Here is a 72,089-nt window from a genome sequence, read left to right as displayed (position 1 = left end):
GACTCGAAACAAACTTTCCGAACACTTTCCAAAGAGAGAGCGACTCATGCAAACGACTCAAAAGTTTTCACAAGAAAAACTCAGTTTAGACATTAGTCACAAGGCGGCAAAGTTCAGAACACAACATGCTCAAGTGTAGTAGTGTGATGGCCAAATGGAACTCATTCTCCAATTTCAGTTTTCACACAACTTCAAAAATCATACCAAGCACAAATGTAACTTCAAATCTCACCAAAGTTGTCCTCTCACAAATGAATCACTCGGAAGAGGGTTACAATGCAACACTCAATAGTAAATATGAGAATAGAGTTAAACCATAAGGGACTTAACTCAAAATTAGCAAGATGAAAAACATGCATGAATATGATCTCAAGAAGGATGCCAAACACTTAAAAGCTGAAAAAATGTGTGCAAATTCAACCACAGGACATTTAGGATCAATTTAGGTCTTTATTATAGGTTGTAATGGGGCTAAGGGTGTAAGGTGAGTAAGAAATGAAGGATATGGATACAACAAAGTCCAAGGAACTCACAATGTAAGAGCATAACAGTTGATTACAAGACTTTGAATCCCCATGCTTAAGATTTTCAATTTTTTTTTTTAATGTGATCAAATAGACCACAAAGCCTTATACCTCCACTTATTTTGATTCACACTCCTTTCTTCCATTTGAACAACCATCAAATTTTTATTTATTTATTTATTTTATTTTATTTTTTTAGGCCAACCAAGAAACATGGAAATGAAATTTGAATTCATTGCCAAATAACCACAACTTTTCTCTTTTCTTTCACCCTTTGAGTGAAGTACCTTTTTTTTTTTTTTTTTTTTTTCGAAATGTAATAACCCTTTCCAAACTTAGCATGAAAAACACATCCAAATTAAAGCTCATGAGTTCCTTAGAAAGGTAAATTCTTGTTTTTCAGGCTAAGGCTAGGAATAATAATTGGTTAATTGAAAGAAAAGGCTTACATGTAGGCTCAAGGTGGTTAACAATGGAAAATCATGCTTAAGCATGCATAAGGTTAGCTTGAAAGGCACAAACGGTCCAAAGAGGGCCTTAATATCATTTCTCAAATGTCATGTAATCAAATTGCACAAGAATGAATGTCTTTTAAGTGCTCAACCAAGTCAATGAATAATGAGATCAAACAACAACTCGGATGACAAGAAAATAAGAATATGTGTATAACACTCATGAATTGAAGCACAAGGCTCAAAGCTCACATTATATGGTTATACAAGTCTAATTCATGCTTGATACAATTCTTTGGATCATGCAAGTCCCTCAACTAGAGAATTATGAAACAAATGGCAAGTGCATAGAGGGTTTCAAACATATCATGCTAGAATGATGCCATTTAGTGAATAATATTAAAAAAAAAAAATTATAAACATTTTCAATCAAGTCATGTAAACATTCATCACAAACTCATCATATATGTCCGGAAAGTGACTTGAAAACAAAAGACTCAAAACAGAAAAGAAAACAAAATAAAAGAAAGCAAGAATTTAAGTGAAACGAAAAAGACTTGCTATCCCTTCCCAAACTTAGAAATAAACATTGTCCCCAATGTTAAAGAATTCAGGCATCAACAACGTTATAACAAGAAATAAAGGGAATAAAGCAAGTAAATACAAGAACAAACAAGAAAAACAACTACAAAACGATTGCAAAACAAAACAAAACCAAACAAAACCAAACAGTAAGTCCTAACAATAGTCCTACGCACGCAGAAATCCAACCCAAAGAAACGCACAAACCAAAATGAAAGCCCAACCCAAACGAAAGCCCAAAAGCGAAGAAAGTATATAAACAAAGAAACCAAGTCAGAAGCACAAAGAGCAAGAACTCAGAAAAATAGAAAAAGTGGGTCATGATGTCTCGGCACTTGTGAGTCACGGGCAACCAAGCGAGGGACGTGTCGACAAGCAGAGGTCCCTCTCACATTCCCAAGCCAGAATTATTGGCTTCATAGGAAGGTGTGACGACTTTTGTTTCTCGAAAGCGCTGAAAGGCAGAAATATAATTAAAGGGGTTGGGGAACAGGTGAGGTGACATAGGGGGATAGGCCGTAAGGACCGCGTGAGACGCAGAAGCGCAGTAGCTAGGGTTACGTAGAAACTAACTCTATAAAAGAAGAAGAGAAAGAGTTGGGGAAAAACACACAAACTCAGAAACACACAAAAGAGAAAAGAAAGACAAAAGAAAAGAAAGTTCAAATGGCATCTTCCTACCCATTCTCGTTGGATCTCAACCTAGCTCTGTTTGTGCCTGATAAACCACGGCCATGAGCTGGCCGAAGGAGCCCTTTCTCTAGGCCCTGGCGTTTGTTCGCAGAAGCTGAAACGCAGCGTTTCGCCAGGGTACTTCGCCTTCCCAAAGATAAAAGAAGAAATGCCAAGGCATTATCATCTCGGCCTCAAGCGCAGGCCGAGGCCGAGGCCGAACAAAATTGCGGCCAAGGCATTAAAGGCAAATCATCACGTGACAGCAGGGTCTCAGGCTTCATTTAATGAAGTAGTGCCTGTTTAATGCAGCGAACCCATTGGCCACAAAGTAGCATTTAATGCATGAGGAAAGGTGGGAAGTGACTGAAGTCAGGATTTGGTGATGAAGATCAGAGTGATTAGACGTGGACATTCTCACAAGAATTCTGACAGCTTGAGATGTTGGTTCACCAGCTATCCAGGCCATAAATGCGTCTCCACGGCCAGAGGTTCAGAACCCACGATCGAGAGCAGCGGCCGAGATTCACCGGGATTTCTGGAGTCTCACCACCATACTTCACGATCCCAAATGTCGATTGGACTGCCCACTTGGGCTAATCAGACTCCACTATGCGTAAATTCAGCCTCGATTACTCATCCCGGGACTCTTCCTATAAATACAAGGCTCGAGCTACATTCAAAGGGTTCAACACCAAAACAAGCCTCCCACGGAGCAACTTATTTTTTTCCTGTAATGCACTTTCAATATCTTTACTTGCTTTCCTAGGAGTAGTGTTAGATTGTAAGCAGAATCCATTCATCAATATATCATACAACCCTGTTTGTGCCTGATAAATCACGGCCATGAGCTGGCCGAAGGAGCCCCTTCTCTCGGCCCTGGCACTTGTTTGCAAAAGCTGAAACGCAGCGTTTCGCCAGGGTATTCCGCCTTCCTAAAAATAAAAGAAGAAATGCTAAGGCATGATCATCTCGGCCTCAAACGTAGGCCGAGGCCGAGGCCGAACAAAATTGCGGCCAAGACATTAAAGGCAAATCATCACGTGACAGCAGGGTCCCAGGCTTCATTTAATGAAGTAGTGCCTGTTTAATGCAGCAAAACCCATTGGCCACAAAGTAGCATTTAATGCATGAGGGAAGGTGGGAAGTGACTGAAGTCAGGATTTGGTGATGAAGATCAGAGTGATTAGACGTGGACATTCTCACAAGAATTCTGACAGCTTGAGATGTTGGTTCACCAGCTATCCAGGCCATAAATGCGTCTCCACGGCCAGAGGTTCAGAACCCACGATTGAGCGCGGCGGCCGAGATTCACCAGGATTTCTGGGGTCTCATCACCATACTTCACGATCCCAAATGTCGATTGGACTACCCACTTGCGCTAATCAGACTCCACTATGCGCAAATTCAGCCTCGATTACTCATCCAGGGACTCTTCCTATAAATACAAGACTCGAGCTACATTCAAAGGGTTCAAACACCAAAACAAGCCTCCCACGGAGCAACTTATTTTCTTCTGTAATGCACTTTCAATATCTGTACTTGCTTTCCTAGGAGTAGTGTTAGGTTGTAAGCAGAATCCATTCATCAATATATCATACGACCCTTGATTTTCAAGGCGCCGGAGCACCATCTCTGTTTGTTCGTTCACTCACCCCATATATCACACGACCGTCGCTCCCTGAGCAGCGCGCTGGAGCACCGCCCAAAACCCACCACCAACACCATCACTCGACGGCCTTGTAGTTTAGGCCGTGAACCTAACAGCCGAGACCAGTTCCTCTCTCGGCTACAATCGTTTGACCAGGAAGACAGATCAAACAGGCGCACCATTCACCCATCCAACACTCACCGAAACATCAAACGCACGGTAAACCGTGCTGGCACGCCCGCGCACAACCGCACCGCACCCAAAAGTAGGAAACCCCGTGTTAACGCACATCCCCTCGGCCCGGAACTCCAGGCCGTGAGATTTGCGCGGCAGACAGACTCTTGATTTTCAAGGCGTTGGAGCACCATCCTTGTTGTTCGTTCACTCACCCTATATATCACACGACCGTCGCTCCCTGAGCAGCGCGTCGGAGCACCGCCCAAAATCCACCACCAACACCATCACTCGACGGCCTTGTAGTTCAGGCCGTGAACCTAACAGCCGAGACCAGTTCCTCTCTCGGCTACAATCGTTTGACTAGGAAGACAGATCAAACAGGCGCACCATTCATCCATCCAACACTCATCGAAACATCAACGCACGGTAAACCGTGCTGGCATGCCCGCGCACAACCGCACCGCATCCAAAAGCAGGAAACCCCGTGTTAACGCACATCCCCTCGGCCCGAAACTCCAGGCCGTGAGATTTGCGTGGCAGACAAGCTCCACCGACTCAGACTCGGGGCCAAGCAGTGGCACCAGTATGGATGCCCTACTTTGCCTCCGCACGGGGGCTCGTGACAGTGAATGACTCGATACTGCTGGACAACGATGTTGCCCTTGGAGTTGCTAGAAATCTAGTGACTCCCAAGGATATACGGGTGCTGGGAGCAAGGGATGACAACCGGGTCGTGAGCGATGCTCTGGCACTAAGCGTGCAAAGCACGGCAACAGTCGCAAGTGTGGGTCATCGCCTAATTGCGAAGTCCCATGAGGTGGAGGTGCTAAGAGGTCAGTTGGCGGCAGAGCGAAGTATGGTTGAAGAGTGCCAGAGTATTATTAAAAAGGGAAAGGGCAAGGATAGTGGAGGTGAATCGACACCAGTTGGAGGCGTTGCGGGAAGAGAACAAAAATCTCTCAAAGATGGTAAGTGTTTACGCCCAGGACATGAGAAAGCAGCTGGAGGACCTAGACCGACCGGGTAAACGCAAGAAAACAGATCGCGAGAGTGGTTACGCTCAAGCTAAGAGTGCGATCTTTGGGAGCTCGAGTGATGAGCCCCAAGAGGCTGTGCGTGAAGCCCCGGAAGAGGATAGCCATAGGGCCAAACTCAAAGGTCCTATGGTCGAGACACCGAGCACTGTGAAAAAGTGATTCTAATGTATTATTAGTGTGCCTGTTTGTGTTGCCCTTCCCTTGTATTTTTTTTTTCAGAAATAAAAGAAAAGAAAGTTGCAAAAGACGAAGACAAAAACAAAGTAAACACACTTCCCAAACTTAAATAAAACAAAGACGACAAACTTAAAAGAAAACACACTTCCCAAACTTAAATAAAACAAAGATGACAGACGAAAGGGAAAGACAAAAACACAAAGCACCATAAAATAGGGAGGGGAAAAAAAAGTAAAGTGAAGGTAGAAATGCTCCCTTGTAATGGATGCGAACGGCAGATTGCTCGTGAAGCGAAGGGATCGAGAGAAAAAGGGCAAATAGCTCGACTGCAAATCCCTCATCAGCAGATGTCTATTTAAACCACACCTCGTTAGGTGGATGATACCTTGCATTTCTTCCTGCAAACTCAAGGAAAACCATCAAATAATCCAGAAACAAAACAATGGCATCCTTAGCTATGCTCATTGATGACCTTAACCTTGAGTTGTCACTTGCACCACCAAATGCAGAGATAAGGGCTCCTCCAAACCCTATCTTCCCAAACTCCTAATACCATCATGGCTCGGCCTCAAACTTCTCTGAGGCGGTGCCGTGTAGGGCAGTACTGCGGGAAGGCATGACTGTCAGCAGACTTACAGTGGCGGATCATCTGCATGTGGCGCAGAGGTCTGACAAGATGGCAGTGGACGAGTCCCACAATTTAACCGTGCTCCATGCGGTCTCGGCTACGAATTTGGGCATGCGCCTATTGGCGAGGACGCGAGAGTGTGGAGCGCTGACCGAGGAAGTAGCTTCCTTGAAGGCTCAGGTGGCGGACTTGCAGAAGCGGCTCTACTGCGCCAATCAGCATGTGGAAGCACTGCAGAGAAAAAATGAGGACCATGTAGAGCTGTTGCAGATTCTACAAATGCGAGTAGATAGAGGCAATTAGCAGAAGCCTCGGGTGGCTCAGAATGCAAAAAGAAACATGTGATTGAGAAATTTATGTATGCATTTTCAAGTTTATATTTGTAATCACATGTTAAGAAATGAAATAAGCATTCGAGTCAAGTTTCAGAGTGTGCAATCAGGAAGCAAACCACTTCCCAAACTTACTAACAAAAAAGAAACACAAACAAATAAAAGAAAGAAAGAGTAAGAAAAACAAAGAGAAACATCAAGAAATTCGAAATTACCTTGGTTGGAAAATTGTAACCCTAACTCAAAAATAAAATAAAATAAAATAAAATAAAAATAAAAATAAAATAAAATAAAAGAAAGTTTGAGTCTAGAGAAACTCCACTTTGAAGCGATTAGGACGACATCAAACTCTTTCTCTTCACCTTGGGTTGCCCCCCAAGAAGCGCTAAGTTTAAAGTCTTTTGCCGGACTTTGTTGTGTAGATACAGCTTCACCAAAATGGATTCAGTTGCATCCTCAACTTGTGATACTCGCAAGTGCACGAACCGTTCGGTAGTATAGCGTATGTAAGTGCGAGGTCGATCCCACGAGGATTGGTGATTGAATGATTCAATTCATTTTCCCTACACAAAACAGAAATGAAAAAGAAGGGAAATAAATAAAACAAGGAAGAAAGAAAATAACTAACTCAAGCAGATAAGTTCCCAAGTTCAATTAGATTAACGGATTGATTCTAGCTAATGTATGATTAAGCCATGGTGTGTGGTCATAACCTTGTGTTCCTAATTCCCTAATTTGATCATTTGTTGTCTAACCTAAAATTAAGCATTAGGAACCCATTAAGCATAGAAGAACAATTTAAACAACCAAGCATGTATCTAATCCCTGTTGTCGAATGTCCATACATACTCTTCCTATTCATAGTTCAATTCGAATTAAAGTATGGTGTCTACTCTTAATTCAAACCAAGATAGCTAACATGCAAGCCTAAATGGTGATCAATCATTCAAACTAGCATATTAACTTATAAGCATAATGAATAAGAACAAAAATCATAATTGAAACTTGGAAACTAATCAAACTTGAAACTAAAGAAAAGAATTTACATAACAATGAAAATTAAAGTAGAACTTGGAAAGACTTAAAGGAAAATTTCAGCACAAAGATCTCATTATAACAATTGAAAACTAGAAAGAGAAACTAAGAGAATTTGAGGGAGAGAAGGGAAGGGAGCTCTAGAGAAGTGTTTGAGAGCTCCCCCCCTTGGGGTGTGTTTACAAGCTTGGGAAACCTCACTATATATAGGCCTAAGGAAGCTGAAAATCTGAATTAAGTATGGCTAATGCATACAACACTTGTTTTATAAAATCTGAAATGGTTGATGCACTTCACTAATGCATACAACACTTCCATTATAAAATCTGAAATGGTTGATGCACTTGTATTAGAAAATCTTGAATTGGTTGATGCACCAATAGATCCCACCAGCAGCCCTAGCTCATCTTCATGTCACCATGACCAAGCTTCCAACCAGAAATGATAGCTCATACCTAGCTCACCATGACCAAGCATCCAACCAGCACATGCTGAGGTCAGCATGACCAGCAACTTCAAGGGCTTACAACTTGGGCTTCTCTTAATCAAATTAGGACTTTAAGCACTCAAACTTGAAGTTCAGAATGTCTTCTTTCCAGCCATATATCATTTGGGCCAATCCAAGGTCGGAGGAGGAAGTTAAGGCCAAAACCAATTGCTAACTCATTTTGCGCGCTGATAAAATCCATCCTGAGCATGGCTCTGTGTTTGCTAGGTAACAGACTCCATATTTATCCAATGGGGCTGAAGTTTGGATATGTTATATTACACACCCATTGGAACAACTTTCATGAAGAATGTGGCCTTATCCGAGCTATGTAGGTTGCTGAAACAAAGCTTGCAATATGACCTACGAAACTGGGCTGGCAGGGGACTGTAGCCAAAATTGAGTTTGTCTTTAAGCTCTTCATCCATTCATCCAAATTAGGCCCTAACATGCATGGATTGCATCATTTACTATTCAAAGCCATCATTATTACCTAAAGCTCAATGAACTGAAAGATAAACACAAAAAGGATTAAAAGCACAAGTTTAACTCAAAAACATAACCAAATCATAAGCTAGAAGGGTACAAAATGATATGTAAATATGCACCGATCAGACTTCCAACATACTATGGTCACTTGGGGGGTTTTGGCTCAATCGCCTCCTTGTGCCGAACATGAAGTTTCTTCAAATCTCTTTGCCATCTAATCAACCCCTTTCGTATTCTTTTCTTTTTACCCACATGAGTAGATTTCAAAAGTAATTTTAAGCGCTCTTCAATACGTGGATTAGATGGAGGAGGCACATATTTAGGATTTGGTAGCCTTCTCACTTGAGTAGAAAGGATGACATTGAACATGTGATTGGTGCTTGGAACATGGATGTTCAGCTTATCTTCCTTTAGTACTTCAAAAACAGAATAAGGCATTAGATTAATTGAAGCACCTAAATCAATTAAAGGTTCCTCAAACAATTTATCACCAATTATACAAGGAATTGTGAAACTTCCTGGATCTTGTAACTTAGGAGGGAGCTTCCTTTGCAAAACAGCAGAAACCTCTTCCGTTAATGCAACAGTTTCGCATTCCTTGAGCTTGTTTGCATCCAAGAGAGGAATGTTGATTTGCACCTTCTTGAAAGTTTCCAATATGTCCTTGGCATGTTGAATTTTTTTAGAACCCATCAACCTGTGAGGAAAAGGAGCATGTAAGATATCTTCATCAGTAGGTTCACGACATACCTTCTCCTTTCTTGCCCTTCTTGCAATTTCATGCTTTGGGATCCACTCAGGTGAAGATGCTGCTTGTTTATTTTCCTTCATGTTGATTTCATCCTTTTCCTTAGGCCTAATCACTTGCTCAACCTGCATCTCATCATCATTTTGAATCAGATTTTCAGAATTATCAACCTCACCAATTACCTTACCAGTTCTCAAGATAATTGCTCGAACATGCTCATGCCCGGTTGGTATCACTGTTTGGCTAGGCATCATCCTAGCTTCCTTTTGACTCAAAGCTGTGGCAATTTGCCCCACATGATTTTCTAGATTGGCTATGGCATTATCTCTCTTCTGCATGTGGGCGTCATTCCTTTGCATGTAGCTTTTTGTCTCCTTGATGAAACTATCTGTGGTTCTAGCCATTGAAGCAACAAGTTCTTCCAAAGTCGGTCCTTGAGGTTGTTGGTGAGATTGTGGTGGAGTGTAATGTTGAGGTTGATCATGAGGTGGACAAGTATTATGTTGGCCTTGATATGGTTGATATGGCCCTTGTTGAAAATTTGGATTGTCGGTCCACCAGAAGTTCGAATGATTTCTCCACTCCGAATTGTATGTTTGTGGGAAATATTCATTCATAGGCAATTCATTCTGACATGAGCCAAATGCATTTGCTTCCTCCATCACAAATTTATTAGAGTATTCTTGCATAGTAAGTTCCACAATTTCATTTGCGGCTGCCATTGGTGATGGTGGAGGTGACTCCTCGGATGTTCCTATAAGAAAAAGAAACAAAAACAAATCAAGATAAAATGAAACAACAATCAATAAACAAAAATAAAACTAAGTACTCTAAACATACTCAAACAAAACAGATAAGCAGCCGTGCCAGTTCCCCGGCAACGGCGCCAAAAATTGTTGCATTCCTAAAAGGACACAAATTAATGTGCAAACAACCAATTAAAAATACCCGCAAGTGCACGAATCTATTGAGGTATAGATTATGTAAGTACGGGGTCGATCCCACGAAGAACTTGTCGGCTTCCTATAAGTTCTAATTTGAGTACGTAAAGAACACTAATTTAACACACCACAAATGCACAAATGCAAATTGGAAACTAAAAATGAGTAAAGAAATGTAAAAGAAATAAAACAACACAAGAAACCAAAGAAAAACAGAAACAGCACTTTCTATCACCCTTTTATCACCTATTTATCACCTGTAAACAGTGAAAATGAACAGTGCGACCGGTCGTGAACAGTGATGACCGGTCGTTTTTGGACAGATTCATGTGCGACCGGTCTCCTGAACAGTAACGACCGGTCGTTTTTGGGCAGATTCGTTTCTCTGTTTTTCCAGTTTCGACCTCTGTCCAGTGTTTTGCCTATAACTTTTCCAACCGTTTATCCAAATTTCAAGTTCTTTATACGGTTGGATTCAGCACAGAAAATGGAAGAACACAACGCTGACCAAAAGTCAAAAACAATTACGGAAACAAATAAAATTCATTAAACAAGACACACAACGTATCAAACACACAACTCACACACACATTTGGGGGGGGGGGGGGGGGGGGGTTTGGTTTGGTTCAAGTGACCTATTTCTATTGCAAGTAAATGGACTTTGAATTTAAATGAGAATGGCAGAGATGAGTTATCAAAATGTGAAAGTACCAAGTAACAAACACTAGGGTTTCGGAATCCACCCTAAACAATTCTACCCATGTTCATGGATACTCAAGTGATGAACTCTAAACGTGTTGATGAAGATGTTCGCAATCAAGACCATGGGTCGTGGCTCAAGACGCATTGATTCTCTCTAATATACGTAAAGTGCATGGTTCGTGCTACAATACTTGTGCCCTCCCCATAACCGAACCTAGGTATGGTTCGTACTTCGATTCAATTACAAGGAAAACCCATTAAGTTCAAAGAGAATATGAACATCACAAGAATCCTAATAGCATGGTGTTTACATTAGGTATTCAAGAAACCAATTCACATGGATGATTCTTACTTCATCCATTTATTGCTTAGGATAACATGAAGATACACATAATCCCAACAATCTCAAGAAGCATTCTTTCAAAGATGGCCAACCAAGGAAAAACACACATCAAGGATAGATTAATTTGGTGAATTGGAATTCATCGACAATATCTAGAAATTCATACACTCAAGCATCAAAACAATAAGGTAATCATGTTTAGGGCTTCAACCTAAGCCCTAGCTATGGAGTTTAGTTGCTCATAATTATTTCAAACACAAATTCGAAATATAACTAGAAAGAAGTTACAGATTTTGTGAACATGGGAGCTCAAGGTCTTCAATGGTGGAAATCTCTTCCACTTCTTGCTTTGTTGCCCTTGTCTTCCTCCTTGAGCTCCCTAGCTCCAAGCTTCATCTCCAGCTCCAAAATCTCTGCAAAATTATGGAATGATTCTGATTGCAATCGCTGATGCTCTTTGCACTCCTCTCTCCTCCTTTCCAGCTTTTCCAAAATATCTTTTAATATAAAACAATTACTTTTGTTAAAGCCTTAAGCCTTGTCTCCTTGCCATGATGGGCTCTTTTGTTATTGTCTTCACCAAGATGCTCTTTGTTTCAGATAATATCTCTCAACCAAAGTAATTTCTTGTTACCTGATCGGTTCATAATTGTATATTATTTCTTACCCTTCTAGCTTATGATTTGGTTATGTTTTTGAGTTAAACTTGTGCTTTTAATCCTTTTTGTGTTTATCTTTCAGTTAATTGAGCTTTAGGTAACAATGATGGCTTTGGAGAACATAATTCATTCAATTCAAGCATGTTAAGGCCTAATTTGGATGAATTGATGAAGAGCTTAAAGACAAATTCATTATGGCTACAGCCCCCTGCCAGTCCAGTTCCGTAGGTCATATTGCAAGCTTTGTTTCAGCAACCTACATAGCTCGGATGAGGCCGCATTCTTCATGAAAGTTGTTCCAATGGGTGTGTACTATAACATATCCAAAATTCAGCCCCATTGGATAAATATGGAGTCTGTTACCTAGCAAACACAGAGCCATGCTCAGGATGGATTTTATCAGCGCGCAAAATGAGTTAGCAATTTGTTTTGGCCTTAACTTCCTCCTCCGACCTTGGATTGGCCCAAATAATATATGGCTGGAAAGAAGACATTCTGAACTTCAATTTTGAGTGCTTAAAGTCCTAATTTGATTAAGAGAAGCCCAAGTTGTAAGCCCTTGAAGTTGCTGGTCATGCTGACCTCAGCATGTGCTGGTTGGATGCTTGGTCATGGTGAGCTAGGTATGAGCTATCATTTCTGGTTGGAAGCTTGGTCATGGTGACATGAAGATGAGCTAGGGCTGCTGGTGGGATTTAGTGGTGAAGTGCATCAACCAATTCAAGATTTTCTAATACAAGTGCATCACCCATTTCAGATTTTCTAATACAAGTGCATCAACCATTTCAGATTTTATAATTCAAGTGTTGTATGCATTAGTCTTATTGAATTCTGATTTTCACTTCCCCTAGGCCTATAAATAGGGAAGTTCTCTAAGCTTGTAATAACACCCCAAGGGGGGGAGCTCTCAAGCACTTCTCTAGAGCTCCCTTCCCTTATCTCCCTCAAATTCTCTTAATTTCCCTTTGTAGTTCTCAATTGTTGTAATATGATCCTTTTACTAAATCTTCAAACACTTCCCAAACACTTCTCTATTCTCTTCCAAGCATTCTCCAATTCCTCAAACACATGTCTCTTCCCTTCCAAAGTTCTCAAAGTTCTCCAATTTTCCAAACACTCTCTCTTCCAAAATCCACAAAGTTCCCAAACACAATTCCCATTCTCTTCCAAATTCCCCATGTTCTCAAACACTTCTCCCATTCCTTCATCAAATTCTCTAAACTTCTCAAACACCCTTCTCTCCCTTCCCTAAGTTCTCAAATTCTCCAAGTTCATAAACATTCTCCAAACTTCTCAAACACTTTCTCCTCCCGTCTCTACGTTCTCAAATTTTCCAAGTTTCCAAAATCCACAAAGTTCCCAAACACCACTTTCCTTTCTTCTCCAAAAAGCCTACATATTCTCAAACACTCTCCAAACACTTCTCCCATTCCTTCATCAAATTCTCAATGTTCCCAAACACTCCTCCCTTCTCTTTCTCAAACACATCTCTCCTCTCTTCCAAAAGTCTCCAAATCTCTCAAACACATGTCTCAACCTTTCCAAAATCCTCATAGCTCTCAAACACATGTTCTTCCAAAATCCTCCAAGTTCTCAATACTTTCTTCTCCCTCTCAAAGTTCTCAACACTTTCTTCTCTTCCTCAAAGTTCTCTTAATTTCCTTAATGTTTTCGTAGTTGTAATTTATTTTTCTTGTAATGTACATTCTTTCTTCTTGTTTTGTTTCTTTTGTTTTTATTTATGTTTTGTGTAGGAAAACTGAATTGGATCATTCAATCACCAATCCCTGTGGAATCGACCTCGCACTTACATACGCTAAACTATCAACGGTTCGTGCACTTGCGAGTATCACAAGTTGAGGATGCAGTTGAACCCATTTTGGTGCAGCTGAATCTACGCAATAAGTTTTTGGCGCCGTTGCCGGGGATCGGTAACATTGTTTGATTCTATTTGGTTTTCCTACTTTTTATTTATTTTTATCTTTTTCTTAACTGGACAGTTTCATGTTTTAAAGTTAATGATGTTAATTGATAAGTTGTGTTTGTAGTCCAACGGACAAGGACAATTGCCTGACAAGCAAGAGAACTGGGTTTGAGTCCCAGCTTACACAACACAAAAAAAAGGTTCAAGTAGCATGTTGATTATTTCTAGTTTATGGTTTCATTCACTTGCTCTTAATTAAATATCTTGTTCAAGTTTACATAAACACCATATGACTCTTGGACTGATTAGTGAATGAATGGGTAGATATTGAAGACAAACACCATGTTTAAATTCTACTTGGTTCTCTATTGTTTTTCTTGTTCTTAATGGGTTCGGAATTTGTGTTTAGACTAAACACCATAGCTAAATGCTTTTTCTGAATACTTGATTAAAACCACACACCATATGGATAATCATATTCGAGAAAGAACGAACTTCATAAGCTAGTTTGTTTACTTTGCTACTTGTTACTTTGAAGCATGAAATTGGACGTGTGTTGATTTTCCTTTCAATTTTAGTTTTTATTTCCTAATCCTTTAATTCTGTTTCAAGTTTTCTGTGTTTGTTTTAGCAAGTAATGTCAGCTTAATAAAAATGGAGAGAGATGGTAACTTCAATCATAAAGATAGGGAGTGTGGAGTAGTGGGAGAAGTCGCGACCTCCAAATGCATCATGCTCGACCTAATCGCTTCAAGGGGGAGTATTCCAATCTTTTCTCTTTAGTTGTTTTGTTATTATTTTAGTAATTTTAATTTTCTATTTCTTTTATTAAAAAAAAATTAAAAAGATTTTTTATATTAGCTGACTCGTGGTAACTCCAGTGAGCGTCTCCGTCAATACAGTGTCTAGGAGTTCTTTAGGCGACACCTTCGGTGTCTAAGAAGTTTGGGTTTTAAGTGGGACCTTTGTGACCCCTCCAACCTTCCCGGATCCCCTGGCTGTGTTTTCTGAGGCCTTAACTGGTCATCCATGAGTTGCTTGTATATTTGTGTGTTTTATAAAAAAAAAAAATACAAAAAAAAAAATTTTAAAAAATTGAAATTTGAGTTTTTATTTTTTTTATCCTTGTAAATTGCAATTTGGAACTTCTTTTTTATTTATTTATTTATTTTTCTTTGTGTGGTCAGTTAGTTGTAAATAATAATAAATTTTTTAAAAAAATCAATTTGGAACTTCTTTGTTTTCTTTTTTTTGTTTTGTTAAGTTAGTTTATGTATTTATTTACGTGGTGTGGTTAGTTAATTTATTTTTGAGTGTTAAAAACATATTATTTTTATTTCACTCAAACACTGCATTACAAACAAAGAAAAAAAAAAGTAAAACAAAAAAAAATAAAAAAAACAAAAAACAAAAAAACATTCAAGTAAATTAAAAATAAAAACAACTTCTTCATCTTCATCTTCATCTTCATGGCATGCCTCTATTGTCTCTTACTTGCAGAATCTGCAGCAGCTCCACATGGTCCTCATTTTTTCTCTGCAGTGCTTCCACGTGCTGATTGGCACAGTAGAGCCGCTTCTGCAAGTCCGCCACCATAGCCTTCAAGGAAGCTATTTCCTCGCTCATCGCGGCACACTCCCGTGTTCTCGCCAGCAATCGCATACCCAAATTGGTAGCCGAGACCGCATGGAGAACAGTTAAATTATTGGACTCCTCCACCGCTGCTTTGTCAGACCTCTGTGCCACATGCAGATGATCTGTCGGTGTGAGCTTGCTGCCAATCATGCCTCCAAGCAGCGCTGCTCTGTTCGGCATTGCCTCAGAAAAGTTCGGTATTACCTCAGCAAAGTTTGAGGCCGTACCGTGATGATATGTGGAGTTTGGGAAGACATGGTTTTGAGGAGCCCTTATCTGCACATTCGGTGGTGCAAGGGACAGTTCAAGGCTAAGATCATCAAGGTGAGTGCATGAGGATGCCATTGTTTTGTTTTTGGATTTTTTGATGTTTTCTCTAAATTTGCAGGAAGAAATGCGGGGTGCTCTTCTACTTCACCGAGATGAGTTTAAATAGACTTATGCAGATGAGGGAGCCGAAAGCACTTCGGATCTCGAGGGTGCTATCCTGTGCTATTTTCTCTCGGATCCCTTCATTTCTGGCGCAAATTGCGAGCACGTTTTTTTTTTAAAAGGGAGCATGTCTACACTTTCACTTACTTTTGCCTCCCTGTTTTCTGATGTTTGTGTTTTTGCTTTTTCAGTTTTTATTTTATTTTATTTTATTTTATTTTATTTTCAATTATTTTCTTCTTGTTTGACTGGTTTCTTAATAATGTAGTTGGAAGAAGAGACAAAATTAAAGATGCGTCTTGGACACCTGGTGCAAGAATCCCAACTCTTCTTTTAAATTCTTGTTTGAATTGCGTGTTTATTTCAGTTTATTTATTTATTTATTTATTTTGTTTTTTATTTAATTAGGTAGTATAATTTAAAACTCATAGGATATTCTTTGAAGGAGCTAAATTTTTGGTAACTCCAGTGAGTAACCGCAGTCTATACAGTGTCTAGGAGTTCTTTAAGGCGACACCTTCGGTGTCTAAGAAGTTAGGGTTTTAAGCGGGACCATTGTGACCCCTCCAACCTTCCCGGAACCCCTGGCTGTGTTTTCTGAGGCCCTTAACTGGTCATCCTTAAGTTTTTCTCTTAAAAGAAGAAGCAGTTATTTGTGTATTTACTTAACTAAAAATAAAAAATAAAAATAATAAAAAAATCTTGTTTGGGTCTTCGTGTTTTTGTTTGATTGTCGTTCTTTACATTTAGGGTCAATCGTTTCTTTGAGATAGCTAACGTTTTTATTTCCCAATTAAAGAAAAAAAAAACACACATACACTTTAAAATTAAATAATAAATAAAAACTGAAATCATTTCTTCTTGGCGCTCGGTGTCTCGACCATAGGAGCTTTGAGTTTGGCCCTCTGGCTGTCCTCTTCCGGGGCTTCACGCACAGCCTCTTGGGGCTCATCACTTGAGCTCCCAAAGATCGCAATCTTAGCTTGAGCGTAACTACTCTCGCGATCTGCTTGCTTGCGTTTACCCGGTCGGTCTAGGTCCTCCAGTTGCTTTCTCATGTCGCGAGAGTACAACTCTACCATCTTTGATAGATTTTTATTCTCGTCTCGCAATACTTCTAGCTGGTGTCGATTCACCTCCACAATCCTTGACCTCTCCCTTTTCAAGCTTTTTATAGCACTCTGACAGTCTTCAACCATACTTCGCTCCGCCGCCAACTGAGCTTTAAGCACCTCTACCTCATGGGACTTCGCAAGTAGGCGATGACCCAAACTTGCGACACATGCTGTACTCTGCACGCTCAGTGCCAGGGCATCACTCGTGACCCGGTTGTCATCCCTTGTCCCGAACACACGTATATCTTTGGGAGTCACTAAATTTCTGCAAACTCCAATGGCAACATCGTTGTCCAGGAGTATTGAGTCATTGACAGTCACAGGCCCCCGTGCGGAGGCAAAGTAGGGCATCCATACTGGTGCTACTGCTTGGCCTCGTGTCTGAGTCGGTGGAGCTAGGTTGAGATCTAACGAAAAGGGGTAGGAAGAAGCCATTTGATTTCTCACTTTTTTTTTCTTTTTCTTGCTTCTTTTCTCTTTTGTGTTTCTGAGTTTGTGTGTTTTTTGTTTTTTGTTTTTTTCCCTTCTTTTTCCTTCTTATAGATGTAGTCTTTGACAAACAAACCCTAGCCGTTGCAGCGTCTAAGCGTTTTCTGAATATCCAGCGTTCCTCGAGTCCCACAACCTTCTCACTTTCCAACCGTTTCCAACACATTTGTCACGACTTGCTTTGTCTGAACGGACGCGTTCAGCAAAGTTGTCGCGCCTTTCCATGAGCCCGTAATTTTCGCTTGTGGATCTGCGGCGCCTCTATGCGTCGACACGTGGCTCCTGCTTTCTGCCCGTGACTATCCATGAAACGACATCAGGGACCACATTCCCTCTTTTTAGAAATCCCGCTTTGCGCTCATAATTCACGTTTTATCTTTTTAAGAAAAAAATTAAATTTAAACGTGTGGGCTTCAGATTTCATGTTGGGTCGGGTTTTACCGTTGTTGGGTTAATTTCATTTTGGGTTGGGCTTTCAATTGTTTGGGTTTCAGTTTGTGTAAGACTATCTGTTAGGGCTTACTGTTTTGAGTGTTTTACTGTTTCGTGTTTTATTTATTTATTTATTTTATTTTATTTTATTTGATTGTTTATTTTGTAATTTTTATTTTGTAATTGTTTTATTTTATTTTTGTATGTTTTGTGATTTTTATTTGCTTTAATACCCTTCATTTGTTGTTATGACATTGGTTGTGGCTAATTTTTAAACATTGAGGACAATGTTCATTTCTAGGTTTGGGGGTATTGGAGTTTAGCAAGTAAATTTGGTTTTTCTTAAAATTAAAAATAATAATAATTGAAAAAAAAAAAATTATTTATTTTTTTGCTTGTTTTTATTTTAAGTATTGTTTTGTTTTGTTTTTGTTTTGAGTCACTTTCCGAACACTTATGATGAGATAGTGATAAATGTTTGCATGACTTAAATAAAAATTGGATTTCATTTTATTTTAGTGTTTTTTTTTCTTTATTAAAAAATAAAAAAAAATTTGGCATTGTTCTAGCATGATATGTTTGAAACCTTCTTTACACTTGCCATTTGTTTCATAATTTTCCAATTAAAGGATTTGCATGACCCAAAGAATTGTATCAAGCACAAATTAGACTTATATAACCATATAAAGTGAGCTTTTGAGCCTTGTACTTCAATTCATGAGTGTTATATACATACTCTTATTTTCTTATCATCAAAGTTGTTGTTTGATCTCATTATTTATTGATTTGGTTGAACACTTAAAAGTCATTCATTCTTGTGCAATTTGACTTCATGACATTTAAAGAAATGATATTAAGGCCTTCTTTGGATCGTTTGTGCCTTTCAAGCTAACCTTATGCATGCTTAAGCATGATTTTCCATTGTTAACCATTTTGAGCCTACATGTAAACCTTTTCTTTCATTTACCAATTATATTTCCTCGCCTTAGCCTGAAAAAAAAATATTTACCTTTCTAAGGAACTCATGAGCTTTAATTGGGATGTGTTTTTCATACTAAGTTTGGGAATTTCGAAGAAAAAAAAAATCACACAATTGGTGAAAGAAAAGAGAAAAGTTGTGATTAAGTGGTGGTTGAATGAAATTTCATTTTTGGGTTTCATTTTTGGGCCTTCAAAATAAATTGGTGGTTGTTCAGGAAAGGAGTGAATCAATGTAAATGAAGGGTATAAGGAGTTTTGATCAGGTAAAAGAAAAAAAATCTAATCGTGATGATTCGAAGTCTTGTAAACAATTATTTTATGCTCTTGCATTGCGAGTTCCTTGGACTTTGTATTATCCATATCCTTCATTTCTTACTCACCTTACACCCTTGGCCCCATTACAACCCATGTTAAAGACCTAAATTGATCTTAAATGTCATGTGGTTGAATTGCATTCATTTTTCTACTTTTAAGTGTTTGACATCCTTCTTGAGATCATATTAATGTAAGTTCTTCATATTTCTATTGCGAGTTAAGTCCCTTATGGTTTAACTCTATTCTCATGTTTATAACTGAGTGTGCATTATAGCCCTCTTCTGAGTGATTCATTTGTGAGAGGACAACTTTGGTGAGATTTGAAGTTGAACTTGTGCTTTGTATGATTTTTGAAATTGTGTGAAAACTAAGATTGGGGAATTTGTTGCATTTGGCTATCACACTACTACACTTTTAGCATATTGTGTTTAGAACTTTGCCGCTTTGTAAATAATGTCTAAAAATTGAGCTTTTATTGTTAAAACGTTTAAGTCATGTGCATGAGTCATTTCTCTTCAGAAAATGTTCGGAAAAATTGTTTTAAGTTCTTTGTGTTTTTGTGTTTGTTTTTGGTTTTGGTTTTGCTTAAAGACTAACAATCTTTTAAGTTTTCTAACCATTTTGTTTTGTAGAGTTAGAAAAACGTTTGTGGGTATCGTATCTGTTAAACCCTCAGGAGACACAACTCCTCCTACTAGGGATGCCTAGAGGTTTAAAGGCTTGTTGCATATGCTAAATGCAATCGAGTTACCTACGAAAGTGGTTTAGTTAACTTCTAGTTTTGTTTTTAACTTTGTTTTGTGTTGTTTTGCTCGAGGACTAGCAAAATCTAGGTTTGGGGGTATTTGATCGGTTCATAATTGTATATTATTTCTTACCCTTCTAGCTTATGATTTGGTTATGTTTTTGAGTTAAACTTGTGCTTTTAATCCTTTTTGTGTTTATCTTTCAGTTAATTGAGCTTTAGGTAACAATGATGGCTTTGGAGAACATAATTCATTCAATTCAAGCATGTTAAGGCCTAATTTGGATGAATTGATGAAGAGCTTAAAGACAAATTCATTATGGCTACAGCCCCCTGCTAGTCCAGTTCCGTAGGTCATATTGCAAGCTTTGTTTCAGCAACCTACATAGCTCGGATGAGGCCGCATTCTTCATGAAAGTTGTTCCAATGGGTGTGTACTATAACATATCCAAAATTCAGCCCCATTGGATAAATATGGAGTCTGTTACCTAGCAAACACAGAGCCATGCTCAGGATGGATTTTATCAGCGCGCAAAATGAGTTAGCAATTTGTTTTGGCCTTAACTTCCTCCTCCGACCTTGGATTGGCCCAAATAATATATGGCTGGAAAGAAGACATTCTGAACTTCAATTTTGAGTGCTTAAAGTCCTAATTGGATTAAGAGAAGCCCAAGTTGTAAGCCCTTGAAGTTGCTGGTCATGCTGACCTTAGCATGTGCTGGTTGGATGCTTGGTCATGGTGAGCTAGGTATGAGCTATCATTTCTGGTTGGAAGCTTGGTCATGGTGACATGAAGATGAGCTAGGGCTGCTGGTGGGATTTAGTGGTGAAGTGCATCAACCAATTCAAGATTTTCTAATACAAGTGCATCACCCATTTCAGATTTTCTAATACAAGTGCATCAACCATTTCAGATTTTATAATTCAAGTGTTGTATGCATTAGTCTTATTGAATTCTGATTTTCACTTCCCCTAGGCCTATAAATAGGGAAGTTCTCTAAGCTTGTAATAACACCCCAAGGGGGGGAGCTCTCAAGCACTTCTCTAGAGCTCCCTTCCCTTATCTCCCTCAAATTCTCTTAATTTCCCTTTGTAGTTCTCAATTGTTGTAATATGATCCTTTTACTAAATCTTCAAACACTTCCCAAACACTTCTCTATTCTCTTCCAAGCATTCTCCAATTCCTCAAACACATGTCTCTTCCCTTCCAAAGTTCTCAAAGTTCTCCAATTTTCCAAACACTCTCTCTTCCAAAATCCACAAAGTTCCCAAACACAATTCCCATTCTCTTCCAAATTCCCCATGTTCTCAAACACTTCTCCCATTCCTTCATCAAATTCTCTAAACTTCTCAAACACCCTTCTCTCCCTTCCCTAAGTTCTCAAATTCTCCAAGTTCATAAACATTCTCCAAACTTCTCAAACACTTTCTCCTCCCGTCTCTACGTTCTCAAATTTTCCAAGTTTCCAAAATCCACAAAGTTCCCAAACACCACTTTCCTTTCTTCTCCAAAAAGCCTACATATTCTCAAACACTCTCCAAACACTTCTCCCATTCCTTCATCAAATTCTCAATGTTCCCAAACACTCCTCCCTTCTCTTTCTCAAACACATCTCTCCTCTCTTCCAAAAGTCTCCAAATCTCTCAAACACATGTCTCAACCTTTCCAAAATCCTCAAAGCTCTCAAACACATGTTCTTCCAAAATCCTCCAAGGTCTCAATACTTTCTTCTCCCTCTCAAAGTTCTCAACACTTTCTTCTCTTCCTCAAAGTTCTCTTAATTTCCTTAATGTTTTCGTAGTTGTAATTTATTTTTCTTGTAATGTACATTCTTTCTTCTTGTTTTGTTTCTTTTGTTTTTATTTATGTTTTGTGTAGGAAAACTGAATTGGATCATTCAATCACCAATCCCTGTGGAATCGACCTCGCACTTACATACGCTAAACTATCAACGGTTCGTGCACTTGCGAGTATCACAAGTTGAGGATGCAGTTGAACCCATTTTGGTGCAGCTGAATCTATGCAATATTACCAAGTGTTATGGTAACAAGAAGAATCAAGATAACATTATGGAGGTAAAAAACTGGCCTACTTCGGATTTCCAGAGCTGCTGTAACATATAGGATCAGTTGGATAGGCTAAACTTGTCCAATGGAGCTCAAATGTGGATATGTTGTAGTTAACATCCATTGAAACAAGTTTCATGAAGATCTTCACCTCATCCGAGCATTGGAGCATGCTGATCCAAGGCCAAGAAGTTGACCTACGAAAATGAACAAAATCAGAATTTATAACCAATAATGCATTTTTAGCTCATTTTCATTCTAACCAAGGTAAAATCTAAGAAAACACAAAAAGGAAGTAAAAAGCTATAAAATGTCAAGAACTAACTCAAAATAATAGGTGAATAACATGAAAAATCATGTGTAAAAATGAACCGAACATGGTGCTAGTCGGATGTGATAAGTCCACCTCAAACAATACCTATATCAAACATGCATAAAAATTAGTGTAGAAACCTTTTTATATCTCTGTAAAAGTATGATATCTCGAATTTCCCAAGCAATCATTTCTTTGAAACTCATAGCAATAATTACTAAAATTACTTGATTGATCCCATGCATTAGTTTTCGAGCTGTTTTTCATATGTATCTCAACATAATGGAGCAGAACAATTGAAGGGAAGAATATTCTAGTTTAATTTTGAATGCAGCATTGTGTTTCATTTAGAAACAAGTGCAACAGTAACAGTTTTCAGTTTTCCTTAGAAGAAAATACCACTATAATGGAATTTTTATTTAGAATTATCTTGTAGAAGTATAATTAGATTTTCAGTTTTCTTTATCATTTTTGAACAAGGAATAACCAAGTTTGACAATGGAATATTAGTTGCATTGCCAATACATAAATATTAGTTGAATATTCAACTCACTGTCAATGAGTCCCGCATTTTCCCCTTATCATCAGTTGAAACCTTCTTCCATCCCAAGTGGCATACTGGTGTACTAGTCCGAACAATGTTCCCTATCTCGGAACTGAATAAAGCTCCCACTTTATCATCACTGGGGACTTGGTGTTTCAAGTAAAAGATAACTGGCATTTTCTTTCCATCATTGGCCTCCAAAATATCATGGAGGCCTTTCCCACATGACTTACCACGCTTATGCTTTTTTCCAGAGAAGTCATAGGAACTCTCTGTATAGCCAAAAACAAATGTAACATTATTATGAATTGGTTCAAAATGTAAGAATAACCAAATTATAAATAAAAAGAGAAAATAGATAACATGCGCTACTAGATGCTGGTTCTTCAGGTGGTGGCTATGGGGGTGGGGGTGGGGGTGGTGGTGGTGGTGGTGTGGTGGTGATGCATGTGCATCACCTGGAGGAGGAGGTGTGCGATCCCTCAACCTCTTAACTCTCTTCACCCTCTTTCCTCGCTGCCCAGGAGTTGTCATCTATAAAATGAAATGATAAGAGTTAGAACAAAATTAATATCAGATATAATATTATAATAAAAGCATACCCAGTGCTAATAAACATAACATTCATAACACTATTACTCTAAAAGCTCACCAAAAACATCAATCTAAATCACTATATCCTTCACTTGTTACACTATTATCATAATTGCCAAGTTGCAATTCATCGTCGTCGTCGTCATGAGTTCCACCAATAGATTGTGTAAAAAGTCAACCTTGATCACAGTGCAAGGGGTTCCCGAGGCCACCAAGGTAAATTCAAAATTGTATTCTGCAATTCATAGTCAAAATGTAAATTCAAAGAGACAAAATCAGCATCATCAAAACAAATAGAAAGTCTGTTGATAGTGATTGCTAGAATATGATTTGGTTGTTTCATCTCTTTTCCTTTTCTATTTCTATTTCATGTTTGAGTCCAAATAGGTTAGTAGATGACAGAAAAAAAAATGGTGACTGAATGTAGACAATTAAGCTAAAAGCACGCAACTGGAATAGAAGTGTAGGTTTAAAGAAAATTGAGTTTTAACCATTATAAGGCACAGCTATAAATCTGTTTCAAAAGGGAAAATGGAGTTGGGCTACTTTGTAATCTGCCTAGAGTGAGTCAAGCCTATCATGGGTTGTGACACACGGGGGTAGTAATGACATGTTGTGTAGCATCATTTTATTCGAAAGAAACAATGTAATTGGTAAGCAGTGAACACCAGGGGATATCAAAGATAATTTAATCTCGATTGCCATTAGTTAATCCTCAAACTTAATCATGAGACAGCTTAAGCTAGAATGGCATTACCCTATGACTAACTGTAGATGATGTTGAGGAAAGAGATATATGAACTCTCTGTCTCTCTGCCTTTGGGTTTAAAACAAAGCTTCAAACCTTTTTTTTTTTTTTTTGTATTTTTTGTATCAGAAAATATATTTGTTTCATGGGAAAGTTTATAATTAAGAAAAGAAAGAAAGGAGCAAAATTATTAAATCTGAAATGGAACTTTAATAAACTTAACTATTAATTTCTCTAAGTAGAAAAACAGAGAATTAATTCAAAAAATGGTGAATGCAAAGTCCAGGGCAACAACCAATTGAATATGACAACATTATCAAATATCAAATTGAATACTTGAGATATATAAGCCAAAATCTACACCACTGTCATTGAACATAAGAGTATGAAGTACTGAAAAAAATTTGCCCAAATTCATAGAAAAGTCAAATTGTCAAAATACAAATGACAAAAGTCCTAGTCAATTGTAGAATTAATTCAATCAATTGTCAAGATGAGAAATTGGTCACTAACAATATAATCAGGACAATTCATATTGGTCCCCTATTTTATCAAATCGGTGAGCTGTTGTGGAGTAGATATAGTCATTTTCTTTTTACTTTTTTCAGTTAAGATGACAGACTTGTAGTTTGGTTTTGTTGTTAATGAGATTTGTATCAAGATGATGGTGGAATATTAGTTCACCAAGTCTTTGTAACGCAAGGATGCCTACAAGTGTGTTAGTTGAAATGAGATATAAAGTCATGTCTGCACTTACAGATAAGACATTCTTCAGCACATATGCAATATTTAACATCAGGTAAAGGGTTCATAACATTGCTATAAACGGGTAACTTCACAGAAGAAGTATTGTGATAATCTGCATATGGGAATCATGTGCCAGAAAAAAAAGAACCACAAAGGTAAAGAACAGTACAGGTCAGTAGGCATTACATCAAAACACATTTATCATGAAAAAAAAAATGCAGAAGCTACAACAATGCAAAGGGAGCAGGAGCTGAAAACTTACCCCTCCAATGCGAGAGGACCAAGAAGCCTTTCTACAAATGGGTATAGGGTGATTTGGAACACAAAAAGACCAAAACCTACAAGTTATTGTCAAAATAAGTTATTCTACTATTTCTCATCTAGTCAAATTGTCAAAATACAATTTCTCATATTTGGCCATGTTCAGATTACAAATTAAAGCATGAATCAAAACAACACAAACCAGAAAGTAAAAGAAACTTGTTTGTACCATACCTGACCCTCCACTCGTACAACGACACGTGGATCTCATAAACTCGCCCAAGCACCCAAGGCCTCGGACAATCGGCATAGGCTACTGATGATATTGTCTCAAAGCAGCAAAAGATCATTACAAGCCCAACACAGCCTACAATCGGTATCCCCTACCGATTCTGCAGAATCAACCTCGAAGCACCCGCCTGAAATATCTAAGGACTCGTGTCAACCTCATAGGGCCCTCCCACGAGTCCCACATCGAAAATGAGCACTAAGAGCATACTAAATGCCCTCTATAAATATGCCCCTTCCACTACAATACAGGGGTAAGACTTTTCAGCTTGACTTTTATACTTTTATATGGTCAACAACAAGAGCTCTTAAAACAAGAATCTTACTTAGGCATCGGAGGGTCTTAGGCTGGTTCCACACCGGTTCCATAGACCTTACGAGTCTCGACTTCTTTCTATTCAGGATCGGCATCCAAGGACAGGAAGAATCGGCATCCAATCGATCTCTCGATCGTCCATCCCACTTGTAAGTTGCACTCATCTCTATCTGTTCAGATTTAGTGCAAACCAAACTTACCTCGAACAGAACGAAAACTAGCAAAATTGACCAAGAGCACTGCAACACCCAGAAGAAATTTCTATTTTACCTCAAATATACAGAAAAAGCCAACGAATAGATATTGAATAGGGAAATAACAATCAACAATTTAACAATCAATGTAGAAAGTTCTATTTACCTGTGGGTTTTTTAGAGTGGGGGTCAAGGGGATGAGAGATTACAAGTGGAAGGAGGACTTAATTAGCTGTGGTCATTATCGAGGGAATAGATTGAAATGAGAATTTGTTGGTGATTGAATGTGGGAGACAATGGGTCACCCGAAGGGGGAGACACAGAGAGAGAGAGAGAGAGAGAGAGAGAGAGAGAGAGAGAGTGAGAGAGAGAGGAGGAGTGGTCGTCGTCGTCGGTGGTTTGTGGATGAGAGGGCAGCTAGTGATGACGATGAAAGGACTGAAGCTTTTTTTTTTTTTTTATGAGCAAGTGACTGAAGCTTTAGCTTTTCTTTCTTTTTCTTTTGGGCCATAAGTGACGCTGCCAATCTTCACCCAATAAAATTTTCGGGCCTCACTTTCATGGTCTGTGACGAATGTGCATTACTAGTCACATTTAGTAAAAAAATTGGGCGCCAAGATTTCCCGCTATTTAATTTGTGACGACACCAAAATTATAACGTGACGAACATGGAGCAAAAATTTTGTTACATCTCTTCAAGACGTTTAGGTGACGACTTTCAAAATTTTCTCACTTATACAAGTCAAATGTGATGGAATTTTCAGCGCCACGTAAAATTTGGTCACAGAAGGCCTGTTTTCTTGTAGTGATAAGCAAATCCCTATACCCTTGCTTTTCCCATTTATACTCCAAACAAAATGGTTTTGTGAAAATGCCCTCGCCAGAAGCAAGGAAACAAGAGCTGAACTTGTCAAGTATTGACTCAGATTTTGGACGGGAACCCGGAAACATGGCAACTCGGATTAACCCACAAAACCCATAAGAAGTTATCAGTTTTGGGCTTTTGTGATTCAACTTGATTGAGGAGGAGGCTTATAGAAGCCACGTCTGATTGTTGTTAATCTTGATTTTGTATTTGGCGTGTGAGTTATTATTGCAAGAAGAACATGAGATTATGGCATGAGTGGTAGAGAAGGAAAGTGCAGTGGGACAATTCCAAAAATAAAGCAAGGTTTCTATTTGGAAAGAAAACCCCAAGAATAGTACATAAATGATTCAAAGAATTCTAATGAATCAATCGGAAAAACCCCCAAGATTTAAATGATTTAGAAGAGGAATCGATAGAGAGAAAAAGGAAATCACCCATGGTTATTTTTTGCTGAGGAGGAAACCAAGAGTAAAACATAAATGAACTTACCATTGTCGGCGTTAGGGAGAAATCTGGTAAGAGTTCTTGTCACTAACAGATTGAGAGGAGGTAGGGGGAGGAGGTCTAAGCAATGATGTGAAAAACTAAACGTCGCTTAAGTTTCTGTAAAGTGAAAGGTGAAAAAAATAATAATAAATAAAAATGTAAAAAACTCATTTGATAATGTGGCATAGTCAACTCAACAGTCATATCAGATGGCACGCAAATATGGTACAAATAGATGGTCTCCCTAGCATTACCCAAAGTCCAAAGAGTAAAAATTAGAGTTGCCATTGTCTATCTTTTTTTCTTTTTCTTTTTTTGGTTGAGAAATTCTAGGATTACATTCATAACTTAGCCAAAAAAGCCACTAGCTACAAATGGCCAATACAAACTAGCCACAAAAGGCTATTACAATAACAAAGCGGTCTAACATCAAAATTAAGACAATTTGGTGCGCCTTCACTAACAATCACGCAAGATCGAAGAAACTATGGCATAGGCATCCCAACTAAGATTGCAAACTCAGAATTATGAAAAAGAGATAAAGCTTGAAAAAAATCAAGCCATAACAATACAAATAAAACTCTCACAAAGGAGAGATGAAAAACTCTCACAAATGAGAGGTGAAAATCTCTCACAAAGGAGAGGTGAAAAGCTCTCACAAAAGAGAGGTGAAAAGCTCTCACAAAAGGAGAGGTGAAAAGCTCTCACAAAAGGAGAGGTGAAAACTACATAGAGAACCCAAAGAGTCTCTGTGACTTATTCTGAACATAAAGAAACCACAAAAATGATGGTGGTAAAGATCTGACACCGAAACCCATGTGGAGATCCGACGCCGAGACGCATCCGCCTGTGATGGTTGGAGGAAAATCATAACAAAACGAAAACAAGTAGGGAAAACCTTTTGTCTCTGAAAATGAGGGGAGAAGAGAGGAAGGAAGAGAAGTGGGGAGAGGGGAGAGGGGAGAGGGGAGAAGGGAGAAGGGAGAGGAGAGAAAGAATAGTGACTTCCTCCCCCCTCAAAGTGAAAACGGCTCTAGGAGGGTTTTTTAGGAGAGAGGGGACTAGGGTTGCCATTGCCTATCTAATAGATAGATAGGATATTAGGGTTTTTTTTTTTTTTTTTGCCCTTTCGGTTACTAATGAGGTAGTGGTTTGGAGTATTTACTCCCTCAGTCAAGGTCCTGAGTTCAAGTCCTAGCATCCGTGTAGTGTGTGTGAGTTTAGTATGCTATCGCCCCTCTCAATAGGAAAGGTCCTCAAAAAAAAAAAAAAAAAAAATTTAATTCAATAGTTTCTAAAGAGTGCTGCTATTTCCACCCACCTGTCCTATTTTCCCACCCACTTTTTTTTCAAAATTTTAAAGACAAATTTATCCCTTTGTAAAATTACTTCTAAGTACTTGAAAAAAAAACATATTTAAAAATTCATATAAAGTAAATTTATTTTCTTTTTTTTTTGTATGAACCACGAGGTGGTCCTGGATGGGCCCCAACTATGGGTGGCACCTTTAAGCCTTAACCATAACCCAGACTAATCCCCACTCACACCGGGTCGACCCATAAGAGGTAAAGTGTTGGCCAAAGTGGTGACTCCATACGAGAGCGGGGATCGAACCCCTGACCTCTCTTAAGGAATGAGAGTGCCGAACCACTCACACCAACCACCTTGGTTAAATTTATTTTCTTTCACAACACAATATATTAGTTTTTTTAAAAAAAGGAAAAAAAGAAAAGAAGGCATGCTCAGGAAACTTGCAAGATAGGAGTAAACAATTGCTTATGCAAACCTGCACAACTGCAACATCAAGGAAGAAGCAATGCGATGAACTCACCATTCATCAACTTATGGAAATTCCCATTTAGAATAAAATTTTAAAAACGAAAAGAGAAAAAAAAAAAAAAAAAAGAACCCTCCCACCCCAACCCCGATGGCAATTCCCCTTCATGGCCGCCACTGCCGCCTCCCTCTTTGTTTCTATTCCTTCCTTCATCTCTCTTTCATGTACAAAGAACAATCTTATTTAACATTTGTTGTTCGTTTTCAAATTTTATTCTTTTCTTTCTTAACATCAACAACGTAATCTTTCCATCTTCCTCAAAATTAAAAGAATCAAAAAATCAAATTATGTATTCCTTGTTTTCTAAAGAGAGAGAGAGCGAGAGAAAAAAGAAGAGAAACAAAGAGGAAGAGGGAAGGGTGGTGGGCGGTGGTTGATGGTTCTTTTTCTTTTCGATTTTTTATTTTTAATTGTTTGAATTAATAATTGTTGAGGCCCAAAAAAATCCATGGCTAGGCCCGAATAAATTTCTAGCCTAAGTCGATATATTATTGGAAAAAGGCCTAATTTGAAGTACACAAAAGTCTGCCGTGCACGAGCCATATCCTACATGCCATGCCAAATAAAAATCTATCACGCTAGAAACTGAGATAAAATTATAAGGATGCATTTAGCTTTGCAAATCCATGCCAATTATCCTATCAAGCGTTTTACTCAAAAGCATGCCAAGCGACGTGCCATGCCAAACAGGAAATTATTATCCCACGCCCAATCACACTACAAGCTTAAGTGGGCCCAAGCCACTCAAATACCCGGGGCTTGCTTGAGTGGGTTGTGGCATGGATGGTAACAATTTGTCGTGGGGCCCATTGATGGGTCGAGAAATGGAAGTCTCGGGTCGCTTGGGGGCCTCGGGACTCAAGCCCATTTTCTTAGGCCCGAACATGGGCAAGCACAAGAGAGGAGATGGAGCATTGCTTCAACTAGAGTAACCCAGCCAAAGTAGCCCATCACTTTAGTAAAAAGGACCCATTATCTTAGATAGCCCATAAAGCCCAAATGTTTGGTAAACCTAACCCACTTATTAGATGGCTTGGCTTTCTATATTAAAAGGCCCAAACCGTTTGAATAAGAGGAAGTCAAAGCCCTCAGCATTTGGCTGAAGCAGAAGACCACGAAGAGGCCAAAGATTCACGTGCGAGGTGTTGGAAAAATGGCTCACCTAAAAGGATACAAACTTTTTGGCGCTCAAAGGATGATTTTGAATATGCCTAAAAGCGACCGGTCGCTGGACATTTGCGACCGGTCGTTTTGAAGCAGATTCGAAGTCTGGAGCTAAACCAAGGAGCGACCGGTCGCTAGTTCTTTGCGACCGGTCGCAGGAACACGAGCGATCGGTCGCTTGACATTTGCGACCGGTCGCTTAGAAGCAGATTCAAAGTCTGGAGGGAAAACTTCTGGCGACCGGTCGCCCATTCCTGACGACCGGTCGCTCCAGTCGTGCTGTGACGTTTCCTTACGTGTTTTCAACTGTGTTTTCGATGGCTATCGCTTTCCACATGATTTCAGAAGCTTTGTGGGTCACTTCTGAGTTAATTGAATGTTGACTACGTGCTGGATAAGTTGGGAGAGCACTCATGGCTAGTTGGTTATCTTATTTCAAAGATATCACTCTCCATTTTCTGGTGTAAGTGGGAGGTGGCTGAGTTGGATTCTATTTACCTACTTGATCTGACATTTAGTCTAAGTGGTGACTAAAGGGAAGAACGTGGAGGACAAGCTGATATCTTATCTCTTGTCTATTGGCTTGTGTAGGAAATGGGGTGAAGTAAGATAACACAAGAGGAGAAAACAAGTTGGATAATTAGGAAGTGGCTGGAGCAGAAGTGGTAGTTTTTTTTTTTTTTCTGTGAGAGTTTCAGAAAAGCCAAGGGTGAGAGCAAGAGAGTTCTCTAAGTGTATCAAGGTGTTGAGCAAGGGTGTGAGAGAAACAGATTGTGAGGGTAGTGTTCTAAGGGGGTTTCCTTTGTAAACCAAAGTTGTAACATATCTTCATTAGTGAAATTTCTCAAGGTGATCACCAAAGAGGATGTAGGCAATTTGCTGAACCTCTATAAACACTTGTGTCATTTGTGCTTGGTTAATTTCTGTGTGTGTGTGTAAGACTCATCCATCATTGAGTTCTTTGTCTAAAGTCCATCAACAACAAGATCTTTAAGGGCAGTGAGTTAGTCATTAATTCACAACAAGTGGTATCAGAGCTGTGTTTGGCAGCTGGTGCTAGTTCTTCTCTTGGAGTGCTAGTGTGTTGAAGATGGCAAGTGACATGGAAGCTGAGAGTGGTAGCAGTTCACAGCATATGAAGAAACCACAAGTAGCAAGCATGAAGGTGGAGTTAAAGCCTTTCACAGGGAAGGAGAATTTCACTCTTTGGCAACGAAGGATGAAGTCAGCTCTTACACAACAACAACTCCATGTTGTGTTGGTTGGCAAGGAGAAGAAGCCAGCAAGCATGACGGATGATGAGTGGGGAGTTCTTGACGAGTTAGCCAGAGGAGCTATCGAAAACTATCTCTCCGATGAGGTGCTCATCAACGTGATAAAGGATACAGCGAAGCAAACATGGGAGAAGCTCGAAGAGATGTTTACAGGGAAATCGTTGTCCAACAAACTCTTCCTCAAGGAAGAACTCCTAAATCTTCGGATAGAGGAGGGAGGAAATCTAATGGAACATCTAAGTTGTTTCAATAGATGTGTTGCTAACTTGCAGAGAATGGATGTGAATTATAGTCTGGAGGATAAGGCTCTCATGTTGTTGACATCCTTACCTTCGTCCTATAAACACTTTCGAACCACTCTTATGTTCGGAAAGGTTACTCTTGATTTTGAGCCTGTGGTGCAAGACATCATGACACACCATAGGATGACTCAACGTTCAGGAGAAAACTCTCAAGGCGAAGGTCTAGTTGCAAAGACCGGAGAGAGAGGTCGTTCAAAGAGGCGTGAAGGCAAGAAAGGCAATAAAGGAAGGTCCAAATCCAAGGCGAAAGATGGTTGTTTCGAGTGTGGGTCAAAGGAGCATTGGAAAAAGAATTGCCCCATATGGAAGGAGAAGAAGAACAAAGGGAAGAATGCAGCAAACACAGCGGAGGATGTCACGGAAAGTGATGGTGAGCTTTTGTGTGTTAATAGCAATGTTAAAACAAATGCATTGGCTAATTCTTCAAGGTGTTCCTCTTCCGATTGGATTTTGGATTCCGGATGCTCATATCATATGTGCTCAAACAAGGAGTGGTTTCACACGTATGAGAAAGAAGATAGCAGTGAAGTGATGATGGGGGATGGCTCAATGTGTAGAGTCAAAGGAACCGGTACAATCAAGGTGAAGATGCATGATGGGGCTGTTAGGACGCTTGGAATGGTAAGGCATATTCCAAAGTTGCGTAAGAATCTCATTTCCCTTGGAACTCTTGATAAGAATGGTTATTCATTCAAAGCAAATGGAGGGAAACTCATAGTCTCAAAAGGTTCACTTGTGATTATGAAGGGAGAGATTCAACCTAATTGTCTATATAGGTTGTGTGGTACAACAATCATAGGTGGAGCAGCTGTATCTACAAGTAAGGACTCGGAAGATGAAACTCAGCTTTGGCATTTGAGGCTAGGGCACATGAGTGAGAGGGGCATGCAGGAACTACACAACAGAAAATTGTTGAAAGGTGTTCAAAGTTGCAAGCTTGAGTTCTGCAGATTTTGTACCATGGGAAAGCAATCAAAAATAGCTTTCAAGCAGCGAAACAAAGAGGAAGAAAGCACGGGTGTGCTTGATTATATTCACACGGATGTATGGGGGCCATCACCGGTTAAATCGAAGGGTGGAGCTCGCTATTTTGTGACTTTCTTGGATGATTTTTCCAGGAAGGTTTGAGTCTACTTCATGAAGGAGAAATCTGAGGTCTTCACCAAATTCAAAGAGTGGAAGGCGGAAGTAGAGAACCTAACCGGAAGAAAGATCAAGATCCTAAAGAGTGACAATGGTGGTGAATATAAGGACAGCAAGTTCCTTGAGTTTTGCAAAAGTGAAGGCATTAAGAGGCACTTTACCGTGAAGAAGACACCCCAACAAAATGGAGCTGCGGAGAGGATGAACCGAACTCTCATGGAGCGTGAGAGATGTATGAGAATTCATGCAGGGTTGCCCGAATCTTTTTGGGCAGAAACGGTTAACCACGCTGCCTATTTGGTTAACCGATCGCCTTCAAGAAATCTTGAGTTCAAGTGTGCAGAGGAGGTATGGTCTAATAAGTCAATTGATTATTCGAATCTTAAGGTGTTTGGGTGCAGTGCATTTGCACTTATTCCTAGTGATGAAAGATCCAAGTTGAAGCCAAAGTCTCTTGAATGTATTTTCATTGGATTTGAGAGTGGTGTGAAGGGCTACAAGCTGTGGGATCCAGTGAACCACAAGAAGATACTCAGCAGAAATGTTGTGTTTGATGAGAAGACCATACCTATGAACAAAGTCAAGAATTCAGAGGCAAAGGAGGATGTTGTTGAGAAAGAAACAACCATTGAAGTTCCACTCAAGAAGGTGTCAAGAAAGACTTCACGGAAACAGCCAACTGAAGACGTTCAGGAGGAGGTGGAGTCTGACATTGAAGAGGAAGAAGCTGGGCAGCATCAACAACACACTCAAGAAGAAGAAGAGGCTCAAGAACAGGTGGAGCCTTCATCTATAGCTCGATCCAGGCCCAAGAGAACCATCAAACCACCTCAAAGGTTTGGATGGGAGACGGATGCAGTTCACTATGCCCTAAATGCTAGTGAAGAAGAACCAACCACGTTCCAAGAAGCTGTTGAGAACAAGGAACGGGAAAGTTGGATGGAAGCTATGATGCAAGAGATGGAATCTCTACACCAAAACTCAGTTTGGGAGTTGGTTCCTAAACCCAAAGGTCGCAAGGTTATTGGCTGCAAATGGGTGTTTAGGAAGAAAGAAGAAATGCATGAGAAGGGTGCCACCTTATTCAAAGCTCGGTTGGTGGCAAAAGGATTCTTACAAAAGGAGGGAGTTGATTATGATGAAATCTTCTCTCCGGTGGTGAAACATACTTCTATACGACTACTACTCTCCATAGTAGCACAAGAGGACATGGAGGTGGAGCAAATGGATGTGAAGACTGCTTTCCTTCATGGTGAATTGGAGGAAGACATCTACATGAGCCAACCTCAAGGGTTCATTGAAGCAGGGAAGGAAAATCTGGTTTGCAGGTTGAAGAAGTCTTTGTATGGGCTGAAGCAATCTCCAAGGCAGTGGAACAAGTGCTTTGATTCTTACATGATGAAGATTGGGTATAGAAGATGTGAATCTGATTGTTGTGTTTACTCTCATGCATTCAAGGATGGTAACTTCATCCTTTTGCTTCTTTATGTTGATGACATGCTAATTGCATGTAAGGACATGTCAAAAATCCAGAATTTGAAGACATTGCTTGGAAAGGAGTTTGACATGAAGGATCTTGGTGCTGCACAAAAGATCCTAGGAATGGAGATAAGGAGAGACAGAATGGAAGGCAAGTTGTGGCTGTCACAATGCAAGTACATTTCCAAGGTACTTGAAAGGTTTAATATGATGGATTGCAAACCGGTGTCTACTCCTTTGGCGGAGCATTTTAAGTTAAGTGCAAAAGAATGTCCTTCTACGAATGTGGAGAAGGAAGAAATGAGTAAAGTTCCATATGCAAGCTTGGTAGGGTGTCTCATGTATGCAATGGTGTGCACACGCCCCGACTTAGCCCAAGCCGTTAGTGTGGTGTCAAGGTATATGGCGAATCCTGGAAGGCAACATTGGACAGCAGCAAAAATGGATTCTCAGGTACTTGAAGGGCACCAAAAGGCTTGGGATATTGTTTGAAAGACAACAAGGAAATGCATGTGTGTCGGGGTATGTAGATTCTGATTATGCAGGAGATTTAGACAAGAGGAGATCCACCACAGGATATGTCTTCACTTGTGGTGGAGGACCGATTAGTTGGAGAGCAGTGTTACAATCGGTTAGTGCCTTGTCTACTACGGAAGCGGAGTATATGGCGTTAACGGAAGCTTCAAAAGAAGCGGTATGGCTGAAGAGATTGGCAAAGGAATTCGGGATAGCTCAAGACTTGGTGGTGATTCTAAGTGACAGTCAAAGTGCTATTTGCTTAGTAAAGAATCAAGTGTTCCATGGGAGGTCCAAACACATTGATGTGAGATACCACCGGATAAGGGATTGGGTGAATGATGGAGACATCACAATAATGAAGGTTCATACAAATGAGAACGCTTCAGATTGCCTAACAAAGCCAGTCACAACAGCAAAGTTCAAGCATTGTTTGAGCTTGCTCAATCTTGTTACATGCTAAAGATTGAGGTGGAGTTCTTGAGAGTTATCAGGGCGATTCTCAAGACATTACAGATGTCCTGGAAGGCAATGATGTCCACAAGGAGTAATAGGCTCGCCATGGTGGAGATTGTTGGAAAAATGGCTCACCTAAAAGGATACAAACTTTTTGGCGCTCAAAGGATGATTTTGAATATGCCTAAAAGCGACCGGTCGCTGGACATTTGCAACCGGTCGTTTTGAAGCAGATTCGAAGTCTGGAGCTAAACCAAGGAGCGACCGGTCGCTAGTTCTTTGCGACCGGTCGCAGGAACACGAGCGACCGGTCGCTTGACATTTGCGACCGGTCGCTTAGAAGCAGATTCAAAGTCTGGAGGGAAAACTTCTGGCGACCGGTCGCCCATTCCTGACGACCGGTCGCTCCAGTCGTGCTGTGACGTTTCCTTACGTGTTTTCAACTGTGTTTTCGATGGCTATCGCTTTCCACATGATTTCAGAAGCTTTGTGGGTCACTTCTGAGTTAATTGAATGTTGACTACGTGCTGGATAAGTTGGGAGAGCACTCATGGCTAGTTGGTTATCTTATTTCAAAGATATCACTCTCCATTTTCTGGTGTAAGTGGGAGGTGGCTGAGTTGGATTCTATTTACCTACTTGATCTGACATTTAGTCTAAGTGGTGACTAAAGGGAAGAACATGGAGGACAAGCTGATATCTTATCTCTTGTCTATTGGCTTGTGTAGGAAATGGGGTGAAGTAAGATAACACAAGAGGAGAAAACAAGTTGGATAATTAGGAAGTGGCTGGAGCAGAAGTGGTAGTTTTTTTTTTTCTGTGAGAGTTTCAGAAAAGCCAAGGGTGAGAGCAAGAGAGTTCTCTAAGTGTATCAAGGTGTTGAGCAAGGGTGTGAGAGAAACAGATTGTGAGGGTAGTGTTCTAAGGGGGTTTCCTTTGTAAACCAAAGTTGTAACATATCTTCATTAGTGAAATTTCTCAAGGTGATCACCAAAGAGGATGTAGGCAATTTGCTGAACCTCTATAAACACTTGTGTCATTTGTGCTTGGTTAATTTCTGTGTGTGTGTGTAAGACTCATCCATCATTGAGTTCTTTGTCTAAAGTCCATCAACAACAAGATCTTTAAGGGCAGTGAGTTAGTCATTAATTCACAACACGAGGGGCTGCTGAGAGGCTAAGGAACAAGAGTGTGCTAGGGTTTTGGAGTTTGGCAACTTTAAGGTGTTTTCATTCTTTTTCTTCTTAATAGTATTTTTCCATGATTTCAGTTATGAATATGCATAACTAATTTCCTTTTGCTAGGGTGAAGCCTTGAACCTTAGCATGAATATGTAATTCTTATTTAATTGCTTATGATTGATGGCATGCATACTTTGAATTGTTAATCACTATTTTAAACAATCTAATTGTCTTAATGCCTGATCACCATTAGGATCTTTAGAAAAGTAATTGGAAGCAATTTTGGTCGGAAGGTTCCCTGAAATTGACACTAGCTTCTTGTGATTAATAATTGTAGTTTCACTTAAGATGAACATCACGTCTTAAGGGTTGCATGGTTTTTCAAAGGATTTTCACAAAACATAAGGAGTCTTTCATGTTCAGATTTGATCCGAACCTCCGGACAGGTTACATGTTAGATATACGTTCTATGTTGGAGATTCCAAGTAGAAAATAAATTAGGAAAACCTATCCTTCAAAGTGGGAAGTGCAAATCATAAGTAATTGGTGAAAATTCATAGGATTGCTAGGTGATGGTAAAACCCTAGTACTTTTATAAATTGGATTATAAAATTCTTTTCTTTGGTCATATAGTCCTTGAGGAGAACTACCTTGCATGAGCATATATACTACAATAGCCTTGTATTCTTGCAAGTATTTTCAGTGATTTTAACCCTCTTTGCGCAAGTATTAAAAATCCTATCACTAACTATTAAAAAAAACAATAGGGCATAATTAACAGCAATTCATTTTGCATAAAACATTGATCCAATTTCAAAAACCTTGAGAGCTACAATAGCTTCTATAGACACACTTGAGATTACAATACAAGTAGCTCCTGGGGATTCTGATTACGCGACGAGTCCAAGCCAAATGAAGATTCAATCCTCATGCCAAAAACACATGGAATCAATAGGCTTAGTCCACCAGAGGAATTGACCTCAATACACTAACCCCAGTCATGGATCATGGATTATGGAGGCCGTTGCTGTTGCACATTCCATACATTACACTCCCACTTCTCAACTGCAAAAGATTTTATACCATTCAAACAGCTGCAAGATTGTTATTGAGGGTGGAGGTTGGCAAAAAGAGATGATGAAGAAATAAAAAGTGTACCCGCTCAACAGCATTTTCAATGCCCAACACATCTAAGCCTTTCTTTCTTTAAAAGTTCTACACGATCCCGAAGACGCTGATTAAAAAAGAATTGAAAAATTAAAAAACAAAAAAGGAAGCAAACACTCGTATTACGACTAAATAGGCACCCTTTTAAAATGTGAGAATAAAGTCACTAAGATAAGGCATGTTTTGGAAGTAAAGGAATCTGGCTGAAGAAGGTTTCGCATCAACAAAAAATTGGATGTGTGTCCGCACTTGTGCGTGAGAGAGAGAGAGAGAGAGAGAGAGAGAGATTAAGTTATGGGAGAGCTACCACCTTGTTCAAATTTTATAAACCATCAACCCCATAAAAAGTTTCTGGGCAGCCAAACAAGAGTAGAAACTAGGAGAAGTTACCATACCATACAAGCTAAGAGGAAAACATTAGTGAACCAAAACGCTTCAATTGAAAACCCATGCATTAATTGACAGACCTTTAAGGATGGTCTAACCACAGAACTTAACAATGTCGGAAAGTTAGGGGAAATACAACACATGTATCAACCTAACATCATATTTTAACCTAAGTGGCCAAGTACTACGACATCTGAGGATATGTGTGCATGCACTCGTGCAAACGATGTAACATCTAGACTAATACCATTGAAACAATAAACCCTTAAAAAGGTCAATCTTGTATTCTGGCTTCTTTTTAATTTCAGACCTCCCACAGCTTTCCGTACCCAGTACATATTGTTTTTCAACTTACCAGAACACTATTGCACAGTAAGAATTCCTTCCATAAGTGCATATCCTATTACCTACCAGTTTTATGAACTAATGATCGGGTGAAAATCCTTGACTAGTAAAAGTGCTTGGTAACTGTTCCACAGGGCATATCTTATTACCCGGGATTTAATCTCGCCGTTATAGTGTTGGGGGTTTTACACGAAGGTCCAATTGATCTCAATGAACCAGACAGATGTGAGACCCTGGTACTCTTGAATTCTAGAACACAATATATACTCCGTGTCTGTATAAATGTTGGACAATTCCCTAAAAACTAGATGATATCATCTCTACCAAGCAACTTTTAATTGGAGCTTAAGTTTGAATATATCTACCGATCCCAGCATCTTTGTCAAGTACTGGATTTCATCCTTCTTCATTGTGGACAGATCACGAGCAACATCCATTACATACATTAGTCCTACATGAGTCACAACATGTTTAAACAATGAAGTTTACGGTAATAGGCACTATAAGAGATAATATGAAATGTAACTATATAGATTAAGATGGATACTATCAAGGATAACGCTCCATGTCCGCCATAGTAACAAAAGAAAAATGGATAGGACTACCTCTTGGACGGTTTTCATGCACTGTTAGGGCATTGGGGGCAATTGGGGAGGTGGGGGGATTTATGTACAGAACTTCTACAGCTTCAACAATGGCAAAGCAGACACAAGGGCCTTTATTATACAATCTTGAAAGCTTCATTAGTTACCAAAGCAAATGAACACTAGCCCAATAACAAACATTTTAGAATTAATAATTAAGATGATTCTAATAGAAGGAATTTGTTGTAAATTGGTGTCTTTCCCCTCGCATTCATACCTATCTTGTACTTACCATTCGATTGAAACATGGCAGCATATGTTACATTACATTAAGGATGATTTATGAATCTAGAAAAGAAAATGGAAGAGAGCACAAGTACACACACAATTCTTCACAATTTAATAGTCAACCAACACTCAGTTTTTTTTACTAAGAGGCCATATATCCCTTTTGTCAAGAAATCAAGAAAATACTTACTTATCTGGAAACAAAGAACCCAGAGCTTGTTCTTCCACAAGTTGTTCTACGGTATCAAGAGCAGTTCCCACCTGCGAGCAGAGGAGAGACTACACATAACAAGAAACCATAATGGGCGCAAAGAATACTATGATGTATAGTATATAAAGTAAATTAGAAGTTAGAACCAAGAGGATCGTGAACTAATAGTTAAGTATAAAAAGACATATCAGAGCAGGGTCAGTTTGCTTATTAATTCGATCAGATCAACGCGAGCGAAAGCAGCTCGGAGAGGAAGAGAAAAGTATGGCGTCTTTGGTCCATCTGTAAACTGTATACAAGCATGTAAAGCACATCATATAACCACAAATGCTATTTTTTTAGTCAACAGTAATCATCTGAAGATTCCATCTGTTAGACATGCGATTCCTTTAGGATTGTAGTAATGTCTAAATCAGTAAGAACCAGAGATACTTCCAGTTGCTTGCATAAAACATAAATGAGTTGGGTCTTAGGAATCATCAATTAGCCACCATTATTCCCTCTCGTCATAGAACCTCTCGTTGAATCAACTATTACTCCATTTTCAGAAATTACTTAAAAACCTAAATGATCGAAAAATGTCATCATTTCACTGGACAATGAGCCTATTTATACATGAGGCTTCAAATTACACAGCAAGGGCACAGCATATGCATGTTGACACAAATAACTAAATATTTCTTTTTAAACTAAAATAATTATAATACTTATCCCATGTTTTTCCTAATCATGGTAAATTCTACTTCTATCCTTTCAGTCCTTGATATTCCTCTTTTTACTAAAATTTTCATCTGCAGTGCCTTCTGGTATCAGCATTTTCCTTTGTTTTAAGCCATAATATTTTTGTATATCAAGAATATCACGGGTCAGCAAGGTATCTAAGCATGCCTTTATGTATTCATTTCCAAAATAGGTCCAACTAAACCACCATCGAATAATCAATAACCATATTTTCTTTGCTAAAATAGCATTAATCAGTGGCAATAAGTCATCCCCGTGGAGTGAACATTGCTTGTTATAGTAACTCTACAATAAAGCTGCAATTACGTACACAAACTCCATGTAAAAGAAATTCATAAATTAAGACTCAAATAAACCAACCATCAGACCCAACTAGAACTCTTGATAACAACCAGAAGGCTATTTACTTAAATACTCACTCTCTCTAATTTCCGAAATAACTTGTAATATAATTACGCAGAAAAACCTACATAAGCTGTTAACTGTGCATTAACGTCGTCACTAAATATTGATATGTATACCTGAGTTTCAAGGCATACCGACTCAAACTCATCCTGTAAAATTAAAAGGACAAATTTTTCAGAATTCAGCTCATAGCATTATAAAATACACAAATAAATAGTCCTGATATTAAATCTTCTGCCAAGAACATTAAAGAAATCAAGAGAAGAATGCATTGTTAATATTGGTAATTCGTATGAAATGAAGTAACTCTGCATTTCCATGCAAAGAAGTGATTACCTGAAAATTTGTATGCGATATCAATGAAATGAGCGTTTGTTCTGAATCTGAACTAAAAATAAAGAGAAAAGCTTTTCTTGAATAATATGCGAAACCCTCTATCCAAATATGTACAGTGCAGAGAAATAAACAAATGTCTAGGTCGATTATTAAATGACATATTTGTACCTGAATAAACATCCTAAAAAGGTGCTCTTGCGCGGCAGTTGTAAAATTGGGAAATGCTTGGCGAAATTCCTTTTGTGTTCATCATAAAACAAAGTCAGTCAATTGAATCTGGAGGAAGAAATGCATAATTTCGAAAGAATAAAATAAAATTTCCAGACACAATGAAATGGGTATCTTTCGACTTTGAAATGGCAATTGAGCAAACCCATTTCTAAAGAAGATGAAATTGTAAGTAAAGAAACCTGCTTAGAACAGGGAATGAGCAGAGAACGAATGCAGAACTTGAAGGATTTCTTCATCTCCATATGCATCGTCCCCATCGCAGACACAAAAGATTCTGATTTTTTTATAGAGATAGTACAGAATGATTTAGATCCACACAAGACCAGAGTGATTCAACACAACATTCAAAACTAAGTAAACAGTGCATCATGAAATTAGGGTTTAGTAGACTCCAGAAATTTGAGTGAAATCTAAAGAAAATAAAGAGGGAAATGTATACCAGCAGAAATTGAAGTGCCTTTGGTATCTTCTTCTTGTAGATGCAGATGTCCAGGTCCGGCTCGTGAAGAATCCCAAAGACTGAGAGTGAAATTTGAAGACAAACAAAAGGAAATAGAAAGAGAGGGAAATTTGAATGCTAGCTATTTTTGGGGGTTCGAAATGAATAATAAGAAATGCTAAAAATATGAGGCTAAGGCAAGAATAAGTATTATATATTGAAATAAGTGGATCTTGAATGAACAAGCGCATCTGGTGTAGTGGTATCATAGTACCCTCCCACGGTACTGACCAGGGTTCGATTCCCTGGATGCGCATTTCAACATTTTTTAGCATTTTTCAATTTTATGTTTTAAGTCCCACTCTCTATTGAATGGAATCTATATATATAAAGCAAAAGGCAGAGAATGGTGAAACATTCAAAATACCAGAAAATGCCCTTGGTTAATGCAAACATTAAGAATTGAAATTATTAATTAAATGAGGATAATATGGTAAATTCACACCTTTTCATATTTAAAAAAAATATAATTAAAAGAAAAATCAGATAATGGCCTATTTTTATGGAACACAACTACCCATTATCTTTTTTAATTCTAAATAAATTTAATTTTTTTTTAAAAAAAGCCTCTCGCAGGCACGGAAGCGCGTGCAAAGAGGCTAGTATCAATGAACCAAAAGATGTCGGTTGAATCATACAAAGGACAAGCTACCAAAATTGCTAAGTAAAAATTGTGGTGGTATCAAATCCCATATAAAGCATGAGAATGGGCCCTTTTGATAATCATTTCAATTTTAACTTTTACGGTTTTTTTTTTTTTTTTTTTTTTTTTGGTTTTTTTTTGTGCTAGAGTATAGATGAAAATGAGAGTGAGAATGAGAGTAAAGATGAGATTGAAAGAAAGGATGAGAAGGAGGCGTAACAAAAGTGAAAACAAAATCTTGAAAATGAAAACAATTTAAAATAGATTTCAGTTTTTTGTTTTTGTTTTTACTTTTGCTACTCGTCCCTCCCATCTTCTCCTCTCATATTCCCTCTCAATCTTATCTCCACTCTCATTCTCCCTCTTTTTCCTCTATAATTTAGCACACAAAAAAAAAAAAACTAAAAGCTAAAATTGAAATGGTTATCAAATGGACCATAAAATTACATCCTAAAATTAAAATCTTTACTTGGTAATTGCTAAAAGGAGACTTCATACAAAGGAAAGATTATCTTGATTTTCTTCTTTATCTTCTTCTTGTGTTTTTTGTAATTTGGATTCATAATCTTCTTCTCATTTATTTTCCATACTATTCATTTTCTTTTACAGTGCATTTGGATGGGGGAAATAAACTTGGGATTTGGACAAAAGTCAGAACTTCTAAATTTGACATACAACAATTCCTGTGTTTGGATTTAAAAAAAATTGAAATTTAGAAATTCTATGAGAAAAAAAATGGAATTTGGAGGTCATGAATTCCAACATTAAATTCTATCTAAAAAGTTGTTATTTCTAAAATTTCAAATGAGTGAAATTTTTAAAATATTAAATTTCATGTTTAAATCCATTAGCCAAATAAGAAAATTTATAAATTCTAGAACATTAATTCACATCATTTTAAATTCCGTCGTTTATAAATTCCTTAGTACTTTTCATCATCCATACACACCATTAATCTTTGGTATCTTTTGAGGAATTTTATTGAATGTCATGCCCCAATTTGGACCCCAAGTTGTTTCACTAACTTGATTTGGACTTCCAAATTAGAACGTAATAGTACTAAGCTCCATTCACAATGTAATATTATAATGTTTAAATGATACAGTATTGTTTGATCAAATTTCTGCACAAGAAATATTCGCGTGTAGATTCTTCACCCTTCGAGCTTCCTTCTCTCTCTTCTTCCTCGATCCCTGTGAAAAAGGTTGGAGTTAATAGACCACATCCGGGGGGGTGTTGGCCAAATGCCCTCCAATGCCTAAATCAGTTAAATGTTCTTGAGAAAGATACTAAGATACATAAAGGATGGAGGTCTTCTCTCACGGGGAAAGCCGGGTGGCTGGAGCCATGAGGAAGAGAGAGAGCCAAGAGTGGCGTGAGAGAAAGAGAGCTTTGGCTAGGGTTTTAGAATACCTCGTGTGTTGTATAGCCATGTATTTATAGACTCTTTGTAGGCTAAAGTTTGAAGAATAATTCATATTTAGTGAGGATTATTCTTACCCATAAATAGAAGATTGGAATTAATCAAGGAGATTTGATGGGAATATCATCCTTGATTTGGGGAGATATTCCTATCTCAAATCAAAGCTAATTTCTCTAATTAAATAAGAATATTCATTTTCCACGTGTCACCCATCTATTGGTTGTTGAAATATGTGTTCTTACAACCATAATATCACATTGTTAAATAGAATGTAGGTGTAGAAACCAAAATTTCATCAGTCAAAATTCAAAATTTGACTAGTCAAAGCTAGCTGGAACAGTAGTGGGTCCCACACAAATACATGTGGCGCATGACTCATCAAGACGAAGATGGATGTTGGAGATGACACATGCCAACATCTAAGAGATCCATCAATCAAATTAAATCATATGGCAAAAAGGAATAAATTAAATCATATTCCTAAATCATAAGTTAATTTCCTCAAATCATGGATTTTGACTTAATTAAAAGCTAAATTAAAGAATGCAGATTGGGGATTCCAAACTAAGACCCAATTATTTGCCTATAGATACTTGGCTCTTATTCAAAAGAAAGGACCTTTAGAATAATAATAATAATAATAATAATAAAAAGGTACACAAACTTTGGAAAACCAAAAATCTATATGCCCAAAGCAACACCTAAACTCTCAAGTTTTTCATCAAGTTTGTAGAGAATCACCAAGCACAACAAACACGTGTCGATTCCTTCACCCCCAAAGCTGAAAACTATCTACCATGTGACACTACTCGTGGTCTGGACGTGCTCAAGATCAAGTCATGATGGCCCTCCTCGAAGTCTCAAATTCTGATTCATGATCCAGTGCTTGGCACCCTTGAACCGTACACACTAGGAGATCAAATTAGAGGAAATTCTTTTATTTTGTACAAGAATACCCATAGAGATTGTAACCTACACACTTGATAAATCAATATAAATATTTATTTTGTACACGTGTTCTTGTTTCATTTGTCGCAGGATTTTCGTGTTTACAATTTTGGCACTCTCAGTGGGACCTCTCTACCTCTCATCTCTTTCTCCAGTTCCAAACTCAATCAATCCACTAAAGTTGATGGCTTCAAGGCATTCTCGCGAGTAAAGGGAAGAGCTCGAGCGCTTATACCACAAGTGGAGACTCTACCAATGTTGTAAGTCGAAGAAAGCCGAATGCCTACCTTCTAGGCCAGCACACTACTGTTTGACCGCTTGCAAAACCCAAGGGGAGGTGTCGTATAGCAGTGTAGCTCGGAAGTCCGAGTGTTGTGTACACAAAGAGATGTGTAAAGAAAATAACAGAGCTGAAAAAGAACAATTGTGATTGAGAAGTAGATTTAAACAGGATTTGATTTAAAGAAAATTCAATTGATTAAAACACTAAGGCGCTGGGGTTCCACTTTTAACATAAGCATGCAATTCTTATTAATTTGATCCACAAAATATTTTCCATTGTAGTTGTTCAAAATAATTAAAGATCTTTTTAATTTCCTTTAGAAGTATTCTAAGCATAACTTGTACCATTGGCAACGCACTATCAAAAAATAATCTTCATCTAAATTCTATTAATCTTTAGTAATTCTCTTCTCTTTTAAAAGCATGAAAGTTTTTACTACAATGGGAAAAACATTATTGAACCCATGAAATAGATTATCAAACATTCACCAATTAATTAAAAAGAAAACTACAAATTGACATTAAAACTTAAATTTGGATCAAACTAATAAAAATTACACACTTATATTAAAAGCTTTCTCCCTAGCCTTAGCTAGGGAGTTAGTTTCCCATAAAATAAAACAGAAATTAAAACTATAACACAAACTGAAACAATAAGAATGGAGGAGGGAGAGAGAGAGCTGAAGAGAAATGTAAGGCTCGGTGTGATTTTTCATCTTCAGCAACGCTCTATTTATAGGACTAGGAGCTTCTTCTGTTGCATCAATTGTATTTTGCAATGAATAAACTAATTCTCACCAACTTGCCACCAAGCCAATTACCATCAAGTGCTTTCATTGTTTATTTTGCTGCTGCTCCCCATCCATTTACTTTTGCTATTCAATCTCCTTTATTTTGGCTAAGTGCGGCACCTCCTATCCTCATCCTTCATTTCATTTGCTGCACTCATAATTTTAATTGTCCATTATTCCAAATCTTCTCAAGCCACCATCCAAACAACAATTGTTTACTTCCATTAAGTCTTGTTTGTTGCTTCATCCACTTCATGCTTTTCTTTCTTGCTCTTTCACGCGGGGTGGGCATGTACACAACCAAAGAACCTCATAGTCTAGCTACAAAGAGACAAACAGACACAATAATATCAAATTAAATACAATCAGTTACTAACAAATACAATGTAGGGATAATAAATGTGATAATTATGTGCTCATCAACTGCTTCCATGTCTCTTCCGTCTAAGTCTAATGGAGTCCATGAGAAACACAAGTTAGTCATCACCCTTACCTCGTTGGGGGCAAAGAAGGACGTCTTTCGAAGAAGGAGAGGTGCTCATTAAGACTAAAGGATTCAATGGAGTGTAGCCATTCTCACATGTTCCTGATGCCGACTCAAGGATGGACGAATACTCCTGATCAAATTCCATGTATTGGATGGAGGCTTCAATGATGTACTCAAACTCCTCTAGCTCTTCATGCTCCATGGTTGTGCAAGTCATGATGGTAGAGGTCACCTCCATTGAAGAACAACTTGCTTAGATGGCCCAAGCAATTGAGAAGTTGGCGAAGACCATTGAAAATGATAGGACACTTATAAATGATTGTCATGCCTCTCTTAGGAAACTAACAGGAACTTAGGTCTCCCTATGGATGCTTTGTGGACTATGTCTCCTTAAGATGCTTATAAATGATTGTCATGCCTCCTTTAGGAAACTAACAGGAACCTGGGTCTCCCTTAGGATTCTCATGGCGCGTCCTGCGTCTCCCTAAGGATGCTTTGCGGACTTCGTCTCCCTTAGGACACTTATAAATGACTGTCATACCTAACTTAGGGAATTGACAGGAACCTGGGTCTCCCTTAGGATGCTCCTGGCGCATCCTGCGTCTCCCTATGGATGTTCTGTGGAGTGCGTCTCTCTTAAGATGCTTATAAATGATTATCATGCCTCCCTTAGGAAACTGACAGGAACCTGGGTCTCCCTTAGGATACTCATGGCACGTCTTGCGTCTTCCTAAAGACTTTTTGTGGACTGCATCTCCCTTAGGACGCTTATAAATAGTGATGGGTTTCCTTCATTAGTGGAGGAGAGAAAAAGAAGAAAAAATAAATAGTAAAATAAAATGAAAGAAAGGACAGGAGAATTTGAAGAAAATGAATGGAAGAGAAAAGGAGAAAAACTCTCCTTCATTCATGGCCACCAATTAGTTAGGAATGTTGGCTATAAAAGCAGTTGCCTTTTTTCAGTTCAATGTATTCCTTAGAAAACCAAAACTTAGAAAGTTTTGAGAGATAAGAAAACCTCACTTGTGTGAGAGAGAAAATCCTCTTGAGAGAAAAACCAAGAGAGAGTTTAGCCACCGGTGTTTGGTGAGATTATTATTGTATTCCCATTTATTTTCTTAGTGGAAAATATTGAGTGTTATTTTTGCCCATTTTATTTACACAAGACTGGGAAAAGTCAGATTCCGGGACTGCCAAATTTATTTATTGGCTCTTTTATTTTTCGCCATCTTTTCCAACAAGTGGTATCAGAGTTTCGACTCAAAAATTATATTCTTATGTAATTTAAGATGGAGGAGTCCTGATCATCATCGTCAGCAATAATGTTAAAATTGACTGCATCCAATTACTCCATTTGGAAGCCAAGAATGGAGGACATCCTTTACTACAAGGATTTGTATGAGCCCCTTCAATTACTAGGACAAAAACTAGAAGGGAAGTCAGACAATGCACGGAGCATTCTAAATAGAAAAGTTGTCGAACAAATCCAACAATAGGTGGATCAAAGTGTGTTCCAACATGTGGCACAAGAGACGGATGCATACAAATTATGGACAAAATTGTCATTCATGTACGAGTGGAAGACCGGTCAAAATAAAGCCTCAGTTATCCGATGGTTGGTAAACCTCAAGTACAAAGATGGTCGAAGTGTTACCAAGGATCTTAGTGACTTCCAAGGTTTGATCAACCAATTGACAAATATACAGATGGTGCTTGATGATGAGTTACAAGCACTAGTGCTACTTAGCTCTTTGCCTGATAGCTGGGATACACTAGTAGTGTCCTTAAGCAATTCAGCTCCTCAAGGCGTTCTTACATTGGACATAGTTAAAGATAAAATGTTCAATGAAGAAGCAAGGAGGAAAGAACAAGGTGTAGTTGACCAGCATGTCATCTACGTTAACCTCCATAGTTTTGCTTATCTACTCCTTGAAAATCTTGTTCACAAGCTTTTGGTAGGTTGCTCCAACGTTCTTCAAACCAAATGGCATAACTTTGTAGCAATATGTACCCCTTTCGATGATGAAGGAGGTCTTTGTGTTTGTACCTAATAAATCACGGTCGCGCGCGACCAAAGGGATTTTCCCCCTCGGCCTCAGCACCTGTTCGCAATCCAAAACGCAACGCTTTTACCTACGTCAAAACAAAGGAAAAGCTGCAAAGGGATAGTCATCTCGGCCTTACAACCACGGTATCGTCAGGCCGAGGCCGAATGACGAAGGGGACACGGCCGAAGATATTAAGAGTCAAATCGTCACATGGCAGCAGGGTCCCACGCTTCATTTAATGAAGTAACGCCTCTGACTATCAAACCCACTAGCCGCAAAAGGGCATTTAATGCACGAGGGAAGAAGGGAAGTGACTAAAGTCAGGATTTGGTGACAGAAATCATAGTGGTTAGGCGCCAACATACTCACAAACATTCTTACAAATTGAGGTCAGATCGCCAACCACCAAACAAGGGCATTAAATGCGTCCCCACGACCAGAGGTGCAGAACCCACGATCAGGGCGGCGGCCGAGATTTACCAGGATTCATGGGGTCACACCACCATGCTTCACGATCCCAAATGTCAATTGGACTACCCACTTGCTCTGATCAGGCTCCACCATGCAGATTTTCAGCCTCGATTACTCCTCCAAGAACTCTTCCTATAAATACCAAGTTCAAGCTACATTCCAAACCAAAGCCTCCCACGGAGCAAATTATATTTTCCTGTAATGCACTTTCAATATCTTTATTTGCTTTCCTAGGAGTAGTATTAGTTTGTAAGGAAAATCCATTCATCAATATATCATACGACCCTTGATTTTCAAGGCGCCAGAGCACCATCTCTGTTACTCTTTCATTCACCCCATATATCATACGACCGTCGCTCACTGAGCAACGCGCCGGAGCAACGCCCAAAACCCACCATCCACACCACCACTAAACGGCCTTGTAGCTCAGGCCGTGAACCTGACGGCCGAGATCAGTTCCTCCCTCGGCCACAATCGTTCGATTAGAAGTCGAATTCAAACAGGCGCACCACTAGACCATTTTATCCAAACCGCATCTCGACGCACGGTAGACCATGCTGGCACGCCAGCGCACAACCGCACCACATCCAAAAGAAGGAAGCCACGTGTTAACGCATATCCCCTCGGCCCGGAACCCCAGGCCGTGAGATTTGCGCAGCCAACACTTTGCTTTGTCATCTTCATGCATCATGATTTGATTGTAGCCGGAGTAAGCAACCATGAAGCTGAGCAGTTGATTACCAGAAGTTGAATCTACAAGTTGATCAATTCTTGGCAATGGAAAGTTGTCCTTCGGGCATGCCTTATTGAGTTCAGTGTAGTCGACACAAACTCTCCAATAGCCTTTATCTTTCTTTACTATAAGAACAACATTGGCCAGCCACTTTGCATAGGAGACTTCTTTAATGAAACCAGGAGCTAGTAGCTTGTCGATCTTGGCTCCAATGATGGCAACTCGCTCGGGAGCGAAGTTGCATCTTTTCTGCGCTACTGGTATGCTCACTGAGTTGACATGAAGGTGATGGCAGATGATCTGCGGGTTATGCCTGACATGTCTGATAGTGACCATGCAAACACGTAATTGTTGTTCTAGAGAAAGGTAGTTAGTTCCACCTTCTCTTTTGGGCTTAGGAGTGAGCCGATTCGCGCTTTTCTTTTTGGCTTGCCACTATTAAGAGGTACTAGCTCAACATCCTCTTCGGGCTTCCATCCTTCTTCAGGAGAGGCCTTCGAATTGATTCCCTCGGCTTGGTCCTGACTCTTTGATTGCTATTAGGGAGTAGCTATTCTCTTTCCTTTCTCATCAGCTCGACTGTCAAGAACGGAATCTACTTCCTCCTTTGGATGTTCTGCTCCCTTTAGATCTTCTTAATTTACAGGGACGAACATTGCTTGCTTGCTTTTCTTTAGACCTTAAGTTAAGCATTTTCTTGCCATCGCCTTATCGATGTTGATCTGGCCTATATCGCCCCCCGGGATTGGATTACGAATTTTCTGATGCGTGGCAGATGTGATGGCGTTGACCTTACCAATCCATGGTCTTCCCAGGATGCCATTGTAAGGGGAGACTTCATCGATGATCATAAAGGTTTGTGAGATGATTACCGGTAGGGAGTAGATGTCGAGGTCTATCGTGTCAACAGTAACTGAAGTCGCGCCATTGAAGCCGGTCAGTGACTTGGCTAATTTGTTGATCTTTGTGTCCTTGCCCATCTACTGGACAACTAACAATTGTAGGATGTTGGCTGTGCTACCCTCGTCTGCGTGGATTCGGTCGATCATGGATTGAGCAATCTGAATGCTGATTACGAGGGTGCCATTGTGAGACATATCAAGGCCGATTAAATCTCTCTTTTGGAAGCCGATCACGGGATCGTCTTCAACTGATGGGAGGCTGGTTAAGACTTGGGAGATAACAGTGGCCTATTTAATCTTCATCTTCTTTTCTTTGCTGGTGAGCCCAGACTCCTTGGAATCGGCCGGGATCATGTTAATCCTTATGACCTTCTAGGGAGGTTCATTGGTGGCATCGCGGTCCTCGATCTGCTGGATGGCCTTCTTTGCTACAAACTCGGGGATTTCTCTTACTAGTGCCCATCCCATGGAAGGCGCAATACCTTCTCCCATCCCTCTTACCCGGGTCTCCCTTCAAGGGTGGTGGTCTCTTCACCCAAGACTTGTCCTTCACTTGGGCTAAAATTTGATGTATGGGGATGGAGAACTTGGTGTAGTTCTCATCTGCTAGAGCGTTCCCTTAGGGCTGCAACTTGCGTTTGCCACTTCTCTAGTTGCTGAATCTATCATTCCTCTGACCTGCATGTTTGGTTGGTTGGTCGACCTGCCTGGTAAACTTTTTTGCGGCAATTCGATCATCATCCCAAAGTGCGTAGCGTTCTGCGGTCGCCAAAACCTCTGCCAGAATATGGCTGGGAGCGATAGTCAGCTCGCAGTATAAGTCATGCTCGGTTGGCAAGCCCTTCTTGAAGCCAGAGGATGCGATTCAGTCATCACATCCTACAATATTTCCCTTTTATGCTTTGAATCTCTTGATGTAGTCTCTAAGGGACTCACCGTGCTTCTTACGTAGGTTGAATAGGTGGTTAATGTTCTTCTTGATCGCCTGGTAAGAAGTGTACTCCTTGGTGAAGATGACCTTGGTTACAAGGTGTGGAACCAGTCTTGGGCTGTTCCTCGCAAAGTCATAGGGAATGCTTTGTTCATCAGTGCGTCTTCTACCTTGTAAAGGATCATAACACTCTTGAAATGCTTGAGATGGCTCTCGGGATAGGAATCCTCTTTGAATGTCGTGAAGGATGGTGTAGAGAACTGCTTCAGGGGAGCTGCCTGCTTGATCTCGTTAATGAATGGTGAGAAGCATCCTCCAACTTTCAAGTCTCGAAGTCAGTCATTCACGGGCTTCTCGACGTCGTCTACACATAGTGCTTGTGGTTCTTGTTGGGGATGTTCACGACGTGGGCGTAGTTGGTCAACGTCCTCACCAACTGTAGGGGATGTTCTCCTCGGCTGCTATGTTGGCGCGACATTTTAGTGGATTGAACTTGTGAAGGATTTTTTGTTCTTTAGGTGCGAGCCGGTGAGTGTCTTCCTTCACGTTCTCCATGAAGAGGGCCATAGGCGGATCTTCTTGTGGGCCTAGCCTTGAGTGAACACCTCCTTGTGGTCCCAAGGGGGTGTAGACATTGGATTGTGGGCCCAACCTATCGTGCACGTTGACCCTTGGACTCAACCTAGATCGGAGACTCGATCTACTTTGAACAGGGCTTGTAGATGCTTGCGACATGCCGACATGCTGAGCACGCTCTTGTCATTCTCCTTGTCTGCTTGCTCCTACTTGACCTGTTGGACATATGCCCTAAAAGTCAATCATATGATGTAATATTTTAAGGATATTTTATGTATTAGACTTATGTTTAATCCTCTTAAAGGGCAAGTTTATTGTTTATTAGTAAATGTCTCATTAACAGTTACACATGCTTAAACAATAAGTCCAAGGAATGTGAGATAGAGAGAAAGTTAGATTTAAGAGACCTTTCCTCTATTATCCTCATACCCTAAATGTTCATAGTCATGGGATTGTCAAATGGGGAAAGACCGGTACATGATTTGTCTTCTCTATTGGGATGATGACTAGTCTCAAGTCATCCGTGTGGAGACGCTAAGACAAGTATGTAGGTGCTCAATACAGAATGAGTTCACTGAACACGATCAAACGAGAATTTCTTGTATGGAAATTTTACTTATATGTCAAACAAGAAACTCCAGGTTGTAATAATGCAAATTAGTCCTTGGACCTAAGGCACCATGGTTGTCTTATGGGAAAGTTGTGGATCTTTGATGATGCTATAAAGACATGTCCTAATCACGGAAGTGGTACAAGCATTGTTGGGGTTCTCGATTGACTCATAGAGACATGTGAGTGTACAACATGGAATCTCTATCCTTCAGTAAAGAAGGAGAATGCTCGGAAGATATGATTAAGCAAATCTCTTATCAGAGTATTTGGTATGACCTGGAAGGATGTTCTTGTCATACTAATACATATCATATGAGGCCCGACAATCTCATTAGGGGTTTGACATGCACCATGCCCTAGTAATGAGATTAAGAGCATTGTAATAGGGAAGGATCGTATTGCATTGTAATTCCAACTGAATAGGTTCTCTGCTTATTCTACTTAGCTTGGACATCCATGACATACTGCTAGGTGTCACTCATGGATGGTGGAAGCCCTAAGGACTAATGATCCTAACTAATAGGGAGAATTAAAAAGGGGTTTTAATTCACAATCAATTAAGAAGAGTTCAAATTGCCCACGACCTTGCTAATTAGAACCTAATGGACCTCATGTTAAGCTCATAATTTCATACATATACATGCCATATTTACTTACTTCTTTTGCTTAGTTTCTTAGATTTCTAAGTTATTTGCCTCCCTTTGTGTGTTTTGTAGGCAAATAGAGCAAGAGAGCATAATTCATGCAATTCAAGCATGTTAAGGCCTAATTTGGATGAATGGATGAAGAGCTTAAAAGACAAACTCATTTTGGCTACAGCCCCCTGCCAGTCCAGTTCCGTAGGTCATATTGCAAGCTTTGTTTCAGCAACCTACACAGATCGGATGAGGCAGCATTCTTCATGAAAGTTTTTCCAATGGGTGTGTACTATAACATATCCAAAATTCATCCCCATTGGATAAATCTGGAGTCCGTTACCTAGCAAACACAGAACCATGCTCAGGATGGATCTTATCAGCGCGGAAAATGAGTTAGCAATTTGTTTCGGCCTTAACTTCTTCCTCCGACCTTGGATTGGCCCAAATAACATATGGCTGGAAAGAAGACATTCTGAACTTCAATTTCGAGTGCTTAAAGTCCTAATTTGATTAAGAGAAGCCCAAGTTGTAAGCCCTTGAAGTTGCTGGTCATGCTGACCTCAGCATGTGCTGGTTGGATGCTTGGTCATGGTGAGCTAGGTATGAGCTATCATTTCTGGTTGGAAGCTTGGTCATGGTGACATGAAGATGAGCTAGGGCTGCTGGTGGGATCTATTGGTGAAGTGCATCACCCAATTTAGATTTTCTAATACAAGTGCATCAACCATTTCAGATTTTATAAAACAAGTGTTGTATGCATTAGCCATATTGAATTCAGATTTTTCACTTTCTTAGGCCTATAAATAGGGAGGTTCTCTAAGCTTGTAAACACACCCCAAGGGGGGGAGCTCTCAAACACTTCTCTAGAGCTCCCTTCCCTTCTCTCCCTCAAATTCTCTTAGTTTTGCTTTCTAGTTCTCAATTCTAGCTTTCTTTAATGTTTTCTTAGTTGTAATTTATTTTTCTTGTAATGTACATTCTTTCTTAAGTATTCAAGTTTGATTAGTTTCCAAGTTTCAATTATGGTTTTTGTTCTTATTCATTATGCTTATAAGTTAATATGCTAGTTTGAATGATTGATCACCATTTAGGCTTGCATGTTAGCTATCTTGGTTTGAATTAAGAGTAGACACCATGCTTTAATTCGAATTGAACTATGAATAGGAAGAGTATGTATGGACATTCGACAACAGGGATTAGATACATGCTTGGTTGTTTAAATTGTTCTTCTATGCTTAATGGGTTCCTAATGCTTAATTTTAGGTTAGACAACAAATGATCAAATTAGGGAATTAGGAACACAAGGTTATGACCAAACACCATGGCTTAATCATACTTTAGCTAGAATCAATCCGTTAATCTAATTGAACTTGGGAACTTATCTGCTTGAGTTAGTTATTTCTTTCTTCCTTGTTTTATTTATTTCCTTTCTTTTTCATTTCTGTTTTGTGTAGGGAAACTAAATTGGATCATTCAATCACCAATCCCTGTGGAATCGACCTCGCACTTACATACGCTAAACTACCAACGGTTCGTGCACTTGCGAGTATCACAAGTTGAGGATGCAACTGAATCCATTTTGGTGCAGCTGTATCTACGCAACACCTCACACCGTTAAACTTGAGTTATTTGAGAAACTGTTGCGGAGATGATGAATTGAAGAGATCAATTAAGCTTAGTTAATTGGTTAAGGCAAAATTAATTATGAAATTAATTTAAACGACACGTGATGTCAAAATAGGCTTTAAACGGGAATTTCGAATTCTAGACTCATTGGTCTTTATCTTATTGGACATGGAGATTGGGTTGTATGACAACTTAAATGAAATTGAGCCCAAGAGGCCCAATTTCAAGGGATGGGCGTTCATATGGGCTTTTGGTTGCTAGAGTCAACTTGTTGACTCAAGTAAAAGATGACTATCATCTTTTTGAAGCCTAAGGTGTCATTAGTGAAAATCAAGAGAAAGAAAGAAAGCTCTAGTCTTCCAAAACTCTCTCTACACTTTCATACTATCTTCGTGAGGGATTACTAGCATCATCATCTCACTAAGTTCATTATCTTCTTCTCAAGCTCTAGTTGGTGAAGAGACTTAGAGGTTACCTATTTTGGTGATTTTTGGAGAACCTCTCAAATTGGAGTTTTTGAAGGAGTCATTCAAGCTTCAACAATAAGGTGGAGATTTTGAAGGAGCCATTCAAGCTTCAACAATTTTGGTGGAATTGGATCATAAGGTTGAAAGCATGCACCAAGGGTAACTCCTTCCAATCTTCTTAGAAGCAATTTCTAGGAAAGTAGTACAACTATCACTTGGCTTAAAAGATTCATGGGAAAAATATTTGTTTTTGAACTCATAGATGCATGTTTAAGCTTCCATTGCCATGATTTTATTTATCTATGTTGATGTTCAAATGAAACTCATGATTTCCTAAAGGTTTCGTTCACGACCTGCACGGGTGCCTACTGGTGCGTTTGTCCATCCTTCTCTCTTCACCTTGTGGTCCAAGGCCAAGGTCTCAGACCAAGTCTATCTAGTTGAGGAGTTGCCTCACTAAGTTTTTTTGGTTGTCCATTCTCTGGGTTAGCTGGTCAACCCTAAGATTGAGGTCTACTTGACTTCATGGACCAGGATGAGAGAATTGTGTGGAGCCTAATTGCACACGGGCTAGGGTTTCATTGGAGGTGTACACGGGTGCGTACGTTGAGCACTGGACGAAGGAGGGAATGGGTGAAGTTGTTCCAAGATCGGGATGTCACTTGCGATGGTGGCGAGAGTGCCGTGATGGGAGGTTCCACCATGTGCGGCGGCGGCGCCGTAATGATGGGCTTCAGATCCGGTCGCAAGGCCATGTGAAGGTGGATCGCTGGGGCCGGCCGCAAGGTGTGTGGTAGCAAGGTGGATCCATCTGCGGCGTCGTGCAGTGATCGTGAGGTAGATCCAGCGGCAGGGTCGTGACAGAAGTTGTCGAATCTGTGTGGCAGCGAGGCGACGTTGGCTACAGGGGCCTCGGTCGCAGGGCCTAAGGGAAGATCATGACTGGAACCATGGCAGAAGCCACGGTGCCACCAGGGTTTTGGACTGTGGCCTCGACGGCGAAGAGTGGCAACTGCCGCGATGTCACAGCGTCGTGGAGACTAGAATCCATTGTGGCGGTTTTACTTCTCATGCGCTTGCTTCCAACCATGGTTGTTTGGAAGGCTTAGGTTGAGTGATTAATAGGAAGAAACGGATTCAAGAACATGCGTTAAGTATAACTCATGCTCTCAATGAAAGCACCAAATGTTTATGCAAATTTCTCATGAGAGAATATTCGCTTGTAGATGCTTCACCTTTTGAGCTTCATTCTCTCTTTTCCTTGGTTCCTGCAAAACAAATAGGAGTAAAAGACCACATCCGAGGGGTGTTGGCCAAAGGCCCTCCGATGCCTAAGTTAATTCAATTGGATCTTTGAGAAGTAATAGCTAAAAAGAGTATGGAGTTTTCTCTCACGGGGAGAGCCAGGTGGTCGGAGCATGTATGGTGGCACTTGGCCGTGTGGGAGAGACGAGTGTGGGAGAGGCCATCGGCTAGGAGAGAGAGAGAGGTTTCAGGGATTTGTGCTAGGTTTTGGAATTTAGTTTCAGATTACATTGTGTGTTGAATGTGGCCATGTTTTATAGGGCTCAAGCCATCTTGGGTTTTTCAAAGAATATCTTCCTGTTTGGAAGAAAGATATTCTTTCCCCAAAATGTAGAGATTGAGATCAAATCACTAATTGATGATAATATCCCCAAAATAAGATAATATCCTAAATTGGTGATATTATTTTTTAATTGGTGATTATATTCCCAAATAAAGATAATATCTCATATTTAAGATAATATTCTTATTTTTAGTATCAATTAATTGGCCAAATAAATGGGCTAAATTAATTGACCTATGAGATATTCTTCTTGTCCACGTGGCACCTCATGATTGGAAGCCATATTATTTGCTCCCACATGCGCATTAAGAAAGCATGGGTCATTTGATGAATTTGACAAAGAACGTCTGGGGTCGTAGTGAAACCATTGTTCATCTGCCTTGTGTAATACTAACGAGGTGAAATGAAATTGGTTTTCATGCCTCATTGGGAAAAATACGTAGTCCGCTCCTGCTAAAGCTTCTAACAATGGGTCGTACAAAAATACTATGATATTTTTATCATCACCATTTTGCAGGAATTCCTAATGGATTGAATGATTTGACCAAATTGTCAAACACATGAACAATATCATTTAATTATGATTTATATACCTACTATATGTTTATAAATGACAATATATTCATGTTCATTGTTGGTTATATGATACATTATAAATAAATAAAAAATTTGTCTGCAACATGAAACTTTATAATAAAAACCACAGTACAAAACAATACCCAAAGACCAGCAAGTACATTATCCAAACATGTAAAAGATGACATCAATTTTTTTTTCATACATTACTTCTTGCTAATCTAATTTGATAAAATTTAATGAGAGCCAAATGGATGACAATACCAAGCAATACGTTGTCATCATGAGTGATTTAGGTTTCAATGATCCATTATTGATTATCTCAGTTTGCAAAGTCTTCCCGAATGAATCAATGACCTGCAATCAGAAGTATTTATGAACTAAAGTTTAATAATTTAAAATTCACATTTGACAACATACATTACACGTTATAGCAGCCTTTATTAGCAAATCCATCATGTTGTCCTTATAGATAGCCGAGCACGATCCTTGCCAAAGTGGTACCCTAATTTCCAAATATAAAATTACATTAAATTACACACACATATGGCATTTAATTATATTATGTATTTATTGAAAAAAAAATTATAGTGGACATACTTACTCAAAATCAATGCAAAGGAGGTAACGATGAAGTTTGTCCTGATCTTCATTTGATAGGTAAATGCACACCGACATGCAAGAAGGATCAAAAGTTGCAAATGTTTGCTGCATCCTTTTTACTCCATTATGACCACCATATAAAGTACCTATTTTCTTTTTTCCTTTGAATTCATTAGCACTCCACGACTCTTGTTGTTTTCCTTTGTATAGAGTTGGTTCCTTGACAATCTCATTTTTTCTGGTTTTCACAACTACATGTTTTTCTCCGTCTACCTTTGCTTTTTTAGGCTCCTTTAATGTATGGATCCCTTCGTACACATACCCTGAGAACCGTTTTGGTCTCCTGTGTTTATGTTTCACCCTTATTACCCATGATTTCAACTTATGGGTGGACTCGTTATTTTTAAACCCTTTCTCTTGTTCAATACGGTCAAGAAGCTTTTGATAACTCATTACACTACTTGCGAGCATCTACCACACCAACTTCAACATTAACACATAATTCTTTGTACAACATAGCTTGCCCATGTGCTTCCTTAAGTCTCAATTTCAACTTCTTGATTTCTTCCTTCATTAACCTATTTTCTTCATTAACCAAACACTCTTGCCTTCCTTCTAAATTAGGCTCGGGATTTTTAGGGGTTATGGGGGACTCTTCATGCCCACATCCAGTGCTATCTCTATGTAAAATAATGTCTTGTGTGCTAGTGAGTTGGAACATTTTGGACGAGTCAAACTCTGGGATGGTACTTGTAGTAAACACATTTTTTGTTTCGGAACTTAGTAACACCCGTTTTGCAATCCAAACTAGTAGGCACATGATAACAACTATCTTCAACAATGTCTTACTAGTTAAGAAAAATGGGTAAGTAAAAAAAAAATTTACCTACTAGCTAGATGGAAAGGTCAAAATGTAATTTAGGACCAGACATGTTAAACCAAATAACAGCAGGTATATTAAAACCAAATAGAAATTTAGTATAAGTGATGTACAACAAAACGAAATCATGCATGATAAACCGAAAAATGTAATAGTTAAAACAAAAACAGGTCCATTGCAAAAACAAATGAAATTCAGGTACATCAAAACAAACAAAAAAAAGTAGTCACATAGGTACAAAAGCTCTGTAGCAGCAACGCCATCGATCACATGTGTTGACCTCAATTCCTTTTTTTTAAGGTACGTTGGACTCATTTCCAACTTGGCGATCACCATTAGGTGATTTGTATGTCCAGCAACCAGTAGCCGGTTCACCACACACCTCTTCAACAACCTACGTTCAAAAAACGTAATATTAGTCACACATGTTCATTGCAAAAACAAAAGGAAATTCATGTACATCCAAAAAAAAAACAAAACAAAACGATCACTATACATATGTACAAAACCTCTGTAGCAGCAACACCATTGATCATATGTGACGACCTCAATTTTTTTCTCAAAGGTACGTTGGACTCATTTCCAACTTGGGGTTCACCACTAGGTGATTTATATCTCAACAAACCAGAAGCCGGTTCACCACACACATCTTCAACGAACTACGTGAAAAAACATAATATTAGTGACACATGAGTGAATTCAATAACATGTTTTATAGTCACCACCCAATATTAAATTACCTTATCTTTTTTTATTTTCAATACTCACAATCATTGGGGTCATACTAGAAACATCTATGTTGCACATCGATGATTGCATGTCTTGTATATCCCACTTAACAAATTTGGGAGGTACATCCATTATATCTTTCAAGGGACACCAGCAAAACAAGACATGCAAATTTGTTTGTCCCACTTAACAAATTTATAGTCTAATTTCAATGAAAATAAAAATAGAATCAAACTATCATAATTAGAAAACATACAGGCAACGCAGCAACACAACCAGAAAAGGATGATAGTTTTTTGCAATCTTTCGAAAGCTGCCTTTCCAAAAAGTTTGAAGTCGTTTTTGCCCATTTATATTTTGGTATTGTTCTTACATCTTGACAACGTGAAGCTATGTTCCAAGAGATTGTATTACCACTATTACACAAAAAAGTAATACAAAAATGCAGACATATATGGCATACGAAATCTTCATGATCTTGTTGTGTCTTCCTGATGCAGTGCACTAAGGGAGATGTTTAATGATTGATCCATTGTTGGGTAATTGGGAAGTCAAGAAGTCTTGGGTGGTGTAGGAGAATAAATTTAGATGCATGTGGTTTCTAGTATGATACATGTACTTGGTTAATATTTGAGCCCTTTCATTTGATTTTGTTTGACTTAAATAAGGGTATGTAGGCTTTTGTGGAGATGATCAATTATTAAGAATTTCAATTGTAATGGCAATTAGAGCCATGCTTTTTCTATTATCAAAAACTCATCTTTGAGTGTCTCATGTAATTTCTAGCTATTTTGCATTAGCACTTTGTGTTTCATCATTTGGTATTAGAGCTTTGCTACACTCTTGGATTGCTTCCATTCTAATGGCGGCTAGAAGAGGTAGAGGAAGGCGTGGAAACCATATGGGGGACCATGAGTTTAGGGATGAGCGATATGAAGAAATTCAGGCACTTCAAAGACAAGTTAAGCAGCTGACGTTATGTCTTAAACGCCAAGAAGCTCGCAACGAGCCTGGTGGGTCGAGTTGTGGGTCCTCTAGTGATGAAAGTGAGGTGAATCCTTTCGGGCACCATGGAAGGAATTATCATGATTCTTTCAAGGTTGAACTACCAGAATTTCATGGTCGTCCTCATCCTGAAGAATTCCTTGAGTGGCTTATTTCCATTGAAAAGTATTTTGACTATAAAGAGACACCAGCAAAACAAAGGGTCAAGATTGTGGCTATGCATCAGCGTGGTGGGACAAGGCACATGAGATGAGGCTTTGTAAGGGCAAATCTAAGATTTCTTCTTGGGACAAGATGAAGTCCAAACTCAACGAGAAGTTTCTACAATCGGATTTTGTTTAAACTAGTTTTTCTCAACTTAATAATCTCCACCAAGAATCAAAGAGTGTGCAGGCATATACTGAAGAGTTTTATAAACTCTCGGCTTGTAACGATATTCAAGAAACTGAAGAACAATTGGTTGCTCGATATGTTGGAGGACTAAGAATCCCAATTCAGGATGAAGTAGAGGTGCATCAACTATGGAAAGTTATTGATGTGTACCAACTAGCATTGAAGATTGAAGCCCAACTCACTCGTCGTGTGACCAAGAAATTTGTTGATGTACACACCGTTTATCCATCTTCCAAGGGTGAATCTCCACCTACCACAAGTAGTACCTATAAAAATGAGAAAACTGAAAAGTTTGCTCCAAAGTCAGGAATTAATCATACCCGTAACCCAGGTGCTTGCTTCAAGTTTGGTAAACCTAATCATCGCTTCAATGATTGTCCTAGGAGGCAAGTAGATGCATGTGTGAATTATGTAGTAGAAGAAGGTGAAGAGGCTGCTTATGATGAGAAAGCTCCTCATATTTATGATGAAGAGGGTGCATATGAGCGTGAGGAGATTGAGGCTGAACAAGGTGAATGCTTAGTAATCCAACAAGCTCTTACAACTCCAAAAGTAGTTCATGAAGAGGATTGGCTTCGTTCATGAATTCTCAAAAGTTGCTGCAAATGTTTAGACAAGGTGTGCACTATTGTCATAGATGGTGGAAGGTGTGAAAACATTGTTTCCGAAGACATGGTGAACAAATTGAAGCTCGATACTCAGCCACATCCAAAGCCTTATCAGATCTCACGATTCAAAAAAGGGAATGAGGTAAAAATCTCTAAACGGTGTCTGTTAGATAAAAAATGTAATAATGTAATTAAAAATTCACCCAACATAATCTCACTCTTATTTACCAATAAGAGTTTTTTTTTGTTATTAATTGAGTACAACCCATTCAAGATGAAAATATCTCTTAATCATAATCTCTTTGAAAAGAGAACACCCTTTGATTCCAATGTGAAAAATGAAATAAATAATGGAATTTGATGTTATGGCTGCATCCAAGGAACCCTAGATTGCCTACATACCCCATTTTGGGGATCAAGCCTTTTGTAGTTCTTTGGAGAATTTGATTGGACTTTCAAGGAATGAATGACCCCTTGAAAGAATTTGTGGTATGAGAAATATTTTATGGAATGTGGATGAATGTGGTTGGACTAGGGATTCACTTTGATTTTGTGGTTTGAAAAAGTGTTTGGGGCAAATTTGATTAAGGTAAACCAGGGATTCTGTTTGGACTTGTGGTTGTATCTGGATTGAATTTCCAAATTGCCTACGTATCCTTGGCGGAATCAAATCAGACGTAATTCAAAAAAAATTAATGGGTAAGTATGGCCCATTAATTGAGAATTTGTATTTGAGATATTTGAATTTGATCTCATTGAAATTTGCATGGGTACATGACCCATGAGAAGATTTGGAATGGTTTTATACCATTTTTTTAATTGTTAATGTCCAAAGAAAATTAAAAGGCCTTTTAATGAGCCCATTAATTTACTCACATATGGTTTTGAGGATTTAAAAATTGATCCATTAACCACCTAATTTATTTGGACCACCCATCAAATATTTTGGCTTTTGAAAGTTAATGGGTAATTTGTTTTGTCAACCCATCAATTTGTTTCCAAGCCTTGACAATTCCATTAGTTGGCCCATAACCAAAAAGACCACATTAGAAAGGCTTTGAGAGCCAGTTGCCATTTGAAACCGATATCTATTTGGAGTAGTAGAGATCAATCCAAACTAAGTCGCTCCCATCTTTAGCTGGAATAATTCAAATTAAACTCAAACTAGACCAAACTATATATCTCTTCAGCTACCCATTAGCCATAATCAATTCAGAGCTTTGAGTTTGAGATGCCAAAACCAAAGAGACTTCAAAACAAGGTTGGTCTTTTCCTTTGCTCCTTTTTGTCAGAGTTAGACCTTATAGCCTATTAAATTATTAGTTGAAAGTCTTGGAACTTGAAAGGCATCGTCTGTTTGTCAAAAATATAGAGCTTTTAAACCAAAAAGAAGTACATGTTGTGAAACTAGGGAATTTGTAGGGAGAAATAAGAGGAAGAAAGAGACAGTATAATTTGCTCAAATCAACTTGTGTTTCATTCATATTTGGTGCCACTATTTATAGGGGTAGAGAGACCTAAATCACCTACCACCCATAATTGATAGGTTACAAATATATTGGTTGGTTACAAATATATAATGATGGATATTATTGTGAGCATCCATAACCTATAAACCTATAACGTATGGATTTATAACACTCCCCCTTAGATGTCCACCATACAATGACATCATGTTGGACGTGCTAAATGTTGCCTCGTTAAAAACCTTGTCAGGAAAAACCACATGGGATAAAAACCTGATTGAAGGAAAAAAGAGTACATTGCACATACATCCAATGTAGTAAAACTGAGGAGTTTCCGCGATTGATGTCTCCCCCTGATCTTCAACAATATGATTGCTTGTAAAGTCGTCGCATTCCTATACCATATACCAACTTCTAAAATATAGACTTCGGAAGAGCTTTGGTGAAGAGGTCTGCCAGGTTATCTTGGGAACGAATTTGGTTGACTTCAATCTCTTGATTCTTCTGAAGCTCATGTGGGTAGAAGAACTTTGGTGGGATATGTTTGGTTTTGTCATCCTTGATAAACCCCTCTTTAATTTGAGCTATACAAGCAACATTGTCTTCATACATGATTGTCGGAGCTTTTGTTGTTGAAGAAAGATCACATGTTTTCCGAATATGATGAACTAGGGATCTTAACCAAACACATTCTCTACTGGTCTCATGGAGCGCAAGAATTTCTGCATGATTAGAAGAGGTAGCAACCAAAGTTTGTTTTGTAGATCGCCATGAGATTGCTGCATTTCCACAAGTAAACACATAACCAATTTGGGAGCGACCCTTATGTGGATCGAAGAGATACCAAGAATCCGCGTATCCAACAAGATTTGGACCGTTGGAAGGTTCGTAAGAATAAAACATGCCCATATCAGTTGTTCCACAAAGGTAGCGCAAGATATGCTTTATACCATTCCAGTGTCTACGTGTTGGAGCCGAGCTATACCTGGCTAATAAATTTACTGAAAATGCAATATCTGGCCTAGTACATTGGGCTAAATATTATAAAGCACATATTGCACTAAGATATGGACCAAGTATCATTTCATCATCCTCTTTAGGACGGAATGGATCTTTATTTTTGTCTAATGGACGAACTACCATTGGAGTGCTCAACGGGTGGGCATTATGCATATAAAATCGCTTCAAGATTTTTTCAGTGTAAGCTGATTGATGGACAAGAATACCATTGGGATGATGCTCGATCTGCAAGCCCAGACAATATTTAGTTTTTCCAAGGTCTTTCATCTCAAATTCACCTTTAAATATTCAGCAGTTTTAATGATCTCTTGAGGAGTTCCAATTAAGTTCATGTCGACGACATACACTGCTACGATTGCAAATCCAGAATTTGATTTCTTTATAAAAACACAAGGGCATATGAGATCATTGATGTGGCCTTCCTTAATCAAATATTCATTAAGACGGTTATACCACATTCGTCCGGATTGTTTCAATCCATATAGTGAACGTCTCAACTTAATGGAATACATGTTCCGTGATTTAGTGTTTGATTCTACCAACTTCAGTTCTTCTGGGACTTTCATATAAATATTAGCATCTAACTCCCCACACAAGTATGCAGTAACAACGTCCATAAGACGCATGTCAAGTTTTTCTGAAACTGCAAGACTTATTAAATAACGGAACGTAATTGCATCTATAACAGGAAAATATGTTTCTTCATAATCAATCCCAGGCCTTTGAGAAAAACCTTGCGCAACGAGTCATGCCTTATACCTTGCAATCTCATTTTTCTCATTACGCTTTCTTGTGAACACCCATTTATATCCCACAGGTTTTACACCTTGTGGTGTTTGAACCACAGGTCCAAATACGCCATGTTTTCCCAAGGAATTTAACTCAACTTGGATTGCGTCTTTCCACTTTGGCCAATCAGGCCTTCCTTTACATTCATCAACAGATCGTGGTTCAATATCTTCATGACCTTTTATAAACTCAGCAGCTACTGCGAAAGAGAAAATATCATCGATAACCATTTCACAACGGTCCCATAATTCATCATTGCATGCGAAATTTACAGAAATTTCTATATTAGGTATCTTTTCCTCTTCAGTGGCTTGTGTATTTTCAATGACACTTTCATTCTCCGGATAAATTGTAGATTCAAGGTGAATCTCTTTCCCAATAATATCTTCATTAGCGTTTTCATTGAGATTGAGATATGCTTTCGATTTTCGCTTTCTAGGAGCTGAGTCCTTCGAACCAATGGGTCTACCTTGCTTCAGGCATGCAGTAGATGATTCATTTGCTGCAACATTGGTTAATCCGATTGGGATATCAATCATTGCTGGTGTATTTTCTGCAGGTATATGTGATTTTGTCACTTTTCCTGTATCAGTGAATGCATCTGGCATTTGATTAGCAATTTGCTGAAGGTGGACAATTTTTCGTACTTCATTTTCACTCTGAGTTGTACGAGGGTCAAGATGAGACATAATGGATATGTTCCAACCCAATTCTCGCCGTTCTTCAGGAACGGTCTTTTCTCCCCCTAACGGAGGAAAGAATGTCTCATCATAGTGACAGTCCGCAAAACGTGCTGTAAAAGTATCTCCTGTCATAGGTTCGAGATAACGAATGATAGTTGGTGAATCAAAACCAATGTAAATTCCCAATCGACGTTGAGGACCCATTTTAGTGCGTTGTGGGGGTGCAATTGGCACATAAATTGCACAACCAAAGACCCTTAAATGGGATATATTGGGTTGTCTCCCAAAGGCAAGTTGTAAAGGGGAGAATTGGTGGTGGGTAACAGGCCTCAAGCGGACTAAGGATGCTCCATGTAAAATTGCATGTCCCCAAGCAGAAATTGGCAACTTTATCTTCAATAGCAAAGTGCGAGCAATAAGCTGGAGACGCTTAATAAAAGCTTTAGCTAATCCATTTTGAGTATGGACATGGGGAACTGGGTGCTCAACATCAATCCCAAGTGACATGCAATAGGCATCAAAAGTTTGGGAGGTAAACTCACCAGCGTTATCAAGTCTTTATCGGATAATTAGGGAATTGTGCTCGTAATTTAATTATCTGAGCAAGGAGCCTAGCAAAAGCAACATTACGAGTTGACAATAGGCAAACGTGTGACCATCTTGTAGATGCATCGATTAAAACCATAAAATAATAAAATGGTCCACAAGATGGGTGAATTGGCCCACAAATATCCCCTTGAATTTTCTGTAAGAAAGATGGACATTCAAAGTCAAGTTTTGACGGAGAAGGTCTAATGATCAATTTCCCTTGAGAGCAAGCTTTGCAAGACTGGTCAATGGACAAAGTACTATGGTATGGTTTTAAAGGATGTCCATTTGAATTTGAAATAATCCTACGCATCATTGTGGATCCAGGATGCCCAAGAGGATCATGCCAAAGCATGAAGGTCGTTGGGTCAATGAAATTCTGATTCATGATAACATGGACTTCAACTGCTTTGATGGTTGTATAATACAACCCAGAAGAGAAAGCAGGAAGTGTTTCCAATATACGCCTCTGGCTGTTAATATTGGTGGTAATGCAAAGATACTCCACATTATTATCATTTCTAGTTTCAATATGGTACCCGTTCATTCGAATGTCTTTAAAGCTGAGTAAATTTCTTTTCGATCTCAAAGAGTACAAAGCATTATCAATGGAGAATTGAGTCCCATTGGGTAACAAAAAATGAGCTCTTCCAGAGTCGTCAATTAGGTTTGCAGAACCTAGTATGGTAGTTACCTTTGCTTTTGATAAATGTAAGTTGTGAAAATATTTTGATCTCGAAGAATTGTGTGCGTAGTTGCACTATCTGCAAGACAAAATATCTTCATCATTTCTCCCATGACGAGAGGATCCATGATTGTTTTCCATGCCTTCAAATTTATAAGAAAATATATATGTATAAAAATGTTGTTCGAAGAGAAAATAATAATAATAATAATAAAATAGGAAAAAAAATGTTATTCAAATGAAGTCTTTTATTCGATTTTATTCAATGAAAAAGATCCAAACTAACATGTGAAAGGGAAAAAAAACACAGGAATTAAACTTAGCTCAAACGCGATTAAACAACATAAAGCGAAAAAAAAATTTCAACAAAATTAATTGGGGAGTATCCCATCACTAATCATAGGATGAAAAGATTTGCCATCAGTATCAACAAAGAAGTCTGAGACATCAAGGTGAGTTGCATCCACTGGTTCTAACTCTGTTGGATCAGCATCCATCCAATATGTCTCAACCTTTTTTCCTTTGCCCTTGATTGAGGCTTGGTAAAGATCAACCAAATGTTTTGGTGTGCGGCATACACGTGCCCAATGCCCATTTGTACCACACCTATGACATGCTTCCTCAATCACCCTGTCAGGTGAGGTTAGGAGCCATTTCCCTTGTCTTGTTTGTTCCACTTCTGGTGGTTATGAGATGCTTGGGTATTTCTTGGACCCAAGCGGTGGCTACTACTATTTTGAACTTGACCATTATGGGTACCCCTACCACGACCATGTCCTCGACGGCGGTCGCCATGTGATGAGGTAGCATATGCCTCATGAGATGGTGCCAATGCAGCATTCACTTCATGGAATGGTGCAGATCCAGTCGGACGGGACTGATGGTTCTGCATCAGAAGCTCATTATTCTGTTCAGCTAGAAGTAGACAAGATATGAGGTCTGAACACTTCTGGAAACCTCGCTCTCAATATTGTTGTTGCAAAACCACATTGGAGGCATGAAATGTGGTGAAAGTTTTCTCCAATAGGTCTGCATCAGTTATATTTTCTCTACAAAGTCTTAACTTGGAGCTAATTCTGAACAGAGCAGAATTATAGTCAGCCACTGATTTGAAATCTTGTAGACGCAAATGCATCCAATCATGGCGAGCCTTAGGAAGAATAACTGTCCTTTGATGGTCATATCTTTCCTTGAGATTTCTCCAAAAGGCCAACGGATCCTTGACAGTAAGGTATTCACACTTCAAGCCTTCATGGATGTGGCGTTTGAGAAAAATCATGGCTTTCGCTCGATCCACAGAGGATGCCTCATTGCCTTCCTTAATGGTTTCCCCTAGGTTCATAGCCTCAAGATGAACCTCAGCATCATTGATCCATGAAAGGTAGTTCTTTCCGGAGATGTCAAGTGCAACAAATTCAAGCTTTGTCAAGTTCGACATTTTCTATATAAAAGAAAATGGAATGTGTTAGAGCTCAAGAAAAAATTGTTGATATATTAAACATAAATATAATCACCAAAACTTCTGGTTTGGGATGTTTAGACAATTAGATTGAGGAACTTCATGCCTTCAATTATTTTGAATCACAGAAACTTAGGTTCTGATTTGATAAAGGAACTTCAGGTCCTTATCTATTATGAGGATCGAGGAACTTCAGGCCCTAATCTCTTGTTAATAAAAAAAACTCATCATAACATATTGTGTTTAAATAAGATAAAAATAAAAACTTAAAAAAAAGAAAAGAAAGAAAGAAAAATAATAATAATAATAATGATAATTGCATACTACTCGTGTTATTAGCTACAACATGCATGCCAATAAGTTTTCAATGAATAGTGGTCATATAACAATAACAACAACAACAAAAAAACTACATGTTCATGCATTCATTGGGGGATACTCTCGGCAATTTAAATCATGTCAAAAACATGATTTCACAAAAAAATTAGCCATCATCGAGTTTTGTATATAAAAGAAAATATATATATATATATATATGGATGAACTAAGCTATAGAGAAGAACATTACCAAGAGCTTTCGTGTTGATAACATGTTGTGAAACTAGGGAATTTGTAGGGAGAAATAAGAGGAAGAAAGAGACAGTATAATTTGCTCAAATCAACTTGTGTTTCATTCATATTTGGTGCCACTATTTATAGGGGTAGAGAGACCTAAATCACCTACCACCCATAATTGATAGATACAAATATATAATGATGGATATTATTGTGGGCATCCATAACCTATAAACCCATAACGTATGGATTTATAACAGTACATAGCTTATTATTCTTTATTTGCTACTTTTCTTCTCTTTGTCTTTTTTTGTCAATCCTTTTTCCTTGCTTTTTTCTTCTTGCGAGCGTTCTCCCTAAGCTCTTGTTGCTTGGCTTTCAATTGCTCTGGCGTGAGAGAAGGTTTTGGAGCCTCAACCTTGGTGTTGACTGGTACTGATGGCATTTGATTTATGTTTGGATCATTCTCATGTTCAACCACCCAATTGACTGTAGCCTCCAGGCTAGCATTACCAGAATAGTGAAGTGCACGAGTTGGGTTTCATGGAGAGAAGAGAATTTTCAAGGCCATGTGGCCTCAAATTGGTGCAGTGTATTCAGACGAGCCTTTACATGGCTCCTTTGCTCATTTTCTTATTTGTCTTGACAGAGCAACTGGGCCTTTCTTGTTGGCTCAGACCTCCATCCTTTTCTTTTTGCTTGATGATGCTTTGGAACATTCTTTTCTTTCTAATTTGATTGCATATTACCATTTGCAGACTGAGATATTTTGGTCTGACAAGAAAACAGTTTTCTTTTTGTACAGAAACCTCTTGAATATCTTTGTCTTTTTGTTTGTTATTCAAGAGCACCTGCAGTATTTTAATCGAGTATGTCTATGAACACCTGCAAGTTGCTCATAGCACTTAATACAGTGGGGTTCTTGCGAAAAGCCCACCTGTATATTTTCACAATAGGGAGGTCCTTGCGAGAGCTCCCTCTTATGTGATTTCTTGAGATTTCTCTAACAACAGAGACATGATTTCTTCAATTATTTTTTGAGAATGATGAATTTCTTTTGCCTGCAGTAGTCTCATGAGACTTCCTTGACAGCAAGGACATGGAGAAATTTCGCGGTGCACATTCTCAAAGCTTTTATGGCAGACAGCAACGGAAGGGGACTTTGAACTTTGATAGGAAATCTGTGATCAATTTGGTCCCATGACCGTTATTTTAAAGGTCGACTTCTGTGTGATGCTCAGGAAACACCATTTGAAGAGGTTTGTTTAATTAAACTTCGCATAAGATGTTTGAATTTTGAGCCGCAAGGGAATATACTGCACAGAGAAACATGATGAAATTTTCCAGAGAGGAAATAAACTTTATACCTTGCCTTTCTTTTGCCCTTTTCTTTCTCTTCCTCCTTAATCAGAATCCCAACAGCCTCTTCGTTTTCTCTCCAGACTTCTGCCTTCTTTTCTGCATCAGCTTTTTTTTTTTTGCCTCCCCTCTTTTTGCTCAACAATGGTCCTTTTTCATAGACCAAGAGAAACTAAAGGAAGTAGAGCCAGTTATGGGCTCACGTACTGTGTCGGTACCATGTGTGGGAGTAACTTCCCATTTTCAATTAGCCCTCAACTCCACACTCCAAAAGTCATGTACATGAAGCATGTTCTATTAGTGTTTTCAATATATTAATATTTTCTTGTAAAAATATTAATATTAATTTATATTAGGCCTAAACTAATTTAGCAATAAGCCCACGAGACCATTTTAGCTATGAGCCCAACTTCTTTAAACTTGGGCCATAATTTAATTTGCTGTCAATAAATTTTTTATTTCAACATTGTCTCGTCTCATTTTCTATGGGCAAAATTATAAGGACCCGTTCTGGTGTAAGGTAGTGCCAATGAATGTGTGTCACATACTTTTGGGAAGGCCATGGCAATATGATAGGGAGGTTATCCATGACGGGCGTAAAAATACTTACACTTTTAAGATGGGAAAAGTGGACATTGTTCTTCTGCCTTGCAAAGAAGAATTGACTAGTGCATCTCCTCAAAGGGAGGGCAATAAATTTCACTTTGTTTGAATGTGTGAAGGAAAGTGAAAAGAGTGGCATTGTTTACATGCTAGTCTCTAAAGAAAATGTGCACGCCTCTGAGGCACCAGGTGTGGTACATGCTCTCTAGGAAGAATTCAGTGATGTTTTATCCGATGATCTCCCAAGTGGGCTTCCTCCTCTTAGAGATATCCAACAACAGATTGACTTAGTTCCGAGAGCAAGTCTTCCTAACAAAGCTCATTATCGCATAAGCCCTAAGGAGCATGAAGAATTGAAGAGGCAGGTTCTAGAGCTCTTAAGCAAAAGCTATAACAAAGAAAGTATGAGCCCATGTGCAATCCTAGCTTTACTCACACCAAACAAAGATGGAACTTGGCGTTTGTGCATCAATAATCGTGCAATTAATCGGATTATTTTCAAATACCGATTTCCAATTCCTAAGGATTGACGACATGTTTGATATGCTCGCTGGTGCAAAAGTGTTTTCCAAGATTGATCTTCAAAGTGGATATCACCAAATTTGCATCAAACCTAGTGATGAATGGAAGACCGCATTCAAGACCTGTGAAGGACTTTACAAATGGCTTGTTATGCCATTCAGACTTTCAAATGCCCCCAGCACATTCATGAGGTTAATGAATCAAGTCTTTTGTCCTTATATTGGTAAATTTGTTGTAGTTTACTTTGATGACATTCTTATATATAGTAAGGACAAAGATGAGCATATTGCACATTTGAAAGTTTTTCTAACAACTTTAAGAAGTGCAAAGCTTTATGTAAATCTCAAAAAGTGTTATTTTGTGAAGAATAGCCTAGTTTTTTTGGGCTTTGTATTGACCCATGCTGGAATAAAAGTTGATAATGAGAAGATCCAAGCTATCCAAAATTGGCCAATACCCAAAAGCTTACAAGAAGTCAGTGTCTGCCGCGCAAATCTCACGGCCTGGAGTTCCGGGCCGAGGGGATGTGCGTTAACACGGGGTTTCCTGCTTTTGGGTGCGGTACGGTTGTGCGCGGGCGTGCCAGCACAGTTTAACGTGCGTTGATGTTTCGATGAGGATTGGATGGATGAATGTTGCGCCTGTTTGATCTGTCTTCCTGGTCAAACGATTGTAGCCGAGAGAGGAACTGGTCTCGGCTGTTAGGTTCACGGCCTGAACTACA

At 38.9% G+C, this 72,089-nt stretch overlaps 1 protein-coding gene, 2 long non-coding RNA genes and 1 other non-coding gene across 14 annotated transcripts; 1 reads left to right on the top strand and 3 right to left on the bottom strand.

The window, feature by feature from the left end:
• Positions 1 to 23,312: 23,312 nt before the first annotated feature.
• On the bottom strand, positions 23,313 to 26,217 carry LOC148294346 (uncharacterized). Its single transcript, XR_015835767.1, has 4 exons — positions 25,943 to 26,217; positions 25,783 to 25,821; positions 24,980 to 25,055; positions 23,313 to 23,457 (listed from the first exon to the last, which is right to left on the bottom strand). It is a non-coding gene; the product is annotated as an uncharacterized LOC148294346 (long non-coding RNA).
• Positions 26,218 to 37,248: 11,031 nt separating this feature from the next.
• On the bottom strand, positions 37,249 to 41,772 carry LOC148294345 (uncharacterized). 11 transcript variants are annotated; one of them, XR_015835744.1, is made up of 8 exons: positions 41,617 to 41,772; positions 41,357 to 41,451; positions 41,115 to 41,183; positions 40,947 to 40,998; positions 40,727 to 40,759; positions 39,444 to 39,753; positions 37,641 to 38,832; positions 37,249 to 37,547 (listed from the first exon to the last, which is right to left on the bottom strand). It is a non-coding gene; the product is annotated as an uncharacterized LOC148294345 (long non-coding RNA). The 11 variants fall into 11 exon arrangements; XR_015835747.1 differs by having other exon boundaries at positions 39,444 to 39,514; XR_015835746.1 differs by having other exon boundaries at positions 40,947 to 40,993.
• Positions 41,773 to 41,861: 89 nt separating this feature from the next.
• TRNAG-CCC (transfer RNA glycine (anticodon CCC)) lies at positions 41,862 to 41,932 on the top strand. Its single transcript has one exon. It is a non-coding gene; the product is annotated as a tRNA-Gly (tRNA).
• A 25,578-nt stretch (positions 41,933 to 67,510) lies between these two features.
• Positions 67,511 to 68,305, bottom strand: LOC110771246 (uncharacterized). The gene is made up of 2 exons (XM_021975511.2): positions 67,853 to 68,305; positions 67,511 to 67,753 (listed from the first exon to the last, which is right to left on the bottom strand). The coding sequence occupies exons 1-2, from the start codon at positions 68,303 to 68,305 to the stop codon at positions 67,511 to 67,513; spliced, it is 696 nt and encodes a 231-aa protein (XP_021831203.2).
• Positions 68,306 to 72,089: the final 3,784 nt, after the last annotated feature.

This window comes from Prunus avium, chromosome 5 (assembly GCF_965620075.1).
Source record: "Prunus avium chromosome 5, drPruAviu1.hap1.1, whole genome shotgun sequence".
NCBI classification, from domain to species: domain Eukaryota; kingdom Viridiplantae; phylum Streptophyta; class Magnoliopsida; order Rosales; family Rosaceae; genus Prunus; species Prunus avium.
The sequence above is the reverse complement of the archived record's forward strand: the minus strand, read 5'-3'. Positions and strand labels throughout refer to the sequence as shown.

Bases quoted from the DNA above. Each gene is read 5' to 3' on its own strand.
- LOC110771246 (XM_021975511.2), bottom strand. From the start codon at position 68,305: ATGTCGAACTTGACAAAGCTTGAATTTGTTGCACTTGACATCTCCGGA. The intron at 67,754-67,852 runs GTTTTGCAACAA...CTTCTGATGCAG, and splicing joins CATTTCATGCCTCCAATGTG to AACCATCAGTCCCGTCCGAC.